The following is a 62,064-nucleotide window of genomic DNA, read 5'->3' on the forward strand; positions in this document are numbered from 1 at the left end:
CTTACCGACAGTGTGCCTTGGCCTTTTCCTTTGGCTGTCAGAGAAAAGCCCTCATTTTGCTTGGTCTGCAGAGTTGTGATAGAGAAGAGGGGGTGTTAAAAGCCAGCTTCAGGACCAGGGGAATGGCACAGTAGATAAGGGGCTTGACTTATGAGAGCCCAGGTCTCATCCTGTGAATCCATGTAAAGCAAACTGGGCATAGGCCTGAGATCCCAGCATTGGAGAGACAGAGACAGGAGGATCCTTGGGGCCTGCTGGCCAGCTAGCCTATTTTATTTGATGAATTTAAGCCCAGTGAGAAACTCAGTCTTGACAAATAAGGTGGGGAATGACATTTAAGGTTGTCCTCTGCTCTACACACACACACACACACACACACACACACACACACACACACACAGGTGAGCACACCTATATACACACAAGCACACACACCCAGAGACCAGATTCCTCTGGCTTTGAGGGCCTTGACAGGTATCTCCTGACAGGAATCTGACCTCCTTCCTGCAGCCCTGGCTGGTTCAGAGGGTTGAAAACAAGGATGGGGAGTAAGGCTATACCTCTTCTGATCTCAGGAGACTGCCACTTTCCCATAGCAGGCGAAACACAGTTGGGGAGCTGCGGCTGGGGAGGTGGAGGGACACATCCATGTTCAAGTCCTTGTGGTCAGGGACATCTGTTTGGTATTGAGCCAAGGCTTGGAATACCATGAAGGTGGCCTAGAACCCGTGGAATAGGATGGTTAGGTTTTCATTCTACCTGGCGGTTAGGGTGTGCTGGGGAGAGGATGATGTGTAGGTCAGAATTATGGCATCAGCAGCACACACAGAACATACTGGAGAATGCACAGACAGAGGTGAAAGGGGTGGATATCAGAGCTCCATGTGAGAGACGCTCAGGTCAGGGCTGGCCAGCAGTCAGTCTGTGGTCTAGAACCCACCAGAGTGTGAAGGGAGCAGCGGAGGTCACTGAATACTGAAGACCCCTCCAAGGGAGTGAGCTTTTGTTCGGAAGTTATTAATGGTGAAAACAAGTCAGACTCCACTAGAAAATTCAAGTGTAAGACTGAAGATCTAGAACCTCCAGACCCATCAAGAGGAAGGAGTCTTAGACTAGGACTTAGGAGACCAGAAATTAGTCTAGGACCATCTCATGAGAAAGAATACAGCTGGAGTGTGGAGATGTCCAACTCTGAGGATGGAGTGAGGGCTGAGAAGTGATTGACAGCCCATGAGAAAGACCAGGCTGAAGCCCAAGCTCTTTTGCCAAGACCATCACAAAGAGGCTCCGGGTGGCGCCCTCGTGGAGGGCCTACACACTATCATCTCCCCAGCACACCACACGCCCCGGAACACACGGACGACAAGGGTGATAGTGAGAACCTGGGTGGACCTGGGAACTTGGTCTAGAACTCACCCCGGAAGGAGGGTAACATTTAAGAACCCGGTGGAATAAAGAACATGCTAGAACCCACACATGAGAGATGGGGACACGGGTAGTCTAGTCAGATGAGATCATGTTCTAGAACCTTCTAGTGGGGGAGGCATTAAGAGCATGGTGGAATTAGAAATGTGACCTACAGATCTCCAGTTAGGGTGACATTGGGGGGGGGCCTAGAAACAGGGAACACAACCTAGAACATTTTGATGAGAACATGGAGGAGGACCTAGTAGAATGAAGAACGTAATCTACTGGAACAAGGCGTGTGCAGTCCCCAAACTCCTCAAGAACAGGAGCTGCATGCCTGGGCCTTGGCGTCTCCTTGGGAGACATAGGAATTAAACATGGGCGCTCGAGGCCACTTGCCTGCGTGGAGCCATAGCCACCTCCGTAGTATCTTTGCTCGTTAAGCCAGCGCACCACAGGAGGCACAGAGTCAAAGTCTTTCAGCAGCAGCAGGGCCAGGAGGGCGTAGGAGGTGGCCTCCACGTTGTAGAGCTGCTGGCCAGGCTCCTCCCAGCGGTTCCGATCTGCAGAGAGACACCCCAGCCCCTCATGCACTGCCTGTGTAGGGTGGGGGTGAGTCAGGAGCTAGCTTTCCCCAGGGCCGGGTGGCTACGCTTGTGTTCAGTGTCCTGGTGCTCAGTGCTGACTGTCAATCTGCGTCATATGGAAGGCAATCAGTCCGCTGGCCATGGGAGTGGGAAATGACCCTGCCTGTGTTGATGGATGTGAGAAAAGCTATCATAACTGTGAGCAGGACTATTCCCCGGGATGGGAATACCAGACTGCGTAAGACGGAGAGCATAGACAGAGCACTAGCGAGCTTGTGGCTGTCTCTCTGCTTCCTGTTAGGTCCCACCGCCTTGATTTCCGTGGTACAGTGGATTGCCCCCTGACCTGTGAGCTGAGCAGACCCCTTCTTCCCTTGAGTTGCTTCTACCTGGGCATTTTTATAACAGAAACTGGAAAAGAAATCAAGACTATTTCTAGCCCACCAGCTTCAGTCACCTTTTCTCCTTCCTTGGAATCATATGCCCAGTGTATGGCTGATGAAAGACACAGCAGGCCTCTTGTGTGGTTTACATTGAAGTGTCAACACTTTAGAGGCTTCCGGTGCAGCTCAGTGTGGGCTATGCAACCTGGCTCAGTGTATGCGTTCAGAACCCACCCTCGTGCCCCGGCCTTGCACCCCTCTGAGGTCGCCCCTTAACATCCACCCACACACTCCTTGCCCTTTAGATGACCCTTCACCCCCCACACCCCTTCCCCTCAAGGTGACCCTTCACCCCCACACACCCCTTCCCCTTGAGGTGACCCTTCACCCCCACCCCTTCCCTTGGGGTGATCTCTCACCTTTGGCTGTGTTCAGAAACTTGGTGAGGTAAGGGTCCTCCAGTTTGTTCATCAGGGCCAGGGCATACCCAGCAATGGCCACTGTGTATGGTCTCTGCAGGTTCAGGTAACTGGCTTCAAGATACTCCCCTGCCTTGTTGATGCTCCCGGGAAGGCTCTGTGAGACACAGATGGTTGGGGTCTCACATGACTTCTGGGCCACCAGGATAGTATCTGTCGTTCGGGGCTCCCTTGTCTTTGATGTATCTGGCTTTAAGAGTTCCCTAGTTGTTGGGGACACTTATGTGGCACCTCTTTGTTGAATACTTTCATGTGCCTAGAGCAGTCTGAACATTAGGTCTGTGCAGCAGAGTGTGACTGTGGGTTCTTGAGCTGTTGAGTGCTGCTTTAAAACCAAGGTGAACGATGGTTGTGTAAATACTGCCCCCAGAGGATGTCACCAAACAAATTGATGGCATAAAATGTCCCAAATGGGCATAAGCTAGAAACCAAATTCGGCATGTCAGGCTAAACCTGTGCTCTCCTCCTTCATTGCCGTCACTGCCCACCTTTATGATGGCTTTGTCATTTATTCATTTACTGAATCTGGATGTGCAGTTCTTTGCTTTAAGTTGAAATAGTCCCTCCAAGACGCATAAAGCTCAGGAAGACAATGAGAGACTTAGACCAAGGCTCAGGAAGCTCCAAACACTCAAGTGCTCAGCGCTCTCAGGACCGGTATGGGATGCACAGAGCCCCTCCGTGTGGCTTGCTCAGGCAGCAAGCAGTTGCTGGGGAACCGGCCCAAATGTTGGCAGGGGACCCCAGATGTACAGCTTTTGTGACTTATCACCTATGGTGGGGTGGGCCTTTCGTCAGTTTGGCTGCCTTTGAGTCACCTGTGCTTCCCTAAGTGACCCCAACAAACTTGACACAGTGTTCACCAAGCTGAAGGGGCAGAACCATTTCTTCGGTTGTTCTAGGGTGACAGATGTTTGCTCAGATCTCCCCAGGAAAAGCCACATACCAGACCTCTGAGGCCATAACAGTGACACCCCACAGGTGTCATGATTTGTTCTCAAGAACAATAGTAAATAGAGAGGGCCAAATCTCCCAGGCAGGGAACAACTCCTTCTCTGGTCCGCTTTAACTGTCAACCTGATTCAGTTGTGTGTCGATTCAGTGTGTCAATTCAGTTGATGAATTGCTTAGATTAGATCGGCTAGTGGTCATGTCCGTGAGGGGCTGTCTTGATGTGGGAGGGTCACTGTGGGGCGGCACCATCTCTAGGCAGGTGCTTCTGAACTGCCTGAGAAAACTAGCCAGGGTAGAAACCCGGCGATGAGCCAGCAAATAGCACCGTTTCTCCGGCTGAGTGAGGTGAGTTCTTGGTCTGAGGTAATGCTCTACGGGACAGCAAACACACCTGCCTTGTCCCTCTGACTCTCCCTGGGGTGGTTTGTGATCTGAGCTATAAGCTGAAAGAAACCTTTCCTCCCTTAAGCTGCTTTTGGTCAGAGTGTTTGATTACAGCTGGGGAGGGCGACAGAATGCTGGGAGGACACTCACGTTGACCTGCCCCTCACAGATATCTCTGGCTTCCTGCAGTGCAATGAGCACAAAGGCTGTAAGCGACATATCTGCCTCCTTGGTGTTCCGGAAGCCACCCTGTGAAGAGAAGAAGAATGGGGTCTTTATTTATCCCTACCCAGCTGTCAAGCATCCTGAAGATCCTGAAGTCTGGACTCAGTTCCCCACCCAGGAGGGTCAAACTTTAGTGGGACCCAATTGACTTGGTTGTTCATTCGCTGTCTCTAGGATCCCCTTGTACTGCTGCCCCCACTATAATGGCTGAAGAAAAGCAAATGTGGGTTCTGGCTCTCACAGGGCTTCTTGTCTAACAGGGAGGAAGGATAAGCCACTCACTGCTCCATAGATAGAGAAGTGCTGCTGGACTTATGGTGGGGCTACCTCCTGAGAGGCCAGGGTAAGTGGTAAATATCATGAGTCAGTTAGCAGGGGCTGGGGAAATGGCTCAAGCCTGGAGACCCGAGTTTAATGTTCCAGAGCTCACATTAAAAAGAAAACTATCTGTATGATGGCAGGAGCATGTGACTCCAGCATTGGGTAGGCAGAGACAGGCAGATGCTGGGACGCAGGGGCTGGCCAACCTAGCTTTCTTGGTGAGCTTCATGACAATGAGACTCTTCCTCAACAACAACAAAAAAAGGTGGTGGCCCTTGAGGACCGACACCCAAGGCTGACCTCTGATCTCCACTGTGCATACAGTACCCTGGAGGTTCCTCTCCCGGTTGGGTCTGTCAGCCTCTGGATTCTTGGAATGCTTCTGGTGTTTTAAACTGTATTCACCTCCTCCCCTACCCACCACTGCCAAATGAACAAGTAGATGGGGCAGCGCTCTCTCCCGTTCCTCCTGGGACCCTCTACCCTTCTCTTTCTGGCATCTGCCTGCCTCTTACAATCATTTCTTGGTGAATCACTGGTCCGTCCTCCTGAAAGACACCATCTGGCTTCTGTTTCTCCAGAATCAGCCACTTGACAGCCCCACACAGGACCTGAGAGTCGATGGCGATGAGGTTGGCAGCCAGAGAGAAGACCTTGACCACATAGGCTGTCAGCCTGTGGGCAGGAGTTATAGGGACACCAGTTGAGAATCAATTGGTTTTAATATATAGATTGACATCTTTACCCACCAACGAGGAGAGAGGGTTGGTGCCAGAGCCACTCAGTTTGGATTTTTCACTTCAAAGCTACATAACACTGGCTCATTCAGTCCCTGTAGCCTTGAATGTGGACAGAGAGGCCAGACGGCCATTGGCGGGGATTCAGGCATCGCTCAGGCAGATGCTGAGGCAGAAGCGGACCTCCTGCTTACCAGGTGCTGGGAGGCCGGTTGTTGAAGGCAGCATAGGCAGAGCTGGGCTGTTTGAAAGCCAGCTGCTGGGTGTACCCTGCAGGGAATAGACAGGGTCACCAAAAGAAGGAGTGGGCTGGTGGCTGGGCTGGCCAGGATAGGTAGTGGGAAGCCAAGGGCGGGATGTTACCTATGTGAGGTGGGACAAGGGTTCAAAGAGGATAGGACCAGGATCCTGAGAAGGAGGGAGTTTTAGAGAAGGCTTGAAGGGAAAAGCTGAGAGAGGAAGGGCAGAGTGTGTGGGAGGGCCTCACTGAGGAGAGCAAGGACAAGGGTGCTGCATGGGGCGGAACAAGGGTGTAGAGAGGGAAGAAGGGCTAAGTAGGGCATGGACTATAGAGAGAGGACTCAGGGTGGGTCCAGATATCAGACAGATGAGCCATCTCTGAAGACAGGAGAGAGAAGGAAGGGGCTTGGAGAACAGACATGGTCTTGGGAGAAGATTAAGGAGGAGTAGGGTCTCGGGAGGACCTTGATGGTTAGGAATGGAGGGAAGGAGAGTTTGGGGAGCTCTAGCCCAGGCCCCACCTTTCTTGATGAGCTCCAGAGCTTCTTGCCTCTTCTCTAGGCCGAATTTCTCCCACTGTTCGGTCTGGTCCAGATAGTGTACCGCAATGACCGTGGGTGTCATGCCAATCATGTTCTGCTCCCCACAGCCAGAGGGGGTCACGATCAGGTGTTTCAGCCGCTCCCCGTCCACAGCGTCCTCGGCCATCTGAGCCACCGGGGTCCCTGCAGCCGAGGGTGGAGGAAAAGGCCTGCTCATGACAGTCTCTGACCACAGAGCCTAGGGCTTGGTGACTGCAGGAGGGTCTGTGTGGAGATCCTCTGTGGGTTTGGGGGAAGGCTGTACCCCACCTTGGACATTTAATTTCACCTCTAGATAAAATAATGGCCATAGTCACAGACAGCTCTGGTTTACAGCTCATTCATTCCAGTGACATTCACACCCATTGGAGAACAACACACAGAATCTCAAACAATCCCCAAACCACCTTTGTAGTTAGGCGCTGTCACTAGCTCTCTGTGAGTGCTTGTCTGAGAGGTGCAGTGTCCCCCTCAATCTTCCTGGATCTGGCCAAGAGTAGCAGAGCCTCTGCTCTTGATGTGTGTGGCTTCTTGTTTGAACGTCTTTACCAGCAAGTGCTGTTTGCAAAACTAATTCCTGCGGGAAGCTCCTGCTGCCGGCCCACAGCATACTGTTTCAGCTGAAGTGGGGATCTGAGGTCAGAGAGTGCCTGTGGTGTCGGAGTGAGAATGGTCCCCTAGGTTTATGTTTCAGTGCTTGATCCCCAGTTAGTCAAACTGTATTGAGAAGGAACAGAAGAGCCATGGCCGTGTTGGAGGAGGTGTGTCACTGGGATGCGCTTTGAGGGTTCAAAAGCCCACTCCAGGCACAGTCTCTTTCTTTCTCTGCCTGCTCTCTGTGGATCAAGAGGTAAAGCCCTCAGCTACTGCTCCACCACAGCGTCTGTCTGCTTCCTGCCATGATAATCATGGGTGAAGCCTCTAAAACCGTAAGGACAGCCCTGATTAAACATTTCCTTTAATAAGAGTTGCCTTGGTCATGGTGTCTCTTCACAACAGAACCGTGACTAAAACAGTATTGTATCATTGCCCTTATTTTTCACAGGGGGAAACTGAGGCATGAGGTGGCAGTATGTTAAGAAATGGCTCCCAGGTCAATCAACTTGGAATTGATTTGAATCTGGGCCTCTTGGTCCAGGGCCTTCCCCTCCTCCATCTCCTTATTATCTTCTCTCTTCACCCTACCCCATGAGAAGGAGCTCCGTTCACTTCTGGCTCCCAGCTGCCCTCCCCGCATGGCAGGGAAAAGGCCCTCTTACCTTGCAGGAGAATTCTGGTCTCAGAATCTGTGTCTGGCACTTGGTCACTGAGGTCTGCTGCAGGCACATCCTCCCTCTGCACTCCCCCTGAAGGGTGAGAGAGTGAAGACTTGGATGGCACCAGCTGCCTGCAACCTTTCCCTGGTACCCACCCCACCTTGCCCTCTCTGCCTGCCTCCTCACCTTGACCGAGGTGTTCTGGATCCAGTGTACGGACAGCCACAGTTTTGTTGACTCTCATTCCTTCCGGCTGTGGATGACGGTGGATAAAATGACAACAGATACACAGATGGTCAGCAGGGCACTATTCAGAGACGGTCCTCCCTCTGCCTCTCTGCCTGTGCGACTGGACACTGGTTACTTAACCTCTCTATGTCTCAACTTCTAAGGAGGAGGTGATTCAAATGCCTACCTTATATCCATGTATATGTGTACGTGTATGTATTTATAAGTGTGTATGCATGTTTGCATGTGTATGAGTATGTGCATGCAAGTATGCATGTGTGTGAGTGTGAGTGCATGAGTATGCATGTGCATGAGTGTGTGGTGTGCATATTTGTGTATGTATGAGTATGTGTGCGTGTGAGTGTCGAGTGTCCTTGTATGTGTGCATATGTGTGTGTAAGTATGCATGCCTGTGTGTATGTGCAAGTATGTATGTGTCAGGGTGTATGTGTGTGTGAATGTGAGGGCATGAGTTTGCATTATGTGAGTGTGAAGTGTATATGTGCATGTTTGTGTATGTATGTGTGAAAGTATGTGCATATGTGATTGTATATACATGTGTGCACATATGTATGAGTGTGCATGTGTGTGAGAGTATGTGCAAATGTGAGTGTGAATGCAAGCATGTGAAAATGTCAGTGCCATATGTCTTCTTCTATCCCTCTTCATGTTTTCCTTTGAGACAGTCTCTGGATGAATCTGGAGCACCCAATTCAGCTAGGCTGACTGGCCACTTCCTCTGGCTTCTATTTGGGTGCTGGGGCTCTGAACTGGGGTCCACATGCTTGTACAGTAGGCACGTTGCCAGCTAAGCCATCTCCTTGGGCCCTTTTTACTTTTAAAAAACTCTCATTGCTACCTCTACTGTCCTCAATCCATGATGCCCCTGCCCCACACTTCCCAAGTGCTAGGATCACAGGGCACACCCTACCTGGTTTACAGGGTGCTGGAGATGGAGCACAGAACTTTGCATGAACTAATGAGCACTGTACACTTTGAAGCCTAGCCAGTTCTAACATCTGTAACATCTGGGCCCTAAGACGATCCTTGGTGTGAACAGCAGGGAGGTGTGAACACTAGATGTGGCAGATCTAGCCACGTCTCCAAAGACTCACCACGACCTTCAGTATCTTCTTGACACCATCACTGATGAAGTGGTTGAAGACGGCAGCCTTGACCTCCACCTCCTGGAGGCCGATCTTCAAGGGGACAATGACATAAGGCACAGCCACAGAGGACTTGGGAGGGATTTCGATGGTCTGGTAGTACCGCTTCTTGGCAGTGGCCATGCTGCAGAAGGCTGGGTTGTGCAACAGTTCCACCCTCACCTGAAAGGAAGGGAGGGCCAAGGCAGGTGTGTGAGGGAGAGGCCAGGGCAGGTGTGTGAGGGCGGGTCTGGGGCAGGTGTGTGAGGGCGGGTCTGGGGCAGGTGTGTGAGGGAGGGGTCAGGGCAGGTGTGTGAGGGAGGGTCTGGGGCAGGTGTGTGAGGGAGGGAGGGCAGGTGTGTGAGGGAGGGGCCAGGGCAGGTGTGTGAGGGAGGGAGGAGGGCAGGTATGAGAGGGAGTGACGCGGGCAGGTGAGGGAGGGGCCGGAGCAGGGAGGTGAGGGAGGGGGCGGGGCAGGTGTGTGAGGGAGGGGGCAGGTGTGTGAGGGAGGCCAGGGCAGGTGTGTGTGGGAGGGAGGGCAGGTGTGTGGAGGGGCCAGGGCAGGTGTGTGGGGGAGGGTCTGGGGCAGGGTGTCAGGGGCAGGTGTGTGAGGGAGGGGGGCCAGGGGGAGGGGCCAGGTGTGTGGGAGGGGCAGGGCAGGTGTGTGGGGGGAGGCAGGGCAGGTGTGGGGGGAGGGGGGCCAGGTGTGTGAGGAGAGTCTGGGGCAAGTGGGGAGGGGCCAGGGTTCATGGGGGAGGTCCTGTGTGGGGAGGGGCCAGGGCAGGTGTTCTGGGGCAGGTGTGTGACTTGGGGCTCCCACCAGGGCAGGTGTGTGAGGGAGGGTCCGGGGCAGGTGTGTGAGGGAGGGGCTGGGGCAAGTGAGGGAGGGGCCAGGGCAGGTGAGGGTGGGTTCATGGGTCCTGGTGGCCCTTTCAACTTTGACTTGCTCCCACCTTAAGTTTCTCCTGTTCACGGTAATTGAAGAGCACAGCTCTGATCTCCACCTGTTCATTGCGCACCACAGAGTAGGGCAGTCGCAGGTCAATGAAGAAGTCCTGCATCACTGTGATCTCATAGGGGTCTGCCACACAGATCCCTGTTGGCAGAAAGAGGAGTGTGAAGGGTCCAGTGTAGGAGGGCTGTGCAGGAAGGCTAAGGCAGGCATCTGGTTCAAGTGTCCTAGCTGCCCATGGCTGATCCCATCTGCAGAAAGGTGAAGACTAAAACACGCACATGTGATTGGCAAATCACAGATGTGGTGGTACCATAACCAGCTGTGTCCAACCTCGTGTGTTTACATGTGCACATGTGTGCATGGGTGCACATGCATGTGGAGGCTAGAGGTCGACATTGAATGCTGTCTTCAATTGTTTCTCCACCTTCCTTAATTTTATGTAGGTGTGGGCATCTCTGTGTTTGTGTGCATCTCAGTGCAGTATCTACAGAAGCCAGAAGAGGGCATCAGATCTCCTGGAGCTGCAGGGAGTTGTGACCAGCCTGATATAGGTGCTGGTGAACAAACTCTGGTCCGCTGCAAGATCAGCGAACATTCTTAACCACTGAGCTTTCTTACTGATCCTGGAGCTCATTGCTTGGCTAGACTGGCTGGCTAGAAGCTTAGGGAGCCTCCTGTTTCTGACTGCCCGGCACTAGGATTGCAAGCAGGCACTGTGACTCCCTACTTCCTATGTTGGTTCTGCAGATGGAACTTGGGACGAGTTCTTCACCACTGAGCTGTCTTCCCAGCCCCCCGCCCCCGTACCTTTCTTGTCGGACAAGCTCACTGCCAGAATCTCCCAGGTGGTGATGGAATCTTTGAGAAAGATGTTCATGACCTTCGTAGAGATTCTGGGTGGGACAGAAGTTTAAACATTAAACGATAAGATCTATCAAAATGGAGAGGATGCTGAGGTGGAGGGACCTGGGGGACAGGTTAGATGGGACCTCTGGGTAGTACCCATGGCTTTGCTAGTTCAGCCCATTGACCTCCATGGTGAATCCAAAGGAGACAGGAAGTTGGCAGGTACATGCAAATCATATACAAATGAGGTAGCCTGGGATGATGCCTTCCGCCCTCAGGTAAGAATGTGGAATGGAAGTGTTCCAGCCTCACCTCTCCTCCCCTTTAAGAAGTATATTTACTGTGTATGTTTAAGTGTGTGTGGCATCCTTCTGCCATGACCTTCCTGTGGAAGTCAGAGTCTGTGGGATTTTGTTCTCTCCTTCCACCGTGTGGGTCAAGTGGTGAGTCTTGGTGGCCAACATCTTTGTTCACTGACCAGAGCCTTACCCATTTTTCTCTGGTTCTTTCAACTCTTCTATGGTCCACAACCAGCTCTCTGGGAAGTGGCTTCTAGAGATGATATCTTCTTCTGGGATTATGTCTTCATCCACATCACCTGAGGGTAGGTGGATTTGATTTGGAAAAAGACCTACTTTGCAAGTCTCCCTTGTAAACATTTCTGAGCTGTATGAATGCATTCATCACTGTGTGACAGTTTCCCACCAGCCCCAGACACACTGGTCTGTGGGGATTCCTCTCTCCATCAAGGAACTAAAAACTAAAAACCATGTTCTACAGATGTGTTCCTATCAAGATGAGCATCATCCAAACTGGTTGGGAACTCAATAGGTAGTCCATGCAGGCCTGGGACCTGCAGCGATCCTCCTGTCTCAGCCTCCTGAGTGCTAAAATGACAGACATGTGCTATCACACCTAGCTTCAAGGTAGGAGAATTTATCTTCATTTTGCTGAAGATGTATTGCTTTGTGGGACGGGTATAGGTGTGGAAAAGCTGATGCCCAACATGAGAGAAGCCCTTGGGTCCCTTTCTTTAGTCTAAGACTAAGTCTTTCCTTTAGTATAAAGCTCATCCCCGTCCTTTACCCTCCCAGGGGACAGGGCTGGTCGCACCATCTTTGGGCCTCCCTTCCAGCAGACAGGTGCAGCCGCCCATCACTGGGCAGGTGTGTCCCCCCTCCACCCACCCCACCCTACAGGCCACCACTCACTCCTGGCCAGGCCCAGCACATGGTCTCTTCTGTGCTGCTCACGAAGCTTGGTGATATAGTTGCAGCAGTCCATGAAGGCCTTCAGGCAGCTCTCGCCCTGGGTGATGAGGCGAGCCCGGCGCTGGCAGCTGTACTTCATAGGGATATCACGCATGCCATCCTCACAACACTTCCGCAGACCCTTGTCGGTGTACTGACCAGCTGTGGGAGACCCAGACCTGGTGTCAGCCTTAGCCGTCAGGAGAGCATTGGACTAGACTTCAGGTAGAACTTCCCTTGGGGCAGGACCAGGAAGGCAACCCTTTCCTTCTCCTGTGAGATTTTAACAGGATGGGTGTGGGTGATGCGTGGAGATGGGGGTCAGTAGAGGATTCCTAACCTTTGTCCATCCTCCTTTCCATCAACTGCACTGAGCGACGGCGGCGGGCAGCTGGCTTGGCGCACTCAGGATCTAAGGGAGAAAGAGGCAGGAGGGGCAGGGTAAGGCTGGGGTATGACGGTCGCACCCTTTTGCTAGTAGCCTTTTGCTGAGGCTCAAGAAGCAGCAGTAAAAGCTAGTGAGACGGCTCACGGGGAAAGGGGGCTTGCTGCTCATCCAGATGTTCTGAGTTTGATCTCTGGGGCCCACAAGTTGGACGTTCTCACAACAGAGTGGTATGAGTTGTCTTTTGACCTCCATATGGATGCCACAGTGCACACACACACACACACACACACAATGTGTCTACCCCTGGTCTCTTTCCTCACCTTCTCTCTGATCAGTCTGCAGGCCTTGGTTTGTCTTGAAGGTCAGGCCAGCATCCATGAAGACACCCGCATAGTTCTTCCCACTGCCTGGGGTGCAGCCAATGTCTGCCTTCTCTACTACATCCCAGATCTGCAAGTGGGGCGGTATGGGGTGGGTGGAGGGGTGAATAGAGGCCACCAATGCACTGTGAGACTCAGGCACGCCATCCCTGCCCCTCCTCACCCTGCCGTCCAGCCCTTGACAGACTCCAGGTGGGGCTGAGGGACGCAGGCTCTTACCTTGCTCTGTGTGAGTTTGTTCTTCTTGTTCAGCACAAACACCCCCTTGTCCACAGCCACTAGCCCCACTCGGGCCCCCTGGTTCCCCTCGATCCTTAGTGTCGTTTGATGCCCAGGCGCAGGCTGTCGGTTATCTCTTGGGTCACCTTTCACCACCAGCTAGAGAGAGAATGAGGATGCAAGACAGGGAAGAGTTAATTTCGGAAAACCTACAGAGGGAGAGAAGGAAAGGAAGAGAAAGGAGGCAGAGAGAACATAAGGGAAGAGAAAAGGGGAGGGCAAAGGGACAGTGGGGGAGAAGAGACAAGCAAAGGATTGAGGTGAAGAGAGAGGACATGGAAGAGGAGAGAAAACGAGGGGTTGCAAATGGTGGGAGTCAGGGGAAACAAAAGCAGGTGGAACTCTGTGAGCCCGGCCTAGGCTGGTCTCCACACTGTCTGTCTGTGAGTCTGTGAGTCTGTGAGTCTGTGAGTCTGTGAGTCTGTGAGTCTGTGAGTCTGTGAGTCTGTGAGTCTGTGAGTCTGTGAGTCTGTGAGCCCGGCCTAGGCTGGTCTCCACACTGTCTGTCTGTGAGTCAGGACTGTGAGTCAGTGAGTCTGCTGTGAGTCTGTGACTGTCTTTAAAAAAAAAAAAGGGGCTGGTCTGCACACTGTCTGTCTGTGAGTCTGTGAGTCTGTGAGTCTGTGGGTCTGTGAGGGTGAGGTGAGTCTGTGAGTCTGTGCCTGTGAGTCTGTGAGGGAGGGAGGGAGCCCGCCTCACTGGGCCTGCACACTGTCTGTCTGTGAGTCTGTGAGTCTGTGAGTCTGTGAGTCTGTGGTCTGTGAGTCTGTGAGTCTGGGAGTCTGGAGGTGAGTCTGTGAGTCTGTGAGCCCGGCCTGGGCCTGACAGGACAGTCAGAGTTGCATGGGAGACTGTCTTTAAAAAAGGGGGGGGGGGGGGGACTCACTGTGCCCCGCACAGGGGAGGGGGAGGACTCACTGGGCCTACACAGGGAGGGGGAGGACTCACTGGGCCTACACAGGGAGGGGGAGGACTCACTGTGCCTACACAGGGAGGGGGAGGACTCACTGGGCCTACACAGGGAGGGAGGACTCACTGGGCCTACACAGGGGGGGAGGACTCACTGGGCCTACACAGGGAGGGGGAGGACTCACTGTGCCTACACAGGGGGGGAGGACTCACTGGGGAGGGGGACTCACTGGGCCAGGGAGGGGGAGGACTCACTGGGCCTACACAGGGGGGGAGGACTCACTGTGCCTACACAGGGAGGGGAGGACTCACTGGGCCCACACAGGGAGGGGGGACTCACTGGGCCTACACAGGGAGGGGAGGACTCACTGGGCCTACACAGGGGGGGAGGACTCACTGGGGAGGGGAGGACTCACTGGGCCTACACAGGGGGGGGGACTCACTGGGCCTACACAGGGGGGGAGGACTCACTGGGCCTACACAGGGAGAGGGAGGACTCACTGGGCCTACACAGGGAGGGGGGGAGGACTCACTGGGCCTACACAGGGAGAGGGGGAGGACTCACTGGGCCTACACAGGGAGGGGGAGGACTCACTGTGCCTACACGGGGAGAGGGGGAGGACTCACTGGGCCTACACAGGGAGAGGGAGGACTCATTGTACCTACACAGGGAGGGGGAGGACTCACTGTGCCTACACAGGGAGAGGGGGAGGACTCACTGTACCTACACACAGGGAGGAGGACTCACTGGGCCTACAGGGGAGAGGGGAGGACTCACTGTGCCTACACAGGGAGGGGGGGACTCACTGTGCCTACACGGGGAGAGGGGGAGGACTCACTGGGCCTACACAGGGAGAGGGGAGGACTCACTGTACCTACACAGGGAGGGGGGACTCACTGTGCCTACACAGGGAGAGGGGGAGGACTCACTGTACCTACACAGGGAGGGGGAGGACTCACTGGGCCTACACGGGGAGAGGGGGGGGACTCACTGTGCCTACACAGGGAGAGGGGAGGACTCACTGGGCCTACACAGGGAGAGGGAGGACTCACTGGGCCTACACAGGGAGGGGGAGGACTCACTGTAACTACACAGGGAGGGGGGAGGACTCACTGGGCCTACACAGGGAGGGGGAGGACTCACTGTGCCTACACGGGGAGAGGGGGGAGGACTCACTGGGCCTACACGGGGAGAGGGGGAGGACTCACTGGGCCTACGCAGGGAGAGGGAGGACTCACTGTGCCTACACGGGGAGAGGGGGAGGACTCACTGGGCCTACACAGGGAGAGGGAGGACTCATTGTACCTACACAGGGAGGGGGAGGACTCACTGTGCCTACACAGGGAGAGGGGGAGGACTCACTGTACCTACACAGAGGGGGAGGACTCACTGTGCCTACACGGGGAGAGGGGGAGGACTCACTGTGCCTACACAGGGAGGGGGGGAGGACTCACTGTGCCTACACGGGGAGAGGGGGGAGAGGGGGAGGACTCACTGGGCCTACACAGGGAGAGGGGGAGGACTCACTGTGCCTACACAGGGAGGGGGGAGGACTCACTGGGCCTACACGGGGAGAGGGGGAGGACTCACTGGGCCTACACAGGGAGAGGGAGGACTCATTGTACCTACACAGGGAGGGGGAGGACTCACTGGGCCTACACGGGGAGAGGGGGAGGACTCACTGGGCCTACACAGGGAGAGGGGGAGGACTCACTGTGCCTACACAGGGAGAGGGGGAGGACTCACTGGGCCTACACAGGGAGGGGGAGGACTCACTGGGCCTACACAGGGAGAGGGAGGACTCATTGTACCTACACAGGGAGGGGGAGGACTCACTGGGCCTACACGGGGAGGGGGGAGGACTCACCGTGCCTACACAGGAGTCCTTCACATCCACCCACACTGAGTCAGCCACCACCTCCCTTTGGCCATTAGCTCCAATCAGGGTGTAGTAAGCCACCAGGCGGAAGGAAGGTATAAATTCTGGAGTGATGGGCAGTGACAAGACCACCAGGTCCTGGCCAGGCTCCCGAACCTGACGGCCTGCCTTCAGTAACTTCCCCTTGTTCATAACCTGGAGGGATAATGGGCTGGCATAAGAACCAGGCGGGGCAAGGCAGAATGAGTCCAGGATACCCCAGGGCTGGGCAGGAATCCCTGGGGTGCCGGAGGCCCCCGGTGGTCACGGACCAGATAGGTGTAGTATCGGATCTTGGCCTCTTGGCCAGCGTCCGTGCGCAGGTGGAAGTTGACATTGAGGTTGTCCCCAGGCTTGAGCTCCACCCGAGACACTGACAAATGCAGGTAGTTGTTGGAATTGTGCATAGTGCTGTAGGGCTGGGCCTGCATCGTCCTGGTGGCCTGCCGTGCGTCCGGGATACCCTCCTTCTTGGTGCGGACCTGGGGGAGGAATCCAGAGAGAGGCACGGCGGTTCCCAGAGCTGCTCACACAGGCTCTGTGACGGTTAATATTGACGGACAGCTTGATGGCATCTCAAATCAGCCAGGTGAGGAGCTCTGGACCTGCTGGCCAGGAGCTTTCTAGATTAGGTTAAATGTGTGGGTGGTACCGTCCTCCCTGAGCTAGTGGACTGGACAGGATAAACACAAGAAAATGAGCTGTGCAGCAGGATTCATTCATGTCTGCTGATGGGATGCGAATAGCTGCTGTGTACTCCTGCTGTGTGCTCCTCCTTCTGCGCCCACCAGCCTGTAGCCTCAGTGTGAGACATGGGCATGCCCGCTTTAAGTGGCTTTTGTCAGGTGCTTTGTTACAGCAACATGGGATCTTCTGGGTGAACCACAAAAGGTGTCATGAAAACCAGCAGAGCCCCGTGTTTCCCTGACTGGGAGGACCAGGGCTGGAGCTCCAGGTACGCACCGTGATAGTCAGGGGTTGGCGGTTGTTGGGTGTGTTGACGCTCAGCTTGGCCACACCGTCATCCTGGGTGAGGGCCTGCGCGTCGGATCCCTGAGTGACTACTGGCACTCTGCGGGCTGGAGAGCCATCAGGGTTGGTCACAAACACCTGTGGACAGTCAGGTGGAGAAGGGTCAGGCAGTGTGGTCAGAGTGGCTGAGGGTGGAAGTGGGGGCTGGATCTAGATCTTACCATGAGGTCGAAAGGCATGGCTGGCTTGAAGAATTTGGGTGTCTTGGTGAAGTGGATCTGATACGGGGAAGTGACAATTGGGATCCCACTGCGCTCTGCCTCTACCATGTCGCTACCTGAGGAGACGGATGGTTCCAGTGAGAGCAGGCTTCCCAGCAGCCCTTCAGGGCCAAGCCTCCTTTCTCAGACTAGCCTTGCCACGCCTTCATCAAAGCAGGCCTCACCTGAGTGCAGGATAACAGTGACAGAGACGTACAGGGACTTCCCCACTAGGGCTTCTGGGCTGGAGGGCCGTACCCCGTCCATCAGCACTTTTCGGCTGAGCACTGCCTCCCCTGAACCATCCTCGATCTGCAGAGGATAGGAGAGCATGAGGACAGGCAAAGATCCCCAAGAGAGGGGAGGCTGGGAAGGGGAGGAGTCAGAATGGGTGGCCAGGCTCAGGAAGGTGAGGAACTGGGAGGGGCTAAGAGATGGGATGGGCTCAGCGATGACTATGGGGGGTGGTCTCAGAAGGAGGCTGCCTTCCAAGCTCTTCAAGGGGCAGGGCAATACCAGCACGCGCGTGAGGGACTGGGCCAGAGAAATCTTCTTATCCTCATCCTGGACCCCAAAGATCACGAAAGCTGTCCCGTCCACGTTCTTCCCATACAGGAATCTGAGAGACAAGGAGACTTGGGGTCCTGGAGACTTCTCTGGCTGTGGCTGAAGACCTCCCCCCATGTGTCACCCCCACCCTCACCTGGCTGTGATGGAAACTTCCAGGCCCTTTGGGTCATCGATGTAATAATATTTCTCTGTAGGCTCCACCAGGACTTCGAAACTGGGCAGCACTGGGATGGGGTATGAAGATGATGGTGCCTGTTATGGCTGCCAGGACAGCATAAGAGCAACGGCCTCACCCTCAACCTGTTGGTGCCCCAAGACTTACCGTATTCCTTCACCTCAAACTCTGCAGAGAAGGTCTGCTTTGGTGCATGTTCATAGAAGGCTCGGATCTTCCACTGCCCCATGCTGCAAGAATATGAGGAATGTGGCAGGGCCTCCAAGCGCCTCTTCCCCATCCCTCTCACAGGGGTGTCCCGTTTTGGGAGACCCAGATATACTTGACCAGTTCCGGAATGTTCCAAGACAAAGGCAAGATGCCATATTGGTTGTGGGAAGATAGAATGTCTCTCTTGATGGGAACGCCGTCCGGGGTCTGTAAGAAAGGCATATGGGATAAAGCAACTCTTCAGATGCACGACCACCCCATCTATGTTCACTGAGGTGGCAGTTAAGAACACAGACCTGGGCAACTCAGCCTAGGTTCAAATCCCTACTGGGCCACTTATAAGCTCTGTGTTCTCAGGTAAATAGCTCAACCTCTCTGTGCATTTCCTTTTATGTTTAGGACATAGTTCATGCAGCAAAGGCCTGGGCATTTAAAAGACGAAGGGTGGTGTGTGTGTGTGTTTGGAGCAGAGGGAGCAAGAGACAGAGAGGGAGGAGGAAGGCAGGGAGGAAACTGCACAGGATGAGCAGGACCTTGTGCCTTGCAAGGAAGACTTTAACTCTAAAGAAGTAGAGTCATAGAGGGTTGTAGGGAAAGAAAGGAGAGATCTTCGCTCAGGTTCTAACAGGGGCCCGCCCTCTCCTGGAGGAATGGACGGACTATACAGAGTTACTACTCATTCATCCCAACCTTCAGATAGGGAGACTGAAGTGCAGGGAGTTTCCCTGGAGTTGGATTCCTCAGTGTATGACCTACGGGTCTTCCTAGGTCTCTGGTCTCTGCACTGATCACTCTGTGTAGCCATGTGCCCATGGACCACCTCAGTGGACTGGGCCTCAGAGGGGAGGGGACTCAGAGAGGAGGGTATCCATCTCTGGGAAACTCGGCAACTGTACCTCAATGACGATGACGACTGTCTTGCCCACAGGCAATAGGTTGTTGTCCACAGTGAAGATCCGATAGAAAACTGGAGGGTGTGGGGGAGACAAGCAGAGTCCTGTGAGACCTAAGGCTCTGGGAGGACCTTCCAGCCCTGGCGTGAGCAGCCTCCTACAGCTCTTACCAGTGGAGCCTGGGGTGTAGATGGTCTTGTCTGTCTGGATGAAGAGGTAACCACTCTGAAAGCTTACTAGCACCGCTTTCTCCACCACTGTTGCCCCGAAGTTTGCCACCACTGTCACATACTTGTGCCCCTTATCTGCATTGAATTCCTTACTGGCTGGAATCTATGCAAGAGCCGAGGGGAAGTCAGGAGTCTTCCGCAGGGAGCGGTGCCCAGAGAGATCCTCTCTCTCTCCTCAGACAGGAGAGTCTCAGAGAGGGGGGACTCAGAGGGGAGGGACTGAGAGAGGGGGGACTCAGAGGAGAAGGAATCTGAGGGGAGGGGCTCAAAGGGGAGGGCCTGGGGGAAGGGAACTCAGGGGAGAGGGGATCAAAGGAATTCAGAGGGGAGGGACTCAGAAGGGAGGAGCTCCGAGGAGGATACGGGAGGCAGCACAGAGGACCCAGGTGGACTGGAAGGGGCTATGGCTGACTGTAGTTCCCTAGTTCCTTGCCCACCTTGATGGAGACCCTGTTCATATGTCCAGTGGCTCCTGTCAACACTGTCTTCTCACTGGTCAGCACTTGCTTCTTTAGGAAGTCTTGCACAGTGACAGTGACTGGGACGTCACCCTGAGCATCGTGGGCCTCTAGTATGAAAGTCTCTTCACTCTCCAGCCGCAGGACATTGGGAGTAATGATGGAGTACCTGGCCGTGGGATGTGGGATGTCACCTCAGGGCTTGAGGCCTCAGCCCATTTCCTAGTTCTAGAGTTCTCAGTGCTGACTGGGACACCTGCCAGAGCAGACACCCGATGCACGTTCCTCCCCACGTGAAGCACCGAGGTACCAGGCTTCAGCCCACTTTCCCTCAGCCACCAGAAGCTGGCTTTCCCTGGCTTCAGCACTGGGTACCAGCCATAAAGACTTCGCTTGAGCTGAGAACGTGCTCTCTCTACCACTAAGCTGCACCTCAGCCGCTTCTCACTTTTCTTTTTGGAAACAGTATCTTGGTAAGTTGTTCAGGTAGCCCAGGCTTGGCTGGAATATGTACAATTCCTGCCTGGGCTTCCAGAGTAGCCAGAATAACAGGTCCATGTAACCAGGCCCAATGTTGAGCTTGGCTCTTGATAGTCCACACAAGGACTACAGACGCCAACAACCCTCCAGTCCTCCAAACTTACCACTGCCTAAACCACAAGACACCGCAGAGACCCTAAAATCTATAGACCTCCTTTTCCATAAGTAGGCACACCAATGCTACAATGCCTGGGTTCTATGAACATAAGACTGTATAAACAGCAAGCAACCCAAAAACATTCTCTCTCTCTCTCTCTCTCTCTCTCTCTCTCTCTCTCTCTCTCTCTCTCTCTCTCTCTCTGCCCCTCCCCCTCTGTATGTGTGCATGTGTGTGTGCAAAGTGTAGAGGCCACAGAAGGATGTCAGGTGCCCTGTTCTATAACCCCCCACCCACACACACCTTGAACCAACATCTCCTCTCTCTGCACCTTGCACTGAGCTGCCAGCCAGCAAGCTCCAGTATCCTGTCTCCAGCCCCACAGTGTGGGGTCACAGGCTCTTGAGGCCACTCCTGGCTTTTCCATGGGCGCTAGGAGTTTGAACTAAGGTTGTTGTGATCGTGTAGCAGTACTTCTTACCCACTGAGCCATCTTTTAGCCCCCAGCACAAATTCCTGACATCCCTGTCTCCTCCCCCCCCACATAAGCCACACTCACCCAGGTGCTCCCTAAATTCTATAAGAAACTGCACCCCCAGAAGGTAACTACTTACATAGGGCTCCCCAGAGCTAGCGGGGAGCTGGCCAACAGCAGCAGTAGCACTAGTAGCTGGGACCCTGACGTGGGTCCCATGGTAAAGGACAAAGGTGGAAGGAGTGAGGGGTAAGGGGTAGGGGTGGGCAGTGGTAAGCCAGGGCTGTGGCCACTGCCTTTTTATGTGGTTCTCCTCTCTGGCCCTTCCCTGTTCCTGCCCCAGGGGCTGCCCCAGATTTCGCAACGTGGTTTCCTAAGCTGTTCACAAACCTGGGGCAACAAGTCATGGGGTGAGTAACCCCAGGCACATTTCCACTTTCCTGGCGCTCAGCGTACCTGCCTGGCTCAGGCTTCTCTCGAGGTCAAGGCCAGATGCTGAACCTGGGCTGGTCCCTGTTGTACTTGGTTGCACCAGAGACCATTAAAGTCTGGAGTGACCTCCTCCCACAATTAGCTGGGTCCCAGTAACCCAGCACTTCTGTCAGTCTGGTCCTCCCCACCCCCCAGGTCTTGCTAAATCAGTGGTTCTCAACCAGTGGGTCGAGACACATTTGGGGTTGCGCACTGTATATCCTGTGCACCTTACCATTCATAACAGTAGCTAAGTTACAGCAGTGAAGTAGCAGCAAAAGCAGGGCACGAGGAACTGCATGGAAGGGGCGGGTTTAGGAAGGCGGAGACCACTGTGCTGAACAGTTCTCAACTCCTGCCCTCAAGCAGGCCTCCTGACTCTGCCTTCCCAGTTGCTGGGCATTACCAAGGCCTGCCTATGCATTTATAGTCCAAGCCTTTTCTGTGAGGAGGACGGGGTGGGGCAGGTCCTCACTACAGTCCCAGCTATGTGGAGCAGGTTCTGAAGCGGGGAAGAATCCTGTTCTTTAGAGGATCTGGGAGGGTTTCTTAGGAGTGGGGTGGTTAAACTTTAGTTTTGAAGGCGGCCTAATAGTTCACCCTCCAGGAGGTGTGCTTGCTTTCTAGGGAAAAGAATGAGCGAACCTTACCTACCCTGTCACTCAGGGTGGCTGAATGACCACGGCAGACTTTGAGAGTCATGGAGTGCTCTTGGTTCTGCCTTGGACTTGTCCTGAACCTACAAGGTACAGTTCTAGTGGTGTAGTAGGCAACTAATGATTCACAAGGCTTGATATTTATAAAGTACAAATAGTGGCTTTGGAATACAGCTCAGTGAGGAAGTCCTTCCATAATCAGTAGCACAGGATTCATTCTAGATGCTGGAGGCAAGAGGATCAAGAGTTCAAGGTCAGCCTTAGCTATGTAGCAAGTTAGAGGCCAGCCTGGGCTACATGAGCCTGTTTCTTTTCTTTTTTAAATATTTACTTTATAAGTATGTGTCGGAGTGTCTTGCCTGTATGTATGTCTGTGCAGCCCGTACATGCTGATGCCTACAGAGGCCGGAAGAAGCCGTTGCATCCCCTGGAACTAGAATTGCAGGTGTTTGTGTGAGCCTCATGTAGGTGTTGGGAATCAAACACAAATCCTTTAGATGGGCAAACAGTGAGTCATCTCTCCAGCCCCACAGACTGTTTCTAGAAAGGCTGATTCTGGGCCATCATTGCCAACTCACAATTTTTTTTTTTGTTTGTTTGTTTTTGTTTTTTTTTTTAGATTTTTTTTTTATTTAATCTATATGAGTACACTGTAGCTGTCCTCAGACACACCAGAAGAGGGCATCAGATCCCATTACAGATGGTTGTGAGCCACCATGTGGTTGCTGGGAATTGAACTCAGGACCTGTGGAAGAGCAGTCAGAGCTCCCAACCACTGAGCCACTCTCTAGGCCCAACTCACAGGTTTTACAGTAACCATTAACCTCCTCTCTGCATTGTTCTCCCAACTTCCCTGAGTGCTGTCTGAGGGCCATCTTGTTTTCTGCCTGAGAGATTTGCCTCAACGATTGTTCCAGATCAATGCTCAGAGAGCTTTCTCCTCCTTGCTGCTAACTGCTCCCTGGGTACTTTGTGTGAAAGCAACCAATTTACGCTGATGACAGATGGACTTCCGGGGTCACTAAGTAACTCAGTGTTTGCTTCCTCTCTGAGCTGCCATGGGTGAGCCCTGGGCCCGAGTTTCTTCCTGCAAAGCACAGTGTTAACACAGGTGGCTGGCGTCCCCTGGGGTTGCTGAATCAATCTTGTTAGATCTTGCCAGCTCTCTCCCTTTGAAGGTTCTACAGATTTATACACCTGCTGGCTAGGTTGCACATTCCAAGAAGTGAATTGCCAATTCCCCTCTGTGATGGCTATTGGGCCGTCCTAGCTGAATTCCTGACCTTTGGAGATAGGGGCTATGTAGTCCTGGCCAGTCAAGAACTCAGAGATCCTCTGGCCTTTGCTTCCAAAGTGCTGGCTGGGTTTAGAGGGGTGATCACCAAGCCTAGCTGTTCTGTCTGTCTGCTTTCCTGTTTTATGAGACTGACTCTTCATAGCCTTGGCTGCCTTCAAAGTCCCCATGTAAGAAAGATGACTATCAACCCCAAGTCCTCCTTCCTCACCTCCTGAGCGCTGCAGTCGATGGCAGGTGGTCACAACCACACCTGATTTATGGGGTTCTAGGGATGTAATCCAGGACTCCATGTATGCTAGGCAAGTGCCCCCCCCCCCCGCCCCAGCTCCGGAGTGCTGGTTTGCCACACCCACTTGAGCACCAGTAGGTTTTTGTTTTCTGTAGCCCAGCCTGGTCTTGAACCTGCCGACCTGTGCTGTTTCAGCTCTGGAGTGATGATCTGGCTGGTGGCCACACCCACTTGACTAGGAACTTTTGAGTCTTGGATGGTAACTGGAATCCCATGTCCCTGATGCCTACTGTCACCACGCTGTCCTCTGTGACTGGGAGAGGAATGGCTGTGGGGGAACACTTTGAACCAACGTGGTGATGCCCAATCCAAGAACGAGTGTTCACGAAATCTTCCATGAAGGGGTTAAGGGGACAGTTTGCTCTGGTTTCCTGTAAAACACTCATTTTTCCTGGCCTCTTGGGGCACAGGGGTGGCTGGGAGTTAGAACAAACCTGGCTTGTCTTTTAGTTGTGATTTCGACATCTTTTCTGTGGAAGGCAGAAAGGGAGGGGAGAGGAGGAAGGGGGAGGAGGGAGGTGCAGGTTCGCCTCCAAAACTGGGGCCCAGCTTCTGAAACTGGGTGTCTAAGTGTTCCCCTTTGCCAGTTTTGGTTCTCCCTCGGCCCTACTCCAGACACTGTTTCTTGGTCTATTTAAAATACCTTAAAACTGCATCTTATTTATTTGTATTTAACACACTTTAAAAATTGCATCTTATTTCTATTTTTTATATATATACTCATGCATGTGTGGAGGTCAGACAACTTGTGGGTGTTCCCTCTCTCCTTCCACTGTGTCCCTGAGATGGAATTTAGGTTGCTAGGCTTGGCCGCAAACCCCGCCACTCCAACCGAGCTTTCTTCCCGGCCCCACTCTTCACTACTTCTTGGTTTACCGCTTGGCTTCTTTCCTGCTTACAGGATTTTTCTTTGTTCTCACAGACTTGTTTATCTTGGTGGGTGGAGGTCTGTGACTGACAGGGCTGGCTGATTACAAAGGAGCCAACGCTGTGGTGGAGGAAGAAAGATCAATTCTCAACATGAGGGTTAATATTCATCCTTGCTTCTGGGCTGGCTGGGAATGTGGCAAGGGTCTAGACCTTGTCCGGAAGTCACCAGACTGCAGGGCTAGGTGCTGGGAGGTAACCAGGAAGCCAGGAGTTGTCCAGGGCCCGCTGGGAGGGAGGGAGAGAGAAAGAAGAGAGATGGGGAATTCCTGAGCTCAGCGACTCTCCTCTAGGGGAACAAGAACTTGTGTCTAGAACTTGGGGCGTGTGTGTGTGTGTGTGTGTGTGTGTGTGTCTAGAACTTGGGGCGGGTGTGTGTGTGTGTGTGTGTGTGTGTGTGTGTGTGTGTGTGTGTTGTGTGTTGGCCTGCTGAGCCAGCAAGGCAGGGAGCTTGTGAGGGGATTTCCAGCAAGTGGGAGCCCTGTGTCCAGTGTTCTGGTTTCAAGACTGTTATAGTGCTTTTACATGCATCTATTCAAGGTATTTGGCTAGAAAAAATTACACCTGCACACACAAACAAGGAAAAGGTAGTCATCCCAGGCAGGGTGGTGCATGCCCGTCATTCCAACGCTCAAGCTGAAGAGGGAAGATTGTCATTTGAGACCAACCTGGGGTACATATCAAGACCTGGTCAGTGGTTCAAATGTAGCACCCATGTATAAAGTTAGTGATGTGGGCATTTTAGCATCCACTGATGATCCAGCAGAGGTAGGGATTCCCTGGGCCCTGGGCAAGCTGGCTTGCTGGACTAGAGGGAGCCAGTGTGAGTCACCTTGGTAAGCAAAGGGAAGTACAAAGTGAGTACGTCACTGTACGTTAACTTTGGGTACACACACAGACACACACACACTGGAGAGTAGTGCAAGGAGGTGGTACACGCCTGGCACTCTTCTTGAGAGACTGAGGCAGGAGGATTGCTAGGAGTTCCAGGCCAGCCTGGGCTTCATAGTGAGACCTTGTCTCACAATTCCAAACGAGCTAGGTGTGGTGGAGCAGGCCTGATATGGCAGTACCTGGGAGAATCAGGAATTCAAGGTCAGCCTTGGGTACTGAGAGTATAAGGGCAGCCTGAGGTACAAAAAGGCCTAAGCATATTAAAAAAAGGTAAAATAAAATGCTCTTTGAACAAACCAGTCTTTAAAACATGAGAGAAATGCCTGGTGTCACGGTGCACCCATTCAGAGAGGCAGTGGAAGGCAAACTTCTGTGAGTTCCAGGCCAGCCTGATCTACATAGCCAGACCCTTCTATCAGTGAGGTGCCCTGGCTTCAGAGAGGAAGGGGTGGGCACTGAGTTCTGATTGGCAGATTCTACTCTGCGCACCCCTCAGCACTTCCTCCACAGGATTCCCGCCATACTTAATACCTCAGGCTCCCATCTTCCGCTTCCCCACTTCGTGGACAGGTCTGTGCTGCACTGCACCGCTTTCCTGGAACCCCTGTCCATCTTGTACCCTCCTCCCCGGTAACTCATTAACACCCAGGGACCTTGACCCTGTACAGTCCACATGCCCGTGACATCAGCTTCTTCCCTGAGCCCTGTGTGGATGCTTGCTGCACCCAGTTAGTTGACAGAGAAGGGGGAGGGCGAGGGTAGAGTCCAGCCTCAGCCCGATCCCCAGAGAACGTGAAATGCACCAGACAAACAGAACACTCAGGTAGGTGTCTCTCGTACACCTCACTTCTCTGTCCCTTTTTCCCTCCTCTTGCTCTCCCGGTTTTTCTTTTTTTTTTTTTTTTTTGAGAAAACTCTCACTGACCCTGAGCCTGGGAGGCGAGGTGTGAAGGCTATGCAGGTCATTCCCCTGCCCTCTACTCTAGCTCACCTCTTCCCACTCGTGAGTCCTGTGAGGACATTAGGCCCACAACCCTTAACCCTCACCCTCGGGGCCCCTTTGCTGCCTTTGGAGGGGGAGGCTTATCACCACCTACTTCAGCGTGTGCATTGCACAGGGAGGGCTGGAGTCTCCTCTTGACGGGGCCCTGGAACAGCCTCATGAGTCTGATTTTGAGACTTTGCCTGCTGCTGCCCCAGCCAGGCCTGGCCCTGCCTCCCACCTTCTTCATGTAGCCTCCCTAGCCTGTGGTGCTTCTGCTGGCTGGGCTATCTGTGAATCTGGGCTGCAGCTGGTTTCTTTTCCTTACAGTGGAAGCCTTCACTTGGGCCTCTCTCCCCCACTCCTCCCCACCATTATGTCTCTGCACTTACTCTGTAAAAGAATTCTTGGGTATCCTCAGGGGAGGGCAGAAAGGAGAGCCATCTTGAAAAGCTCATTCAAAGGGGGAAGGGGGTCTCTAAGAGGCTCAGGCCGAGGATGCTGCTGGGTCCTCATGACCATGTCTGTCCATTTCCACATAGACAGGACCTCACTCGCTAGCCCAGCTAGCCTCAAACCCTAGTTAACTCTCCTGCCTCAGCTTTCTGAATGTTAGAGTTACGGGCTTGAATTGTGCCGGGCACCCATTAGTTTTACTGGGTGGCCTCAAGTACTTGGTGTTCATTAACCCACCCTGATTGTATGTCTGTAGATATGAGTCACAGGTCAGCCTTGCCGGCTGTTCCTCAGGTGTCACCTCAAGGGCCTGGGCCGCATGAAGTAGGCCAGGCTGGCTGGGTGGCCAGCACTAGGGATCTGTCTCCTCCACCTCCCCAGCACCAGGATTACCATCATGTACAGATCTTAATGGAGGCTTTAGGACTGCGCTCCAGTCCTGGTACAAACATGGGAAGCACTTTACCATTCCCGCAGCCCAGTGGCACCCTCTTCAGGAGGCATGGGCCCATCACCGCCTTTCCTTTGGCCTCCCAGACTTCTATGGCCGGGTCTGGTGACTTGAAAGATCCGTAAGGGTTGGGGTGGGAGTGCGGACTTGGTCATGCTGTCCCCAGCAGCACAGGGCTCAGCACAGCTTCAGCTCAGCAGGCGGTCCTCCCCTCACTGAGAATTCTGCTTTCTCTTTATTTGTTTACTGATCAAAGTTTTATGAAGCCCAGGCTCTCCAGAGCCACCATGTGGACTGGAATTCAGGGTTCAAGATTATAAATGCAGACTGCCTTAGACACTCAGAACGCTCAAAGTCAGGAGACGTAAGAAATAAAAAGAGACTGGTCCTTATTGTACAAGAGGCTGAAGGGTACCCCGGCGAGGAGAGGGCGGTGGTGCTGGGAGAAGGGCATCTTTTCTGAAAAGCTCCCTGGGAATCCATGCCCTGGTGCCCTGTGAGCAGCTTCCTCTCGGACTCCCTGCACACTTGGGGACAAGTGTAGCGGAGCGAGGTGCAGAAGGTCTGAAGGTGGATCTCTGAACACGGGGAAGTCACAACAGCTCCCGGCCACTGGCTGTCTTGTTAACTTTGGACAGGCCTTCCCGGAACCCAGAGTCTGTCATCCTGGGAGAGGGTACACAGCAGAAGCAAGGTCTAGCCCCTGCGTGTGAGCAGACCCTGTCCAGGAGCCGCTTTGGCCCCACCCACTCCCATTCCATCCTTCCCCTCCCCACCCCTGAGCCTAGCAGGTGGGTGGTACATAGTCTTGTCCTCCAGAGCTGTTTGGTCCTGACCCAGCTTGCCTCTGAGGCTCCACAGACTTGGATGCCACGGCCCATCCTCCCCTGCCAACACTCTAATCCTGTCCTTACGGTGACTCCAAACCTGCCCACCCTCCGAGCTGCCCACCAATCCACATCCCTGTAGGTCACCTAGATCCTAACCCTCATCCTCGGCAGCCCACCTCAGAGCCAGCCCTGTCCCACTCCTAGGCATCTCCAAGCACCACTTGGAGCAGCATTAGAGCCACCCATACCCTCCCTACCTTTTTAGTCCCTTTTGGCTCCGCCACCCACAATCCTGCCCTATGGCCCTGTGGAGTGCTCTGGGGCAGCTCCTAAGATGCTTGGCCCCGCCACGCCCCGCGGCTTTTCTCACACTTGCTCCATCTGTACGTCCTCCTCATCCTCCTGCTGTGGCAGCTGCAGGTATGGGTTGTCCCCGGCCGGCTGGAACTTGTAGCCGGTGAGCACGAAGAAGGCCAGGGTGGAACTCTCCACCAAGAGCTGGGGGCCGGAGCACGGGCTTAGGCGGGGCTTCCTGGTCAACCACGCTCCTGACCACCCACACCCTCCTGGGGACTCCCCTACTGGGGTCCCCACCTCAATTACCTGGTACAGCCACTGCCACTGGAAGGGCACCGCCACTCGAAGCAGAATGGCGATGATGCGCGTAAAGTAGATATAGCAGATGACCTGGGGGCATGGGGTTGGCAGGGGGAAAAGGGACAGGGATGGGGCACAAGGACAGAGGGCAGGTCAAGGCTGGGGCTCAGGGACAGAGGCCAGCAGGGAGGGACTCGGGCGGTGGGAAGGCAGGACTCCTACCATGACGTAGTAATGTCGGAACAGCTTCAGCTTGGCCAGGTTCACTGCCACTGTGGGTGGGCACAGAGTGGGATAAGGTGGGGGAGGCCGTGGAGAAGGGGACAGGACCTGGGAGTTGTTCCAGGGCAAGAGGATGCAGTTGCAAGAGCAGTGTGTGTGCGGGTGACTGGACAACTGAGGGACAGGGGATGAGCTCAGCCAGGTCAACAGTGGAGCCCGGCACCAGTGTCAAGAGAAAGCAGGGCTGGGACAGAGACCAGGAGGGGTCCTCACCCTTCCCGTCAGTGCCAGACGCGTCCTGTAGATGCCGGATGGACCTGGAAGGGGTGGAGGAATATGGGAACTAATTAGTATTGACCCCGTCCAGTGTACAGGAGTCTTCTGTTGGGGGAGGGGAGGGGTCTTGGTGGGGCTGGCAGGCAGGTCCCCAGCCAGGTGAGGGTGCAGGGCCTCAGGTGGGTTGAGGGGCGGGTTCCCGTCCTCACCAGACCACTGGGAAGAGGATGGCACCACAGCAGATGAGATCCACCAGGAACAAGATCTCCTTCCAGAGTCCGTAGTCGCTGGCGCCCTCCTCACGGGACTCGATGACAATGTATGCTACATTAGCCAGGACCTGTGGGGATGGTGGGGTGCCAGGTGGTGTCATCCCCACACCAGACTTCCCTTCCTGTAGCCCACCTGAGCATGCCAGCCTATAGCAGTTCCTAGCATTCCTCTCTCAATCTCTCCCTACATGTCTCCAGAGCCTCCCTTCCTGTATCCTCCTAGACCCCCACTGGAAACCCCGCCCCATACCTGCAGGGGAATCACGATCCCAAAAATCTTCTTCTCCTTGTCCGACAGCATATACTTCACAAAGGCCCAGCCCGAGCCGATCAGGGCAATGGTGATGAAGAGAAGGGCGCCCTTCAGCCTGGGAGACCGGGGGTGGGTGGTCTGACGATGGGTTGATGTGGTGGACACCCAGCCCTTTCTGCCTGCCTCCCCACCTGTGTGCAGAGCAGGGTGACTCACAGGTGAGTGATGTAATGCATGACGGCGAGGCCTTCGATGGGGTGGCCCTGGCTGTTGATGAAGTAGTAGTTGATCTGGAGGCCAGCAGACATATGAGCAGTCGGAGGGGAGGATGGGGGGAGGGAGTTAGTCAGAGGGGAGGATGGGGGAGGCAGTTAGTCAGGGAGGAGGATGGGGGAGGCAGTTAGGAACACAGGGAATAATTATGGAACAAGTAGGTGACTGTGGGTAGGGTGAGATGAAGGTGACAGTCACCGTGGGTTCCCTCCACCCAAGAGACAAGTTAGGTGGTGGGGATGGTCAGACATTAGGGTGGACAGTCAGCGCTGGCTGGGCAGCGAGAGCTGGGCTGAGTGGAAGAGAGATGAAGCAGACAAGGCTCACAGGCAGACAGAGGTCCCATCCCACCCTTGTGTCGTCACCGGGCCCTGTGTGCTCACGCTGTGGAAGAGTAGGGAGACACTCTTCGTGAATGCCAGGGCTGCCATGAGCCAGTGGATCTTAAAGACACTGTACCTGCCAGAGGGAGAATGGGGTGGAGAGCATTCACTGAGGACAACATGGGAGGCTCTCAGAAAAATGAGAAGGGAGGGCAGGGTGGAGAGGGGCTTTACGTGTTCTTGCAGAGCACGGACACCCAGAAGATGCCGGCGGCCAGGAAGCAGGCAGACATGATTAGATAGAGTTTGAAGAGGGGGATTTCAGCTGCTGACAGGAAGCCTTCTGGATTCTTCTCTCTGATCATTACCTATAAGAGAAGGGGGATGATAACGCAGATGGGTGGCCTTGCCCCTGAGCTCTAGCTTTGGGTTTCAGAAAGTTCTAGTCTCTAGCTCTTCTACTTTCTAGCTAGAGCCTCAGTTGGTCCCATCTCTCAAATGAGTACACAGTCTTACACTGGAAGCCAGAGGAATGGCACTGGGACCCTAGAAGAACCAACACCCAAGGACGACCCAGTCTCTGTAAAGAGTAAGCAAGTATTTGCATAGCGTCTCCCGCATTTCCAGAAGGCTCATAACATCTAAACAGTGCACACCAGGGATACAGAGGTGTTTCACGATGCTGACACCAGGGGACACCAGGAGAAAAGTGACCCACGGTGATTCAATACCATGTACCCATGTTGTGACTGGACCATTCAGCCTCAGGTGGCACCTTGAGACATATATCTGCCCTCTGACCTGTACACGCACCGCGCAAACACACATTCAAAGTGAGTGTAAAGCAAGCGTCTAGGCTGCTCTGACATCTGACAACACATGGGGCTGTGGCGGCAGCTCAGGTGCTAACGCGCTTGCCTTGCAAGTATGGGGGGCAGAGTTCAGATCCCCAGAACCCAGGTAAAAAAAGCCAGGCATGGTGGCATTTGCTTGAAATCTCAACATGAAAGCAGAGACAGGAGGATTCCTCCCCTTGCTAGCTAGCCTGGCAGAATCTGTGAACTTCAAGGCAGCCAGAGACCCTGTTGCAAAAAGCAAGGTGAACTGGGTGTGGCATCACGCTCCTTTAATCCCAGCACTCTGGGGGGTAGAGGCAGGTGGAGCTCTGTGAGTGCAAGGTCAACCTGGCCCACAGAGAGAGCTCTGGGCCAGACTGGGCTACAAAGTGAGGCCCTGTCTCAAACCAAACCAAACTAAAACAAACAAAAACCAGTATGAAGATGGACAGGTTTTCCACCCTGAGGAAAACCACCTGGATAGCTAATTTCTATATGTTCATAATACTTCCAATCGGAGGAGGGCAATGAAGGACTTTAAGAAGTTCATCCAGGGGGTTGGGGATTTAGCTCAGTGGTAGAGCGCTTGCCTAGCAAGCACAAGGCCCTGGGTTCAGTCCCCAGCTCCAGGAAAAAAAAAAAAAGAAAAAAGAAGTTCATCCAAGGGCTGGCAAGATGGCTCCATGGGTAAAGAAGCTTGCTGCCAAACATGACCACTTGAGTTTGATCCCTGGGACCCACACCGCGGAAGAGGCAACCTCCACATGTGCTGTGATGGCTCCTCCCTTCCCCCCACATAAGGAAAGTGTGCCTAGAACGCAAAAGCACAGAATGAAAACAAAGCAGCCAGCTGCGTGGCTACACTTGTCCCCACACTCACAGTGAGGTCGAACGGCTGCTCCTGGCCTGGTATTGCGTTGTAACAGTTGTGGAAGTTGAGGCTGTACTGGCCTTCCTCAGCCCTGGAGCCGATCACAATGTGGAACTGGTCATGGGGAGAGGGGGCGTCAGTCTGGAGGGTTCCTGAGCCGCGATCTGGTTCGGGGGAGGTGGGGACATGAGGACAGACACTCACGCTGAAGTTGTAGGAGTCATTGAGGTGGCCCAGTCCCAACACCAGCTCCTTCTCCTTCCCACTGGGCCCCCGTGTGGGTGGCTGGCTTTGTGGCTGGCCATCAGATGAGTGCCTGTGTCCCGCTGGGAGAGCTTTATCCCCGGAAACCTGGGGCACCATAAGCTTTGCCTGATCTTCCTTGACTGCAGACATCTTTGCCGGAGATGGGTGAATGACTGTCAAAAGACAAATGGGCAGAAAATTTGGTGGGTGCCCAGGACAGCTCTGGTGGATGCCAGGCAGGAAGAGCTGCAGTGGGCAGGTGAGCTTCCTGGAGACGGCCCCTGTCTGACATGGCTGAGATGGGTGGGCTCTGGTGAGGCACAGCCCGACGCTTCATCCCAGGACTGCTACTGGTGTGCTTCTCGGCCTATCATTGCCACCCTCCTCACTCACGCGCCTTGGTGTGAGTGGACACCGGGACACCCTCACTGCCTGTAGCCTGGTGTGATTACTTCTGGGTGACAGCCCACCCTACTGGGTAAATTTCCTGTAGATCAACAGGAAGAGCAACTTTCGTGAATTAGTGCTGTCTAGATGAATAGAGACTTTATAGAGAATTCCTGATTTGATTCAAATGAGTTTAGGAAGAAAGTTTAAGGAGACACAGCTTTAGTCGTTTTATTAGAAAGGGATATAAAGTTAGAAGAATTAAGAGTAGAATGTACCCCTTCCCCCAGGAGAAGGCTGCATAACGAGGATTTCATGATTACACTAAAAAGAGAAATCGGCTTGGGGCAGATCTGTGATCAAGGAGAACATTCATTCTAGGCCAGGTCCAAGGATGAGGCCACGGGTGTGCACCATGATAAAGTGAGGCCGTGGGAAACTGTTGCTTTGAACTTACAATGAGCTTACGGAATGAAACACTGCTTTGAGCTCACTACATCCTTCTGTCACTGCCCTTTTGTGTAACACTATCTGAGGTAATCCTTTCCACTTAGAGAGATGTATGGCTAAAAAGCTATAACAAACTGAAAGCAAGAATAAAGTAGTCCTTTCCTGCTTCATCCAGTGTTTGTCTGTGTGCCTATCTTCTTCTTTTCCCTTTTCTCTGACTCTTGAGAGTTAACTAACTTTGAGCCTCTGGCCTGGTCAGCAAGAGGCTGTGAGCCCAGGTACAGAGTACAGAGCCCAAGTAGCTAAGTTTCTTAATTCCCTACTGCTATCAGCAGGAGTTAACCTGCCAGAAGTCGTCTGCACTGGCCCTAACCACTGATGCCCACCCTTGCTGCCTGCCTTGGTTTCATTTGCCCAGTAGTGTTAAAGCTGGCCTTTGGCACAGCTCTGTGGGCCGCCTGGACTTACCATGGTTGTCCTTGGGGGTGCCTGTTGGGTCTGGCTTCGGGGGACCTGACTGGGAGGGAGCTTCAGGGAGGAGGCCAGGGGAGATGAACAACTTCTGTTCCCCATATTTTCGGACTTGGACCCTAGGGTGAGGGGAGGAATCGGGAAGGGGGAGGGTCAAGTGTACGGTCAGGTAGAGAACGTGTATGGATGTCTTATGGGGTTGGTACATCTCTCTGAGCCGCTGGTCACCAATCTCAGCACCTGGCCATTGCCTGTCACAGTAGCTGACACACCCATGCTACCTGTAATAGCAACTATCAGTTCACTGGGATGGGCCATTTAAGCACAAAATTAAAAGACCACATGGCCTGGTCTATAGGGAGAAGGCCTGTGAGTCAGGACTCCTGCCAAGTTCAATGTCAGCCTGGGCTATAGAGTGCACTCAAGGTCCAAACTGGTAAAAAGTACTGAGTTACTGTCTTAAAAGTACAAAGAGGACTGGGGTTTCTCAGGGGTGGAGCCTCTACCTTGAATCCCCAAGTGAGGAGCTGGGAGTGTGGCTCAGGGATGGGGATTCCCTGCTCGCCCCCTCCACCCCCCCTTCCCCCAGTGATGTGGTTGGAGTGTAGTACTTGCCTACAATTTGTAAGGCAGTGAGCTCAATTTCCAGCAGCATGCATGTACACACACACACACAACACACACAACACACACACACATACACACACACACACAACACACACAACACACACACACAACACACACAACACACACACACACACACACACACACACCCACACACACACACACCACTACACACACATACACACACACACACACACACACATCCACCACACACACACACACACACACACACACACATACACACACACACACACACACACACACACACACACACACACACACACACACACACACACATACACACACACACACACACACACACACACACACACACACATACACACACACACACATACACACACATACACCCCCCACACACACACACATACCACACACACGAGACAAACCCAGGATGTACCATGCAGTAAGTGACTGGCTTCCTCCCTAGGGCTTTGGGTGTCCCCCGCCCCACCCCAACTCACTGCAGGTCCTTGATATTGATGAGGAACAGGACCAGGAAGTTGCTGCTGTTTCTCTCCAGAGGGCATTCATGGGAATTCCGGCTCTGGGGAGTGGACAGAGGGGGCCTGGGTTACAACCGCCCATGGGTTTAGCCTTGTTCAGTGTGCTTCCCTGTCTACCCCATGGCCTCTCCCTGCCCCTCCTTGGCTGCAGTCCTAACATGGAGAAGACAGGGTCCCGAACACCACACCTGTTCTCCCTCGTCCCCTCTGATGTTCTCCACTCACCGAGTAGGAGCGAACACTGCCGGACCGAACTCGGCTCAAGCTGAATCCCACCTGACAGGAAAGAGAAAGAGAAAAGGCTCCCAAACTATCCTGTGCCCCAGAAGAAACATAGCCTAGTTCTCTGCTCTGCTTTGAGACAGGGACCAGTCAGGGATCCCTGTTGGTAAGGTAGTCACCATATTGCCCAGGCTGAGACTGTGTGTACAAACTTGCAGCCGTCTTTTACTGCCTCAGCATGTAGCAGTGCTACTGGCTCCGTTCACAGGAACTGAGCACCCACCGTGTGGTGTCTTCTCAGTGACCTGCCCCATCCTTGCCCACAATGCTCATGTGGGATGCACTTCTTTTTTTTTTTTTTTTTAAGATTTATTTATTTATTATATATAAGAACACTGTAGCTGTCTTCAGACACCAGAATAGGGCATTGGATCCCATTACAGAGGGTTGTGAGCCACCATGTGGTTGCTGGGAATTGAACTCAGGGCCTCTGGAAGAGCAGTTAGTGCTCTTAACCACTGAGCCATCTCTCCAGCCCGGGATGCACTTCTTGATGGGTTTTACTCACAGAAAACGTTGATGGTGCTGGACAGAACAGAGCACGCGTGCAACTTTAAAGGCTATGGGCTTGAGGAAGAAGGGGCTTGATATTGAGGATAACTACATGAGATCCTGTCTTAAATCAAACTGTCAGAATGAGGCTGCTTGCCAGGCCCAGGAGTGCATGCCTTTTAATCCCAGCACCCGGCTGGTGGATCTCTGTTCAAGGTCTCTGGTTTACACAGTGAGTTCCAAGATCCTGTCCTGAACATCACCTCCTGGCCAAAACAACAACAAACAAACAAACTAAAAACACAAGGCCACTACCCATGGGTCATTTATATCACAGCTCTTCACCCAAGGCTTAGGAGGAGGAGGAGGAGGAAGAGGAAAGACTGTAAGTCGGAGGCTGAGGAGGGCCAGTGGGAAACAGTGTCTTCTGAACACAGCAGATTGCTGCTTATGAACTCTCTGCAGCTGCAGTTGCCCACACAGGATAGAGCTAGTCCATACCGCAGCATGGGGCGAAGAGGGGTGCTCAGACCCAACACCTAGCTGAGGAGCTGAGGACAGCTGATGGATGCTGAGGGAGGGAGGGAGGGAGGGTTGTGGCCCCAGATGAAAACAAAGAGCACAGGCCTTGGATCCCAGCTCTTGGGGAAAAGGCTGGCAGATCTCCGAGTTTGTAGCCAGCCTGGTCTACACAGAGTTCCTGGCTATCTGGGGCTACATAGTGAGGCCATGTCTTTAAAAAAGAATAACATGAGGGGTTGGGGATTTAGCTCAGTGGTAGAGCGCTTGCCTAGGGAAGCGCCCTGGGTTCGGTCCCCAGCTCAAAAAAAAGAACCAAAAAAAAAAAAAAAAAAAAAAAAGAATAACATGAACTGGGAGGAGTTTGGGAAGGTAGGAATGGATTTTGGTGGAGTTAGGGGGAGAAGCAAGTATGATTAAAATGCAATATGTATATATATACATACACACACACACACACACACATATATACATATACATACTGGCGGCTAACTTCTGATCCTCCTGCCTCAGCCAGCCGGGACACTAAGATCTGTACCCCCAAACCCAGACTGCATGAGATACTGTGAAAGAGCCGGAGTTGGGGTCCATCTAAGGCAGTAGGAAAATTCCACCACAAACCTCCAAGCACAGGACCCCTCCCTTCCAGGAAGTAAAAAAAAAAAAAAAAAAAAAAAAAAAGCTAGTTTAGTTTCTGGAACTGCTGCAAGCCAAACTGTTAAACAAAGCCACCTGAGACTCCCCACGCCCCCCTTCCTTGGAAAGTCCCAAAATGGTACACTGAATCGGTTTGAAGGTTGCCTCTCTCCATCCGTAGTACATAGTTCCGTGCCTAGTTACCATTGTTCAAATTCTGCCCCAATTGTTTGAATTCTGCCCTGCTGGTTTGAAAAGTATATAATCCCATTAGAGTCTGCTCCCGAAGTGGGGCGACCTCAGCACATTAGAACAATAAAGTTCCTCTTGCTTTTGCATCCATCACTACCTCCGTGAGTCTCATTTAAGGGGTCTCAGAAGAGGTTCAATTTGGGCCTCACAGCCGTATTCATTCTTAAGTGACAGGTGGGGAAACTGAGGCTCAAGGAGGCTCTGGGACTTGCCACAGATCACACTGGTGAGGGACAGAGCTAGGATGGAATTTCAGAACTTGTGCACTGAGCCCTCCCATGAACCCCCTCACCTTTGGAAACTTGTCTTCTGTCTCCTGGAGGCTGAGTCGCAGTAAGCTCAGCTCTACTTCCAGGGAACCATTGGTGTAGAATCCAAAGCTGTTCAGTTGGATGTCAGCTCGCTTCTCCCCCTGCAGGAAACCAAAGCGGCAGTGGCAGTAAGGGCACTCTCTCCACCAAGTCCAGCCCCACTGCGTGTTTCTATACATTTGTATTCAGGACAGGAGCACGTGAGAAAGCATTCCTGGGTACTGTGTATTGGTGCTGGTAACATTTTCCTACTTCAGTCCCAGGCAGTTACAGGGTGGGTTTGAGTGTCCAGGGGGTGAAATTCTGGCAAACCCATGGCAGACCCCATATTGATGTGCACTGCCCTGAGGGTGGGCTTCACATGCTGGTGTGAACAGCTTCGACTTCCTGGAAAAGTTTTCGATTCTATCTGGGCTAAATTTTCAAATAGTCTTCCACCACTCCACGAAGTGAATTCCAGGAAGATCCTACCAGGTACCCCCTCCTCTCAGAAAGTCCTATGGTTGTTACCGAGGGTCCCCCTGAAATTAAATTCGCCAGGAGTCAGGGGTCCTGGGAGATGAAGCCCCGCCCCCCTAAACCAGGCCAACCCATTACCAGAACCCGGCGGGGGGACCCCAGGACGAGACCACTAGCAGCCTGCAGTGGGAGGTGCGGCTGCTCCATTCACCGGCGGAGCTAAGGGGGGAGAGACAGCGAGGCCAACCCTGCGGGGCTCACTGTGAGAGTCAGCCGGTGGATACGGCCTGAGCAGCCGCTCAGCATCAGCACCAGCAGCGACAAGTATTCCCATCGACACTGCGCTGGGCTCTCGCCGCTGAGCCCCCTCCTCTCGCTCACTGCCATCTCTGGGGCTGCGACTGCCCCCGAACACAGCCGCTGACGCCTTATAAAGCCCGCCCACTTTTCAGCCAATAGTCGTACGATGTAGTCAAGTTACCCAATTAGCAACTGAAATCCTTTTGATTGTCAGAATACCTCTCAAATGGGCGTGCTTATCTTTTTCAGCCCTACTTTCATGGCTCTCCAATCGCTAAACAGATTGTGCCGGATGTAGTTTGATGAACAGGACGACTAACCAATGATCCAGGAACTCATATCCGTCCCTTAAAGCGGAATTCCTTCAGCAACTCTTAACGGTCTAAGACTACATTACCCAGAATGTAGAGGGAGCAGATCCGTGCAACGAAGCATGCATAAACTACACTTCCCAGTACTCCCAAGGACGCACTTCCTCTCCCACCCCTCACTTCCCGGTACCTAGCTCCTGGCCAGAAGTTTTAGCAACCATAGGTGTCGGCGAACTTTCCTTGTTTCAACTTCGCTGGGCCACCGGGAAGCCTAAAATTCTTCACCCTATGCTGCCTTCTAATCCTAGGCTGAATGCCATTGTAGATCCCACCTGCACACTCGGCCCCAGGCTAAAAACCTCCTTGCAGCAGCTGAATCTCTACTTCAACCTGAAACACTGACTTCTCCCTGTTCTGAATCTAGGCTCCCTGACACCATTTTACACACTGGCTCCTCAATTCCTACTGAGCCCTCAGATTTGAAAGAGTCCTAATTGCTGGACCCCAACTGTAGTTTTCAACTCTTAATTAGATTGCCGGCCCTGGTACGAAGCTTCCCACCCCAGTCTGATAACCTTTTTCGCCACTGGGTCGCTGAGGCCTTCTCCAACCTCCTCCACCATCCCTCTACCCCACTTTACATCTCGAGCTTAGCCCACAAACCACCAGCAGGTGGGGACAAGGCCTATCAGAGTCTCAGTTCCAGCGCGGGACTCCAGGGCGTCTTTCCTTAGAAGTCTAGACCGCTCTTACAGCTGCAGCACAAGGGCGTTTTGACACTTCTGCTGCGGCGGAGAAAGCACCTACAGCCGGGAAGAGTGGGGGTGGGAGCCACCGGGGTCTCTTCCCTTTTATCCGGGAGCCTCAGGGGAATTTGCAAGGTGTGAAAGGACTTTTATGATTGGGAGGACCGAAACTCCTAAGCCCAAGGGTTCCAGAGTCTAAAGGGGACAGGGGCGGGGTGTGGGAACTGGAGAAACCTGGGTATCTCTGGGGGCAGTACTGATTGGGCCTTACTGAGTGAGGCTGGGAAACGCAAAGTGCTAGTGCGAGGTGCTGTGCACGTACGCATCTCTCTCTCTCTCTCTCTCTCTCTCTCTCTCTCTCTCTCTCTCTCTCTCTCTCTCTCTCTCTCTCTGTGTGTGTGTGTGTACGCGCGCGCGCGCGCGTGCGTATCCCAGAACGGTGTCCGAAGGACAACCTGTCCTCTGTTTCTCAGAGGCTCTGGCGAGAAGAGAAGTCAGGATGCGGTGGGGGGTGTGTGTTAATGGACCTGGCCTTGGCTGAAGGTGCGTTCTGGGCTAGATCGAAGTCATCCCATCTCTGTGGCCGGAGGGAAACAGACTATTAGTGGGACGAAATGGAGATTTCTGGAGCCGAGTAGGTCCCCGCAAGAGCCTAATGACCAACCACAGATTTTTCCCTGCCATGGGGTGGGGAAGAAGCGGGAGAGACTGCTTGGATATTTTGACCCTCTATAAAAAATGCGAAGTTGAAGGAAAGGATGAATAGTTTGGGATGGCAGAGGAGAGTAATATGGGGTACAAACTTGGAAAATAAATCGAGATGTCCTTTAAGGAGGCTCCTGGCCCTTTAATAGGGGGCGGAGCATCGTTTGGGCTTTGCCCTGGCGCGCCCAGCTAGGGTCTCCGCGGAGCGGAGGCGTGGTAAGGCTCGAAGGGGCATGGTAGTCTAGGCTGGTGGGCGTGGCCTGGTGGCGGGGCGGGGCGAGGCTGGGCACACTGCCCTGGGGCTGAGTCTCCGGTGGAGGGCGGCGGAGACCGGGGCAGGAGGCGGTGGCGTCTTCGGCGGCAAGAGCAGCATGGATTGGGGTACCGAGTTGTGGGTGAGTTCTTTTTACCCAGCTCCCACGGTTCTCCCTTGCTGGGGTCCTGGCTTCTCCGCTCTTTGTCCCCAAAGTATCTTAGCCCGGACTCCGCGCTTTTCCTTGCGGCTGATCCCTTGGGTCCCTACCCTCTGCCCTCTGCATTCTCTCAAAAGTTCTTTTGGGACTTTCAGGAGGGTCCTAGGGATACTTTGCCCAGGACCGGCAGAGGGAAACTGAGGCACAGAGTTGAGAGTAAAACCATCAGAAGAAGTCCCTGGACCAGGCCAGGGAAGGGGGACAGCTGGGCGAGGTCACCTATTTTGAGCGCCCTGGCCTGGCTTGGAGGCTAATCTTACGGCCCCTGGGTCTCTGCCCGTCGCCCTCCTGTCCTGCTGGAAGGGGGAGGGGACCCTTTGGTCACCTTCTGTCCCACGTGGGGCCTTACCAGGTTCCTTCCCCGCTTACAATTGGAACGCTGAGGGGGAGGGGAAGGGGGCTGCAGGACTCGGCCCCGGGCGCTGGGCGGAGCCACCCCTTACCCGCCTCTTAACCTCACCCAGGAAGCCCTAGAAGTTTCCCTGAATCCTTGTCGGACTATTGACCCCTCCTCTTTCTGGAGGCGGAATCTTCGGATGTTGTAGGGGTGAGCCTCTATAGTGGAGGGAGGCATCACAGAAGTGGGGGAAACTGAGTCAGTCAACGAAGGATCCCGGGGGATCTTGGCGAATGGGAAGATTTGGCCATAGAGGTCCCCCAATCCTGCTTCCACGTACTTTGAGCTGCACAAACTCATCCCTTCTGTGCCAAGCCCTCTTGATTTTTCGGAATTTGGAGGGGATTAGAGGATGGGAGGAGCTGGAGTGGTTTAGCTTCTTCACACTCTTGCTGGCCACCCCAACTTGGAGAGACCCCGCTGTCCGTTTTGGAGCCCTGGCCCTGTTGTCTTGGCCCTTCCCTGGAGGAGGAGGAGATGGGGGTTCCCGCCAGCTTCCTGCCTCCCCCTGCGCTTCGCCTGGGCGGCGCCTGGGGGAAGCCAGCCAGCCCTTGCTGGAACCGCTAAGCCCTGTGATTGTCCACTCCACCACACCTCTGGTGTTCCGGGTCGCTGGGACTTCGGTGCCCCCTACCCAGGTGACCCTAACGTTCCTCAATCGCGCTCCTGCAATCAGGATCAGTTTGAGGTGCTGGAACGCCACACACAGTGGGGGCTGGATCTGTTGGACAAATATGTGAAGTTCGTGAAAGAACGCGTCGAGGTGGAGCAGTCTTATGCGAAGCAACTCAGGTGAGCGCGAGGGTGGGTGGTCTCTGCTCTGGGACTCCGCAGGAAACCCTCCCGAGGGCTACTTTCTCAGCCATCCTGCCTCTGTCCCCACCCTTAGGAGCCTGGTGAAAAAGTATCTTCCCAAGAGACCTGCCAAAGATGACCCCGAAATCAAGTAAGAATGGGATAAGACTCCGTGGGGGCAGGGAGTGGGGGCGGGGAGGCATGGGTCTCTCCCACTTTCCCAGAGGCCACCTCACCTCATACCTCTAGTCCTACCTCCCCCTGGGCCTCTGGCTGACTGACCTACGGTGGAATTTACTCAGGTGGAATTTACTCAGTTCCAGCGGGAGAGCCGGTTTTGGTTTGTAAATTCTCAGCTTCTATTTTCCCTCGCATGCCATAGCAGAGTTATTTGGGGGCTTTTAACTTACTATTTATCTATTTTGGAGAGTGAGATGCACCCACTTAGGCCGCAGAGCACTTGTGGAAGTCAGAGGACAGTTTGAAGGAGTCATTTCTTGCCTGTCACTGTGTTGAGCCCAGGGATCAAACTCTGGTCATCATGTTTAGCCACAGGCACCTTTACCTGTTAAACCATGTTGCTGACCCTAGTTTTTATCTTTATGATGAGGTTGGGTGTCCTGTTACTCCCTCTAGCCAGGACTGGTCTCTTAACCCAAGAGCTGGACTATGTCAGTGACTGATTGCTTTTGTTCTCATCTGTAAAATGTATCTGATGGCAGAACTTCCTTCTCTCTCTCTCTCTCTCTCTCTCTCTCTCTCTCTCTCTCTCGTATTCAAAGAACTGGGTTTGTGTGTCTAAAAGCAGTGGCCAAAGCTTGGCATGTTGCCTGTCATCCAAGCACCCTTGGGCTGATTCAAGGCTAGCCTCAACTATGTAGTTAGTTTGAGGGTAGCCTAGGCTACATGCTACCCTGTCTCAAAATTCTAAACAAAGAAACGGGTAGCCAATCTGTAGTTATTTCTAGAAACTTTAAACTTCATTCTAAACCCTTCCCTTTAAAACCTAAAAGGTGAATTCTGGGACAGCTTGGGCAACTTAGTGAGACTGTATTTTGAATAAATGCATATATAAAAGTTTCACTCCAAAAAGCTCCAGAAGTTAATGTAGCAGTTTGTTTGTATATCTGGCTCCACTGGTGACTTGATGTGAGTGACTCTCCAGGGTTTCCGAGGATTGAAAAACGTGCGTGTGCTTGTGTACGTGAGTGTGTGTGTGTGTGTGTGTGTGATGAGTGTGGTCTCAGCCCAAGCTGGCCTCAGACTCACTCTGCCAGATCTCCCTGCCCCAGCCTCCAGGGTGCTGGGATAGATCTACCCACTTAAAACAAAGTCATTCTTTTCTGGAACACAAGTCCTGCTGTCGTGTAGAAGGGCTTGAGCATCCTTTATCTTGCTACCCTCTACCCTAGAAGTGGTTGCCACGGCTACTGAGGGATTACTGTCTTCATGCCTGTAAAATTTGATGAGGGAGGTAGTCATAGTGGCTTAGGTCCGTGATCTCTGCTCAGGAATCTGTGGCAGGAAGAGCAGGGGGTCTGGGCTAGCCTGAGCTATGTAGCTGGACCCTGCTCCAAAACCTAAACAAACATTTGATTCTATACTCTGCCACCAGCCACAGAAGATGTTGGAAAGGCTGAGCATGATGGCTCACAACTTTAATTCCAGCACTCAGGAGGCAGAGACAGGCCAGCTAAGGGCTGGCCAGAGCTACAGAGTGAGATCCTGCCTCAAACAACAACAGTAAAGACATTATAAACATTGAGCCGCCAAAAATTTGATTTACAAAATGCTTCTGAATTAAGGTCTGGAAGTTAGGGACACAGACTTGGGAATAAATGTATCTCAAGACTTCATTCCACTTTTTCCTTTTTCTTTCTCCTTCCTCTGTCTTTCTCTCCCTCCATTCTACACCCCCCCCCGCCAGCCCCCACTTTCTTTCCAGGGTCTCAAGTAGCAAAGGCAGACCTCAAACTCACTATGTAGACAAAGCTGGCCTTAAACTCTTGACTCCTCTGCCCTGCCCTGGGATGACAGGCCTGTGTCACTGTGCCAGGCCGGGTTCACACAGGTCCAGCTCCTCAACTCTGCTTGTCTCCTTCTGCCAGGTTTAGCCAGCAACAGTCATTTGTCCAGCTTCTCCAGGAGGTCAATGATTTTGCAGGCCAACGAGAGCTGGTGGCCGAGAGCCTTGGCATCCGAGTGTGTCTGGAGCTGGCTAAGTATTCACAGGAGATGAAGCAAGAGAGGAAGATGGTGAGACTCCCCTCCTACCCATGCTTGCTGAGGATCCTGTCGGAACCTCACTAAAGGTCTCCCGTTTGTTTGCACAGCACTTCCAAGAAGGCCGTCGGGCCCAGCAGCAGCTGGAAAATGGCTTCAAACAGCTGGAGAATGTGAGTGTGTATGGGGGCAGCTGTTAGCTCAGGCCCAGAAGAGCTGGGGATGGGTGGCTGCTTATCCTAGAGCCACTCATGTTATGTGGCCAGGGCCCCCTCTCCCTGTGGGGTACTCAGCACACCTACTGTGCCTACACCTTTTATTTTGAGGTGGGGTCTGGAGTAGCCCAGGCTGGCCTGGCCTTGAACTTGTGTGTGTGTGTGTGTGTGTGTGTGTGTGTGTGTGTGTGTGTGTGTGTGTGTGTTTGTAGGGCGGCATTTACACACCATGAAAGACAATTCTGGAGACAGTTTTCTCTTTCCACCTTTGAGGAGTTCCTGGGGATTGAACTCAGGCAGCTGGTCTTTCTTGACAGGCACCTTTACCTGCTGAGCTGTCCTTTCCTTCTGTTTTGTTTTTTTGAGACTAAGTCTCAAATGGTGGTCCAAGTTGGCCTTGAAGTCCTAATCCTCCTGTTGTCGGGATAACTGGTGTGTGCCACCCACACAGTGGCTGATGCACAGCTCACTCTGCTACTGGGGGAAGGCAGATCCTTCACTCCACTTTTCGTCTCGTGCGTAGAGTAAGCGAAAGTTTGAACGAGACTGCCGAGAGGCTGAGAAAGCGGCTCACACTGCAGAGCGGCTGGACCAGGACATTAATGCCACCAAGGCGGATGTGGAGAAGGTGTGTATAGGGTGCAGTTCGTGACAGGCTTGTGCCATCCGAGTGTGGTGGGGCCGGTACCTGACCATGACCTCCACTCTGCTATCCCGCTGCTCAGGCCAAGCAGCAAGCCCACCTTCGGAACCACATGGCGGAAGAGAGCAAGAACGAGTACGCGGCCCAGCTGCAGCGCTTCAACCGGGACCAGGCTCACTTCTACTTCTCACAGATGCCGCAGATATTCGACGTGAGTCCCTCAGAGAGCCTCAGCTCCCACTCAGGTGTTAAAATCCCAGCTCCTGTTTCCTTACTCTGATGCTGAAAGAGTGGAGTGTGCCCGGAGTTCCCAGCATTCTGGAGGTAGAGGCAGGAGGATGGCAGAAGTTACTGAGACAGCTTGGTTTACATAGCAAGTTTCAGGAGAGCCCAGGCTTTGTCTCAGAAGGGAAGGAAGGAAGGATTGGGAAAGGAGAGGAGAGACAGAAGGAAGGAACAGAGGAAGAGACTCTTGGATTTTGAAACTCTATTCATCCTTCTAAGCCCTAGCTCTAACAAGCCCTAGGTAGGTCTCAAGTTTCCCCAGCCTTCTTCCCCACTCTCTGTCCCAACCTGGTGTCAGGATTGTCTATGCTCCACGTATTCTTCATTTAGGCTCTGTCTCTTTGTAACCTCCTTTGAGAAAACACTCCTGCACCTTCACCCTGCCCCTGGGGTCATGAGGGCAGACCTGATTCTATCTTCTTTGTCAAGCCTGGGCTCGAGGGCTTGATGGTTTCAGCTTGGAGTTGTTTGCAGGGTTGAGTTACCCTGTACTCTCCTCTGCTCTCCAGAAGCTGCAGGACATGGATGAACGCCGGGCCACCCGCCTTGGGGCCGGGTATGGGCTCTTATCTGAAGCTGAACTGCAGGTGGTTCCCATTATTGGCAAATGCTTGGAGGGCATGAAGGTGGCCGCAGAGTCCGTGGATGCTAAGAACGTGGGTGCTCAGCCTGAGCCCAGGGGGTGAAATGTGGGCTAAGGGAGGGCGGCTCCCCAAAGGTAGTCGTGTGCCCCCCCCCGCCCCCCGGAGCTGAGGACCGAACCCAGGGCCTTGCGCTTTCTAGGCAAGCGCTCTACCACTGAGCTAAATCCCTACCCCCCCCCCCAAAGGTAGTTTCTTAACCTGGCTGCTGGTTGCCATTCACTTCTTGCCCCTTCCCAAAGGACTCGCACGTCCTCATCGAATTACACAAGTCAGGGTTTGCCCGCCCGGGTGACTTGGAATTCGAAGACTTCAGCCAAGTTATGAACCGAGTGCCGTCGGACAGCAGCCTGGGTACCCCAGATGGCAGGCCTGAGCTCCGAGCAGCTTCCAGCCGTAGTCGTGCCAAGCGTTGGCCTTTTGGGAAAAAGAACAAGGTGGGGTCCGGAGCTCTTGGGGTGAGGAGTGGGTGGAGGGGGACAGTCAGCCGAGGTCCTCGCTGACTCAGCTGCAGCCACATGGAAGCCCGAGTCCTGGGGCAGGAATTTTCCTCTTGGCTGTGGGCCCAGGTTGGAGGGAAGGAAACAGAGGAAGGCAGGCCTGAGAACCCACTGGCTGGCTTTGGAGTCCCTCTGAGCATGAGAGGGAGGGAGGACGGGGCTGTGGGCCTGTGGCATCTTCTACTGCATCCTAAGACCCTTGAAGATCTCATGTTGGCCTGACAGCTGTGACATTGCCCCCCAATCCCTGGGAGTCATCCTCTATCTCCATTCTCTGTTTTGGGGGACCCTCCACTTTCTGTGCATTTTCTCCTTGGGAATTTGACTTTTAGGGTCCAGTGTATACCTCGACACCACCTGGTTTATCCCTTCCACAATCACTCTTTCTTCTAGCTATTCCTTGCAGTTGTTTTCTTCTTTTCCATCCTATTTAACTTATACCCCTTTTACCTGACACTTCCCATCCCTCCTACCACCTGTCACCTGTCATCCCTCCTCCCACCTGCCCCTCCTCCCATCCCTCCTCCCACCTGCCATCCCTCCTCCCACCTGCCATCCCTCCTCCCACCTGCCATCCCTCCTCCCACCTGCTATCTCTCCTCCCACCTGCCATCCCTCCTCCCACCTGCCATCCCTCCTCCCACCTGCTATCCCTCCTCCCTCCCACCTGCTATCTCTCCTCCCACCTGCCATCCCTCCTCCCACCTGCCATCCCTCCTCCCACCTGCCATTTCTCCTCCTACCTGCCCTCCTCCCACCTGCCATCCCTCCTCCCACCTGCTATCCCTCCTCCCACCTGCCATCCCTCCTCCCACCTGCCATCCCTCCTCCCACCTGCCACCCCTCCTCCCCCTCCTCCCACCTGCCATCCCTCCTCCCACCTGCCATCCCTCCTCCCACCTGCCATCCCTCCTCCCACCTGCCATCCCTCCTCCCACCTGCCATCCCTCCTCCCACCTGCCATCCCTCCTCCCACCTGCCATCCCTCCTCCCACCTGCCATCCCTCCTCCCACCTGCTATCCCTCCTCCCACCTGCCATTTCTCCTACCTGCCATCCCTCCTCTCTTGAACTTGGACTTCTGAGTAGTAGGCAAGCACTGATATCCCCCACCTCTCATCCCCCTATCTGTCTCCCTTAGCCTATGTGTCTGACCACCCTGGTTCTTTAAAAACAATATTACTTTTATTTATTTATGTATTGTGTGTGCTCATGCACGTGTAGATGTCACTGAAGGACTTTCAGGACTCAGGTCTCTCCTTGGTCCCAGGGATCAAACTTAGGTCATCGTGCTTGGTGGTGGCAAGCATTTTTACGGACTGAGCCATCACTTTGTCCCCAGTCTTTACTTCTGTCATGCACCCTACCTTCTAGACTGTAAGTGCAGGAAGCCTGGCAGAAACACCTCCTGGGGTGCTCTCTGAGTCCCTAAGACTCAGGGGTCAAAGAAGGCTTGGGAAGTGACTGGCACCTGCCTCACAGTTTTTAATTTATTAGGTTTTATATTTTGGGGTATATGGAGGTCAGATGATAGCTTATGGGAATCAGTTTTCTCTCTTTCAGGGCTTGGCACAGCACAAACCCTTTTCCCTGCTAAGTCCTCTTGCTGGCCCTGACTGCCCTTCTCTTGTCTTCCCTGGCGCCTCCCAAATCTTCCGTTGTTGCTTTTATAGGTGTTTTCTGTGTGATCTTACCATTCAGTTGTGGTTTTCTTATCATTATTTTTCCCTCTTTCTCCATTTTGTTTTTCCTGTTTCCTGTGTCACGTCCGTCCATCCTTCTCCGACTACATCCTCACGTCTCCATCCCTGATTCATCCCCCCTTCCCTGGCCCCCACGGTTAGCCGCGTCCCCCATCCCTGTCCCTCCTGGGGGGTCACCTACCCTCCACACTGTCTGATGGACCCTCATCCCCCCGTTCTGGCCGTGACCCCTTGGCCATACTGAGCGAGATCAGTAAGTCGGTCAAACCGCGGCTAGCATCCTTCCGCAGCCTCCGAGGCAGCCGTGGGGTAAGTTGAGGCTGGATGGTGGGACCCTGGGCTCTTTCCTGCTGCCTGCTGGGTCCCCCAGATTCCAGCTTTGCTCTGTGCATGGCCTCACTCCCTAAAATTCCTGCTAGGGGAGGAAGGTGGACCTGGTATTTCAGGAGCGAGAGAGGCGCTTGGCAAACATAGGGTCGCAAATCCTAAACTCAGATCCTGTCTCATCTTGCAGACCGTGGTCACCGAAGATTTCAGTCACCTGCCCCCGGAGCAGCAGAGAAAGCGACTCCAGCAACAGTTGGAAGAGCGGAACCGAGAGTTGCAGAAGGAGGAGGACCAGAGGTGAGCGTGCTAGGCTGGATGAGGCTGGCGATGAATGCAGAACTAAGCAGGGTTACTCAAGGACTGGGCATAGCCTCCTCAGTAGAGCACTTGACTGGCTTCCTGAGGGTCCCATCCCTGCTGCTACTATGTTTCATGGTATACAAGGCTTTTGCCAACACAATCTGGGCTCTGAAGGTTGTGGGTGTGCATATTGGTTGGTGTATGGAGGTGGAGGTCAGCGTCCTCTTTTTTTTTTTTTAAAGATTTATTTATTTATTATATATGAGTACACTGTAGCTGTCTTCAGACACATCACAAGAGGGCATCAGATCTCTTTACAGATGGTTGTGAGCCACCATGTGGTTGCTGGGATTTGAACTCAGGACCTCTGCAAGAGCGGTCAGGGCTGTGTGGCTGTATACCCAACTCGCTATGTGGATCAGAACTCGGTTCTCAAGGCTGCTCAGTAAATGCTCTTAACCACTGAGCAGTCTCCAGCCCTTACCTTGTCTATTATTATTATTATTATTATTATTATTATTATTATTATTATTATTATTTTATTTAATCTTGTTTTATAGTTCAGTCTTTATCCCTATCCTTGTCCGCCCTCTGACTGTTCTACATCTCATGCCTTGTCCCCCTTCCACTCCCCCGCCCCCACCCCCACCTCAGCAGACCTCCCTTCTCCTGGGGTCTCAAGTCTCTTGAGTGTTAGGCACAGGCACATCTTCTCTCACTGAGTCAAGACCCAGCAGCCCTCTGCTGTATATGTGTTGGGGGCCTCATATCAGCTGCTTGGTTGGCGGCTCAGTGTCTGAGCAATCTTGGGGGTCCAGGTTGTTGAGGCTCCTGGTCTTCCAATAGGGTCGCCCTCCTCCTCAGCTTCTTCTGTTTTTCCCCTAATTCAACCTCAGGGGTCAGCAGCTTCTGTCCGTTGTTGGGTGAATATCTGCATTTGACTTTCAGCTGCTTGTTGGGTCTCTCAGACGGCGGCCATGCTCGGCTCCTGTTTGTAAGCACACCATAGCATCAGTGATAATGTCAGGCCTTGGAGCCTCCAGTAGGTCTCACTATGTGGCCCTGACTCGCCTGGAACTCATTACATAGACCAGGCTGGTCTTGAAAGCATAGTGATGTCGAGGGATGATATTCAAGACGTGCACCACTACACGGCTTCTCTTCACTCTTTTTTGTTTGTTTGTTTGTTTGAGTCAGGGTCTCTCAACTGGGACCTGGGCTTGCTGAGTGGCCTGGACTGATTGGCCAACGAGACCTGGGGATCTCCTATTTCTGTTCACCCAATACTGGGATTTCAGATATGGGGTCTCATGTCAGGTTTTGTATGGTTTTAAAGGAGATTTCTGCCACACAACGGGGTGTGGTAGCCCCTGTCTGTAATCTCAGCATTCCAGAGCCAGAAATAGGAGGATCCTAAGTTCGAAGCCAGCCTGGGCTTCTTGGGACACTGTCTTAAAACAGTAGTAGTGAAGAACAAAAACAGAAGTCGGCAAGGATCCTTTATTTCCCATGTCCTGTAAGTCCCTCCAGAAGATGGAATCTGGTGAGCCCTTGTGCAGCCTTTCTCCATACATCACTGAGCAAACGACAAGGAAGTTTCCAGTCCCCTCAGTGATCTGACTCAATGGCTAACAGCTCTTGACACCCAAGCCTGAGGATCTTAGTTTGATTTCAGATGACAGAAGGCGAGAACCCACTGCAAACAGGGGCCACGACATGTATGTGCACACTGGCATGTGCGATAGAAGTAAATAAGCAATGGATAAATTAAACAATAGCCAGCTCACGGTAATAGAAACTTTACCACAACAAACTGTTGATGTACTTTCTAAGACAGGCTTGTCCTCTGTGGCTAGGAGCCACCCTTAGCAGCACTGGAGGATTCTGTGAAGGGCTATTACACTCCGGACCAAATCCTCACTAGGGGACTCTTGACAGGGACTCTACCCCAACCATGCCCCCAGCCCTCTTTTATTTTACTCCCTATCCCCACCCTGAGACAGGGTTTCTCTGTGTAGCCCTGGCTATGCTGGAACTTGCTCCGTACACGGCTGACCTTGAACTCAGCGATCCACCTGCCTCTGTCTCCTGAGCACTGGATTAAAGGTGTGCACCACCACTGCTGGCTTCATATATCTTTATAATCCTTATTTTGGGACTGGGTCTGGGTAAATTGCCTAGGCTAGTCTGGAACTTTCAATTCTCATGCCTCAATTTCCCAAGTAGCTGGAATGACAAAACTGGCACTTGGGCTCAGTTTCAAAGCTTTTAGTAGACTGCAAAATAAAACAAAATGCCTGTCCCATGGAGCCTTACCCAGTAGTGCCAAAACTGTGCAATCCCGGGCAGGAGCTCGGTCAGTCTGAGTCACCGTCTTGATAGGAGGAAGAGGAGAGTTATCTAATGCTGAAACACAAAATACTAACGTGAGAAATCTGCCAGATTTAAAAGGACAAGAAAGTCTTTACTCATTCTTTCCGGGCAACAAAATCCTCTGCCCAGCTTCCTTATATAACCGGAGTGACGTTTGCCACTTGTTAGCAGGTGGCCAGCCAGATTCTGTTTGGCTGTTCACATGTGGCCTTCTCCAGAGAATGGAAATCATGGGACAGAAGCCATGCCTGGAACTGCATGCAGCCTGGGCGTTTATAGTGGAGTGAAGCATCTGCCTGCTGGGAGTGCAAAGGGCTGGCTTTTCAGTTTGTTTACTTTTTGTCGTCGTTTTATTCTTTCTCTTATTTTGTATGGGCTTACCCGTGCCCTGGCTCCTATGAAGCGGTCAGAGGACAGCTACGTGTCCCAGGGATGGAACCCAGGTCCTTAGGCTCGGTTGCAGGTGCCTTTTATCTGCTGAGCCATCTCGCTGGGCCTTGCTTTTATATTTTATCTTGAGACAGGGTCTTGCTGACTCTTCCAGGTTGCCTTGGAACTTCAGTCTTCTGCCATGTCTGGCTTGTTTATTTCACGTGTGTGGTCAGTCGTGTTTTTGGTAGTCACAGGCCTCCCGTGAGTGTTTTTCTCAGGTGCAGGTAGTTTCCTCTGGGTGTGTATGCTGCCTGTGTGTGTATGCGACGCCGTGCACGGCCCTGCACACACGGAGGGCACAGGGTCTCGCTGGTGGCTGCTCTGTCTCTCTAGCTCATTCCCTTGTCGTAAGGTCTCCTGCTGAATTAGCAGTTGGTCTGAGGGCCAGTCTTTGCCTTTTCTTACGTCTGTCCTGCAAGGCCCTTGAGTTATGGGTCCTATGGGAGCTGTACCCAGATCTTTACATGGGTGCTGGGGATTGAAACCCGTGTCCTAAGCTGGTGTGGCAAGTGCTCTTACCCACAGAGCCATCTCCCCTGTCACCCTTGTCTCTTGAGACGGGGTCTTTAACTGATTTAACTAGAGTGGCTGGCCAGTTTAGCTGTCTCTGCCTCCCTGGTGCTGGTGCCTGGCTCTTTACCCGGGCACTGGGGATTGAACACGGGTCCTCTGGCTAAGTGCTTGGGCGACCCGCTGAGTCAGCTGTAGTCTCACTAAGTTGCCTGGGTTGACCTTGAACTCACTGTTGTAGCAGAGGCTGGCCCTAAACCTGCTATCCTCAGCTCAGCACAGGCACACGGGGACTTTTGTCTCCACCACCAGCGTCTTGCCTCTCCTTGAGCCTGTCTTTTATTTGGTAAGTCATAAGAGTGTGTGTTTTCCTTCCGTCCTGTCTTTCTGTTTGTCTGTCTGTCCGGTCTCAGGGAGGCCCTGAAGAAGATGAAAGATGTATATGAGAAAACACCACAAATGGGGGACCCTGCCAGCTTAGAGCCCCGCATTGCAGAGACCCTGGGCAACATTGAAAGGCTGAAGCTGGAAGTGCAGAAGTATGAGGTCAGAGGCATGCGGTGGGCGTGTGTGTGTGTGTGGGGGGGGGTGAGTGTGTGTGTGTGTGAGTGAGTGTGTGTGTGAGTGTGTGTGTGTGTCTGTGTGAGTGTGTGTGGGGGGCAGGCAGAGCTGCATGAGTCACTGTGGGGTGGGGGACAGGGGGGTGCTGGGGGGATAGAATCCAGCTGTCTGTCATCTAAGTTTTGGGTGTATGTGGGTGATGTCAGGAAATTACCCCAGTCCAGATTGGGGTGACCTCAAAACTTGCCTTGGAACTCATGCTGTGATCTCCAACCAACCCTAGGCTTGGTTGGCAGAAGCTGAAAGCCGGGTCCTCAGTAACCGAGGGGACAGCCTAAGCCGTCACACTAGGCCTCCTGATCCCCCAACTACTGCCCCACCTGATAGTAGCAGTAGCAGCAACAACAGTGGATCCCAGGATAATAAGGAGAGGTAGGTAGGGAAACCAGAAGCAGTCATGAGATGTGGGCTTATTATAGCACAGGCCTAGAATCTCCCAGAGCGGGCCTGGGGCGTGGTCAGGGGTGGATGGAGCCCCTGCCTTGAATCTCCCAATGAGGGACTGGGGCGTGTTCAGGGGTGGAGCTCTTCCTAAAATCCCCCAGTGAGCGGCTGGGGTGTGGCCAGGGTGGAGCCCTGCCTAGAATTCTCTCTGTGAGGGGCTGGGACGAGGTCAGGAGTAGATGGAGCCCCTGCCTAGAGTCCCCCAGTGAGGGAAGGGGAGTGGCTTAGATCCCTGGAAGGTTGTCTCCCATCTCTTTTCTGTCTTCACACAGCTCAGAAGAGCCCCCTTCAGAAGAAGGCCAGGACACCCCCATCTACACTGAGTTCGATGAGGACTTTGAAGAACCTGCATCCCCCATCGGCCAGTGTGTGGCTATCTACCATTTTGAAGGTGGGCCTATAGCATGAGTTAAATTTTTTGTTTTGACAAAAAGAACTTAATCTGAAGACTATAGCCCAGTGGTGGAATGCTTGAGAAGCATCGTGAGGCCTCCATTCAGTCCCCAGTACTAGCCAAGGGAAGGACCTGGTGAGTCAGCTTAAGGAAGGGTTTATTTCTCACTTTATTTAGTGTGTGAGGCAGGTTAGAGGATGACCTTCAGGAGTGGCTTCCCTCCTATCACCTATGTCCTGGGGATCAGACTCAGGCTTTCACCCTCAGAGCCCCCTCAGAGGCTCTCAGTTTGCCTTGTGCTTAGTACAGGACCCTAACCAGCAGATGGTGTTGCCCATATTCACCGTGGGGCTTCCCATCTAGATTCACCCAATCTAGAAGCTCCCTTCAGACATCCCAGAAGTCTGTCTCTGAAGTTAGATCCCAGATTCTGTAGCTGATGGGAGGTGGAAGTCGCTTTGAGCTATGACTTCTGCTTGGTTCATCCTGTCCCCGTGCCCACTCCTCAACAGGATCCAGTGAGGGGACCGTCTCCATGTCCGAGGGGGAAGACCTCAGTCTGATGGAGGAAGACAAGGGTGATGGATGGACACGGGTGAGGAGGAAACAGGGAGGCGAGGGCTATGTGCCCACCTCTTACCTCCGAGTCACACTCAACTGAACCCCACTGGAGGGGGCGATGGGCAGGACTGTCAGCTGCTGCTTCTGGGCCACAGGGGACCTTTGCACTTTATTCCTGCCCTCGTGGCTTTTGGCTGAAACCTGTGTAACCTGCTGTCCCTCATCCGCCTCACCTGGCACCCCACGGGGGACCACTTGTGGCTTCCCGTGTGGCTGTACATAGTTGTCATTTCAGACCTTTCTCCCTGCCGCTCGGCTTGGGCCAAGTTTTGTTTTATATTAAAAAGTATATATAATTACATAAAGCTGTGGAGTCTGCACCTCCAGGATAAGTGGATCTTTAGAAGGTATCTTTCTCTGTGGAGAGGCAGCTTGCTGGTTGAGCTCTGGATGTGTTTGCAGAGGACCAGGAGTTGGTTTTGAATAGAAGCTCCCAAACATCCAAGCCTGTGCCCCCTCTGGCCAACTCTGGCAATTGCACTCAGACCTGCATGTACCCCTCCCAAGTTCAAATGAGATAAAAGCTGCCTTGCTCATGAGGAATAAATGGAGGTGAATCTAGGTGCGCTCTGACAAGCCCTCCGTGTAGATGTTAACCCATGCTTGTGATCCCCCTGTTGCATACTGGGCATTTCCACCTTCCCTAGAGTGCACAGAGAGGCCAGGTGGTTTGCTGGGAGTCACACAGCATTGAAGAGGTAGAGTCAGATATGACATTTGATACCAGCTTTGATATCAGATGTCTGTATTTTGGAAAGTCACATGTTCACTGTGTGGCAGCTTTCTGGGTACCCCAGCTGCAGGGATGAGTGGCGTGTATTGGAGTGTGAGGGCTGCTCTGTGGGTGCTTGAGTAGGTTTTTTGGTTAAAAAGGCGGCTATTGCACTTCAGTCTCTTGGGGTCCATTTTAAGAGGGGGATTCTTATAGACTTTGACCTGGGAGGGGGAAGAATGCAAAACAATTTCTACATAATTATCATAGAGCTCAGACTGGCCTGAAACTTACGTAGCTGAGGATGGTCTTGAACTCCTGCATTTCTCAAGTGTTGGCGTGATGGGTGCGGGCCCCCAGTTCATTTCACAGCCTCTTGAATAGCTGGGGGCAGCCTCCTTAGGGTCCCTTAGGGGCTGGACCTTGAGCCATGAGGTCTAGTTGTTGGGACAGGATGCTCAGGATGTGATGGGACTTCTGTAAGCAGTCAGCTCTGGCAACCTGGGCTCCCTTGTTCCCCGCACAGTAGGTGGCACAGGAAGGTGGTGGTCAGAATCTCCCATAGTTCTGGGTTGGGCCTGAATCCTATAGGCAGAGTCAGGTGCGTTGGGGGTGTGGCTCAGGCCTCTCCCATACTTGCTAAGAACTTTGACCTGTTGGAGCCATGGGGAAGTGTCTGGTCAAGGGTTAGGGGAGGAAAGGTACCCCTTGGTTTCTACAGGAGAGCAGGTTGCAAGACAACCGTGGGGCATAAGGGTGGCCAGTCTGGATCCACAGTGCAGGGGTCCCTGCCTTAGGGACTAAAGCGTGGAGGTGGAACTGAAGGGCATGTGCACCCAGCTTGCCCCTGTAGAGGGTGGAGACATCTAAGGTCTTAGAAATGACCCAGAATAAGAGTCTTAGTAGTTGGGTTGGGCCAGGAAGAAGATGGGATTCTGACTAGGGAAGGAGTCATCTTGTAAGGGACCCCAATAATCATCTGAGAGGGGATCTTCCCAGGCCAGAAATTGGAGTGAGACACTATGGATGTAGCTTCGCTGGCTCACTGGTCCCTTTTATTGTGGTAAGCAGTATTTGGTGTTCATGACTGCAGTTAGACCTTTAGAGGCATCCCAGCTAAGTGAGACCAAAGCTTGGCCTAAGAGGCCTTCAAGGGGCCCTTGTTCACCTTGCAGACTCTGGGCAGCTGCCCCGCAGAACAGGGGCGCATAGCAGGGTGCGCAGCAGCCAGCCACAGAGGTTTCCTCACCCTCTCCAGCAGATGCACTGCTGGTGCTACATGTGGCAGGGTCACTTCCCCTAGGGTGCAGGGTATTGTTGGAAGAGAAGGATCTGGGTTGGGGACCGGCCTAGGGCAGAGCCTAGGCGGGGCAATGGTGTGGTCAAAGACTTTTGGGTAAGGGGGTGGAAGCGGGCAAGGTCAGGGATAGGGTCAGGGTCTAGGGATGGGGGTGGTGTTTAGGATTGAGGAAGGATTTAGTTAAAGAAGGAGGGACCTAGGATGGGGCCAATCATGAGGCCAGGGAGGAATCTAGAACCTAGAGCAGGGGTGAAGACTGAAATGCCAGTAGCAAATGGCAGGGGAGGAGCCTAAAGCTAGGAGGGCGGGAGGGGGAGCTTGGAGCAGGGTAGGAGGCTGGGGCAGGGGAGGAGCATGTGGCAAAGGTGGTAGCTTAGAGCAGGAAGCCTAAAAACAGGAAGGGGAAAACTTAGAGCAGAAAGGGGAGCAGTGAGCAAAGTAGGAGCGTGGGGTTGGGAAGAAGCCTGAAGAAGGTGGCTAGGAAGGGAGAACTAGGGTTGAGAAACAGCCCAAGGCAGGTAAGGCACAGTCAAGGCCTCTTACTTGTGTCTTCATCCAAAGCCCTCATCAGAGGCTTTAGCTCTTTTTCAAAGACCAGGTGCTCTCTAACCTGGATGCCTGGATACAGAGACAGGAATCCCACTTAATCCTCTCTTTCCTGTCACTTACACCCTGGCTTCCTGCCCATCCCAGTTCCCAACACACCTGGGGCATGTGCAGGGTGCCCATGACCCCTGCCAGTCCCAGCAGGTCCCTGTTGCTCCTGGCCTCAGCACCAATGCCAACTCCACCAGGCCTTTCAGAGTGGCTGTGCGCTCCTCCAGGGGCCCCGAGCAACCCAGCACAGCCAGCTAGTCTCAATCCTATAGAGGTGGAATGCAAGGGTCTGGGGACAGCAGGGACCATGGGGAATATCAATATGAAACTGGTTAGGGAGTTACCCCATTCCCCACCTCACCTCTCCACCTCCAACCTCAGGTGATGGCCATGAGGAAGTGTGAGTAGTTCCAGACCAGAGGAGACACCCATGGCACTCCCTGACTCTTGGTCACTCCCAGCAGGCCTATAGCCTTGACAGGAGATTACAAAGTGGGGTAAAACAGACAAACATACTGGTGATTCTGTGGAGCCTGCCTTCTGCTCCTGTGGTGAAGCATTTCTTCCTAACTGAAACATTCCTGCCTGGAGGGAGCAGGCAGGCTTCTAGGAAGAGCAGGGAATTATTGGCAAGACTAGGGAAGTAGAGGAAACTCAGAAGTCTCAGGTAATCTCTGAAGCTTACAAGGTTCACAAAATTCATAAGCAGTAACCAGCTGCCTGCAGGGCACAAGACTTTGTGAGTAGATACCCAAGCTGGCTTTGGGCTTTTTAAACGATGCTGCTGCCTTTGAGTCAGTCACCAATGCTCCTGTGAGTGACCTCTCACCTGTACTCAGGGAAGTAACCCCACAAATTCTCCAGGTCACTAAGTTAGACTCAGTTGAAACCATTTCCTTCTGCCCCTGGTGCCTTTACAACTCCCCAGGAAAAGCCACAGATTAGCTCCTTGCTAACCGGGGATCCTAGCAGATGACCCACCTGGCAATCCACCAACAGCAGGTGCAGAGCAGTACTCCCCAAATGGTGTGCCACAAATAAGCTTCTGAGAGTGCGCAGGACTGCAGGGTCCAAAGGCCGATTCTTCAGACCCAGCAAGCAGGAAGGGTGGCCAGAGGAGCAAAATGAGACCCCAGCTTGTGGTCGTATGAAGCCTCTGTCCCTCTCCTTCCTCTTCCTCCTTGGCTTCAACAATGTGGGTTCACTGCGTGTCTGGTGCAGGGAAGGTCCAAAAGCAGGAAAGGTATGGGTGTTTACAGAGAAGATGGCTCAGCAGAAGGGGCGGGAATGAGAGGCAAGCTGCTGGCTCTCCTACTTCAGCTACTGCTTCAGCTCAGTAACTGAGGATTCCTTCCCGGTGTCACCTTCAACACTTCAGGAGTGCTCTGGATTCTGGATACTATTTTTTAAATTTGAAGGCGTTTGTATCCATGTGCTTGTGGTATGCATACACATGCATAAGGATGCCAGGGGATTTAAAACATGGGATCTGAACTCAGGTCCTCATGCTTGCATGGCAAGCATTTTATCCACTGCACCATCTCCCCAGCCATTCCCCACCTTTTTTTTTTTTTTTTGAGGGGGGTGGTCTTAGTGGGTAGTGTAGGTTGCCTTGAATCAGAGATCTTCATGGCTTTACCTCTCCAGTAGCTGGGCTGACCAGTCTAACGCGCGCACACACACACACACACACACACACACACACACACACACACATGAATACACACTTATGGCCCTGTGTCAGCATCGAGAACCTCTCAGTTGACCAGAGCAAGAAACCAAGGTCCCAGGAGGTGGGGCCAGGGGCCTGAGCTCACTTAAGGGAGAGTGGCAGAGCCGATCTCTGAGCCACTGCCATTTTGGGGGCCCCTCTTTATCTCATCCTGAATGGTTCAAATCTGTAGTCTGGCTAGAGCTCCACTTGCCAGGCTTAGACAAAAAGCTGCAAAGGGCTGTGGGACCATCCTAAGAGGAGAAAATGCCACCAACCAGTATCATCAATCTGCCAGCCACACCTGTGATGGCATTTCTTAGTTCTTAATTATGAGACAAGACCGCTAGAGGTGGAGACATGAGGATCATCGTGCACTCTTCAGTTTGAGCCCAGCCTGGGCTACACGAGACCCTGTCTGAAGTAATATGACTGAAGAATCCTCGACATCGAGTACCCGGGAGGCCTGGTTGCAGCCGGGCTGTCTGTGAGCACATCCTCACTGAGGCTGTGCATCCTGACGACTCACAGGCTTGGAGACCACAGCTCCTGTGGCTGGGACAGTGGGCACCTGCGAGTCCTGTAACTGTGGATGAGGGCAGACGTGCTGGCAAATTTCTCATCTATGACCAGGCCTGGGACACAGTGCTACTTGAAACACCTCAAAATGTAGTCTTGCGTTGCCAACGGCAGGTTACAGAGTAACCCTCACGGGACTCTGAGGCACGTACCAGGAAGTCACCATCTTGTAGAAGGGCTTCAGCTTCCTGATGATGCAGAACGGGTGGCATGTGTCCAGACCTTCCTGTTCCCCACTGGACAGGAACCACCCTGAGTCAAGACCCAGTCCTTCCCTGGGGGAGTCTCAGTGTGGGGTTGAGGGACCAGGGTAAGGTGAGGAGGAGGACTTTACTCCTGATCCATGCCCCCAGCCCCCATTAGCCACATTCACAGCCTCGAACTGTGGGATTCTGGGCCACTGTTCTATTGCTGGGTCAGGACTCCGGAATTACTGAGCTTTTAATTTTTAATTTTTTTTTTTTTTTTTAGAGAAACTTTTAATCCAAGGTGGCCTTAAACTGTGAAGCCTCTGGAGTGTTGTGCTTGTGGGTATTTATTATTTGGTGCTCTTACTTGGCTCTAAGAGGTATTTATTTTTTATTTTGACAGGGTCCTTACTACTTAGCCCTGGCTGATCTGGAACTCACTCTGTAGACCAGGCTGGCCTTTAACTCGCAGAGATCTGCCTGCCTCTGCCTTCTGAGCCCCGGGATTACAGGATGTACCACCACGCCAAACTTGACAGGAATCCTTTGACCTCCACCATATAGATTTGGAATCTGAGTTTCAGAGAAGCCAAATTCATTGTCCGTAGTATCAAAGAATGTAAGGTCTAGGATCTGGACCCAGGATGTCTGACTTCTGAGCAAGCACTTTAGCTTGTGGTCATAGTTTATTGTATTTAGGTGAGGATGTAGGACCTCTGCTCGGTCCCCATCCACCCCCAATGGTATCCCAGGAAAGGTAAATTTCAGTTTAACCTCCAGAGTGTCTCTGGCCTTCCTATTTCCAACAGACCCTGGCATCTAAGCTGAAGGATTTCTCCCAGCAGCCTGTTGAGACAGCTGACTGTGGTACTAGGGCTGGCGGGCAGGTTTATCTTTATCTTGTAGGAGCTCTTGGTGGAGGGCATCAGGGCTGAGCTCTGAACATTCACTCTGTCTTAGACTTTCACATCTGCAAGCTGGGAGCAGTGAGTCCCTCACATCGAGGGACTGGGCTTTCACTATTATCTGACTTTTGAAAGTGGCAGATTCATTCATTCATTTGCCCTAGTCAGTTTTGCATGTCAACTTTACATAGCACAGAGGCACCTTGGACGGGAGTCCTGTGAGGGCTTCTTGACCTGATCAGATTTAGCTGTGGGCACATCTGTGGGAAGTTGTCTTGGTTGTTAATTGTGAAGGGCACAGACCCTCTGTGGCTAGCGCCATTCATTCTGTGGGAAGGTGGTCTTGGGCTGTACGAGGAAGCCAGCAAGCAGTGTTTCTTCATGTCTTTCACCACAAGCTGCTGCTTATGCTCCTTCAGTGGTGAGCTGTCACCTAGAAGCTGCAATAAACCTTGTCCTCTCCTAAGCTGCTTTTGGTCAGTGGTTCATCCCAGGAGCAAGAATGAAGATAGAAGGAACACACATTCAGCACACAGACAGTGGGTTTCATCACGACATCTTCAACCTGCTTAGAATATTCTGTTCATATTCACCACATTAGCCCTTTATTAATTAAATTGTGTATGTGTGTGTATGTGTTTATGCGTGTGTGTGTGTGTGTGCGCGCGTGTTTGCACCCTTATGTGTATGTCAAGGCTAGAGGTGGGTATTGGGTTTCTATTACTCCCTGCCTTATTCCTTGAGGTGGGGGTCCCCCAGTCAACCAGAAGATTGGCATTTTGGCTAGGCTACTTGGCCAGCGAGCTCCAGGGACCTGCCCTCCCAATGCTGGTTTTACCGGAATGTGTGACCATGGCCAGCTTTTTACGTGGGTGCTGGGGACATGTGTGCAAGCACACTCTTTCCCACTGAATTACATCTCCAGCCCATTACCACCCCTCCCATCTACACCCTCCATTTTGATGGTTCTCTTTCCTTCTAAGTAGTTTACCTCTTAACTCCTATCATATATGTGCCTGTATGTAAGTTGATATCATTATGCAAATGAAGGCAGACAAGTTAGGTCAGGGCCATGATTGGACAGTAAAAAAAAAAAAAAAATAAGGAAGAGACAAAGCTTTTGTAAGGTGGGAGAGGAGAGGAGAAGGAGAATCAAGATGGAGACAGGGAAGGATGACCCAGATCCGGGCGGTCTTGAATTGCCAAGGCAGCTGGGATGAATTTCTGTAGGCAAATTTATCTTATTTAGGTGGGCGGTTTATATCCTTAGCAATTGGTTGTAAGTTTATTGTGTGGATATATTGTGGGTTGAGAATTTAACATATAAATCTGATTGTTGGGTTACAGTTTATTGAGTCTTGATTCTACCCGGTAGTTGGGAGTTTATACTTTAACTACCGGGGCCGGTTGCTGGGAGTGTGGGCAGAGTTATACATAAAACCTGGCGGTAAGTAACGTGCGCAGCTGAAATACCATCATTTAAGTTGGGTGCTGCTGCTATGACCATAAACTCAGCACTCTGGAGGCTCCGATAGGAGGGTCTGTAAAACCAAAGCAGGGACCACAATGGTATATATTATTAACTCTCCATGCCTTCGCACGGCCAAGCATTAGATGGAGGTTGGGGAGGCTTATGGAACAGTTTCAGGAAGGACTGAGGGACCAGAAGAGGACAAAGACTCCACAGGAAAACCAACCAAGTCAACCTGGACCTTTGGGGGCTCCCAGAAACTGAACCAACAACCAAAGAGGGAGGGGCATTGGCTGGACCCAGCCCCTGCCACCTCCCCACACGTGTGTAGCAGAAGTACAGCTTGGTTTTCATGTGGGTCCCCAAGTAACTGGAGCAGGTGGTTTCCCTGAATCTGTCGCCTGCTTGTGGATCTAGTTCTCTTAACTGGGCTACCTTCTGGCCTCAGTGGGAGAGGATGTGCCTCGTCCCGCAGTGACTTGAGGTACAGCTGGTGTGGGGAGATGGGGGTGGCAGGGGGTATAGTGGGGAGGGATGACACCCAGAGGGAGGCTTCCCCTTTCTCAAAGAAGGGGAAGAATGGGGAAGGATCTGTGTGAGGGGATCCTGGCAGAAAACACTGGGATGCAAAGTGAATGAATAAATAAAAAATTTTAAAAAGTTTCCATACCTTACAGGAGTAAGTTTCTAGTTTTTAAACCTGTATCCTGTAAACCATTTTGTTCCACCTATGCTGAACTTGTAACCCCATGATGTATACCCACTCCTCTGCCTTGCTAAACTCTGGAACCTGTGACAACCCCCCTTTCACACGATGTATTCTCACACTAATCTTCTCCATAGGCAGCTTTGAGCCCCTGAGCCCCCCCCCCCCCCCCTTCTGTTCAGGTGATAACAGCCAGTTCTCTCAAGAGCTGTCTTCTATCAGTCCTAACCCTTCCCCATAAAAAGGGATCTCAAAATCCATTGAGGGGCTGCTCTCTGAAATCCCAACTTAGGGTGAGGCAGTCATTTGGCCAGGCTAAATAAAACTTGCTTAATTGGACAGTCATAGAAATGCCCCCATCCCCACCCCCACCTC

At 53.0% G+C, this 62,064-nt stretch overlaps 4 protein-coding genes across 7 annotated transcripts in view; 1 reads left to right on the forward strand and 3 right to left on the reverse strand.

Annotated features, from left to right (window-relative positions):
- Positions 1-20,984, reverse strand: part of C3 (complement C3) — a 25,887-nt gene extending 4,903 nt beyond the window's left edge. The window contains exons 1-31 of the mRNA XM_032900809.1: positions 20,873-20,984; positions 19,601-19,790; positions 19,104-19,266; positions 18,937-19,007; positions 18,153-18,247; positions 17,978-18,060; positions 17,789-17,879; positions 17,602-17,704; positions 17,271-17,397; positions 17,047-17,162; positions 16,817-16,963; positions 16,126-16,335; positions 15,803-16,009; positions 12,966-13,124; positions 12,687-12,816; positions 12,319-12,390; positions 11,940-12,140; positions 11,218-11,326; positions 10,690-10,775; positions 9,881-10,023; positions 8,898-9,110; positions 7,741-7,807; positions 7,558-7,644; positions 6,239-6,442; positions 5,672-5,747; positions 5,256-5,415; positions 4,345-4,443; positions 2,797-2,953; positions 1,807-1,970; positions 561-719; positions 6-65 (exon numbers count right to left, since the gene is read on the reverse strand). Coding sequence (XP_032756700.1) covers positions 6-65; positions 561-719; positions 1,807-1,970; positions 2,797-2,953; positions 4,345-4,443; positions 5,256-5,415; positions 5,672-5,747; positions 6,239-6,442; positions 7,558-7,644; positions 7,741-7,807; positions 8,898-9,110; positions 9,881-10,023; positions 10,690-10,775; positions 11,218-11,326; positions 11,940-12,140; positions 12,319-12,390; positions 12,687-12,816; positions 12,966-13,124; positions 15,803-16,009; positions 16,126-16,335; positions 16,817-16,963; positions 17,047-17,162; positions 17,271-17,397; positions 17,602-17,704; positions 17,789-17,879; positions 17,978-18,060; positions 18,153-18,247; positions 18,937-19,007; positions 19,104-19,266; positions 19,601-19,790; positions 20,873-20,952 — 4,029 coding nt within the window. The 5' untranslated portion in view covers positions 20,953-20,984. The remainder of the gene's footprint in view (positions 1-5; positions 66-560; positions 720-1,806; positions 1,971-2,796; positions 2,954-4,344; positions 4,444-5,255; positions 5,416-5,671; positions 5,748-6,238; positions 6,443-7,557; positions 7,645-7,740; positions 7,808-8,897; positions 9,111-9,880; positions 10,024-10,689; positions 10,776-11,217; positions 11,327-11,939; positions 12,141-12,318; positions 12,391-12,686; positions 12,817-12,965; positions 13,125-15,802; positions 16,010-16,125; positions 16,336-16,816; positions 16,964-17,046; positions 17,163-17,270; positions 17,398-17,601; positions 17,705-17,788; positions 17,880-17,977; positions 18,061-18,152; positions 18,248-18,936; positions 19,008-19,103; positions 19,267-19,600; positions 19,791-20,872) is intronic.
- Positions 20,985-27,368: 6,384 nt separating this feature from the next.
- Gpr108 (G protein-coupled receptor 108) lies at positions 27,369-37,989 on the reverse strand. Of its 3 annotated transcripts, none has more exons than XM_032900811.1 (16): positions 37,824-37,989; positions 37,085-37,204; positions 34,837-34,887; positions 34,570-34,652; positions 33,461-33,582; positions 31,919-32,328; positions 30,437-30,570; positions 30,263-30,338; positions 29,823-29,896; positions 29,604-29,721; positions 29,291-29,421; positions 29,079-29,122; positions 28,806-28,855; positions 28,590-28,673; positions 28,357-28,484; positions 27,369-27,822 (listed from the first exon to the last, which is right to left on the reverse strand). In XM_032900811.1, the coding sequence occupies exons 1-16, from the start codon at positions 37,947-37,949 to the stop codon at positions 27,750-27,752; spliced, it is 1,824 nt and encodes a 607-aa protein (XP_032756702.1). In that variant the 5' UTR covers positions 37,950-37,989; the 3' UTR covers positions 27,369-27,749. The 3 variants fall into 3 exon arrangements, with proteins under 3 accessions (XP_032756702.1, XP_032756701.1, XP_032756703.1); XM_032900810.1 differs by having other exon boundaries at positions 30,263-30,371; XM_032900812.1 differs by lacking the exon at positions 37,824-37,989 and adding an exon at positions 37,701-37,800 and having other exon boundaries at positions 30,263-30,371.
- A 1,634-nt stretch (positions 37,990-39,623) lies between these two features.
- Positions 39,624-53,825, forward strand: Trip10 (thyroid hormone receptor interactor 10). 2 transcript variants are annotated; one of them, XM_032900813.1, is made up of 15 exons: positions 39,624-40,019; positions 41,171-41,286; positions 41,384-41,440; positions 43,398-43,545; positions 43,623-43,685; positions 44,251-44,355; positions 44,453-44,581; positions 45,165-45,311; positions 45,539-45,733; positions 47,640-47,807; positions 48,013-48,122; positions 51,854-51,986; positions 52,285-52,433; positions 52,778-52,896; positions 53,412-53,825. In XM_032900813.1, the coding sequence occupies exons 1-15, from the start codon at positions 39,996-39,998 to the stop codon at positions 53,558-53,560; spliced, it is 1,812 nt and encodes a 603-aa protein (XP_032756704.1). In that variant the 5' UTR covers positions 39,624-39,995; the 3' UTR covers positions 53,561-53,825. The 2 variants fall into 2 exon arrangements, with proteins under 2 accessions (XP_032756704.1, XP_032756705.1); XM_032900814.1 differs by lacking the exon at positions 47,640-47,807 and having other exon boundaries at positions 39,627-40,019; positions 53,412-53,821.
- A 1,545-nt stretch (positions 53,826-55,370) lies between these two features.
- Sh2d3a (SH2 domain containing 3A) lies at positions 55,371-60,110 on the reverse strand. The gene is given in 10 exon segments (XM_032899700.1): positions 55,371-55,418; positions 56,238-56,287; positions 56,290-56,388; positions 56,459-56,569; positions 56,572-56,602; positions 57,111-57,397; positions 58,363-58,395; positions 58,398-58,465; positions 58,467-58,520; positions 58,522-60,110. Coding segments are annotated over 10 exon segments (891 nt in total). The 5' UTR covers positions 58,632-60,110.
- Positions 60,111-62,064: the final 1,954 nt, after the last annotated feature.

Source organism: Rattus rattus, chromosome 4 (assembly GCF_011064425.1).
Source record: "Rattus rattus isolate New Zealand chromosome 4, Rrattus_CSIRO_v1, whole genome shotgun sequence".
Classification (NCBI taxonomy): domain Eukaryota; kingdom Metazoa; phylum Chordata; class Mammalia; order Rodentia; family Muridae; genus Rattus; species Rattus rattus.

What these genes read in the sequence shown, in the direction of transcription:
- Trip10 (XM_032900813.1), top strand. Translation starts at nt 39,996, where the DNA reads ATGGATTGGGGTACCGAGTTGTGG. An exon ending in TGAAGCAAGAGAGGAAGATG is followed by an intron (nt 43,546 to 43,622) that starts GTGAGACTCCCC and finishes TTGTTTGCACAG; the next exon opens with CACTTCCAAGAAGGCCGTCG. An exon ending in CCAAGGCGGATGTGGAGAAG is followed by an intron (nt 44,356 to 44,452) that starts GTGTGTATAGGG and finishes CCCGCTGCTCAG; the next exon opens with GCCAAGCAGCAAGCCCACCT.
- Gpr108 (XM_032900810.1), bottom strand. Translation starts at nt 37,949, where the DNA reads ATGGCAGTGAGCGAGAGGAGGGGGCTCAGCGGCGAGAGCCCAGCGCAG. An exon ending in TCTCCCTACTCTTCCACAGC is followed by an intron (nt 29,897 to 30,262) that starts GTGAGCACACAG and finishes GCTGGCCTCCAG; the next exon opens with ATCAACTACTACTTCATCAA. An exon ending in GACGTACAGATGGAGCAAGT is followed by an intron (nt 27,823 to 28,356) that starts GTGAGAAAAGCC and finishes ACCCTCTCCCAG; the next exon opens with GATGACAGACTCTGGGTTCC.